The 59,196-nt window shown below is 42.0% G+C and overlaps 1 protein-coding gene across 1 annotated transcript; it reads left to right on the top strand.

Moving 5' to 3' along the window:
* Positions 1-10,875: 10,875 nt before the first annotated feature.
* On the top strand, positions 10,876-57,128 carry LOC139708997 (uncharacterized). Its single transcript, XM_071620964.1, has 3 exons — positions 10,876-12,340; positions 27,671-27,778; positions 56,890-57,128. Exons 1-3 carry the CDS (start codon positions 12,161-12,163, stop codon positions 57,100-57,102), a joined length of 501 nt encoding a protein of 166 aa, XP_071477065.1. The 5' UTR covers positions 10,876-12,160; the 3' UTR covers positions 57,103-57,128.
* Positions 57,129-59,196: the final 2,068 nt, after the last annotated feature.

The following is a 59,196-nucleotide window of genomic DNA, read 5'->3' as shown; positions in this document are numbered from 1 at the left end:
TCCCACAAAAACTGTGTAATTCTTCGGCGGCGTGAGTGAGTCCCTGGTACTGGGGGAGGATTACCACGCTTCAGTGAACCGCTGACAATGGCGGGTGGAATCTTGAGGTCAGGCGAGACTTTGGTTCCGTCTTCTCCCTTGTGCTAAAAGGGATCAATGAAGGCTTTCTGCATGTGTAGCGTCTCAACCCCCATCCCCCCCCCACCACCACCATCACTTTTATCTGTTTCCAATATTCAAAAGGCCCAATCAAGGTCGGAGATAAGCAATACGTGATCAATTGTCCCCACATTGGCTGGTGGAACGGGACGGGAATGAAAATAAAGAGGAAAATGGCGGGAGATTGCCGTCTGATTGATTTTGATAGAAAAGGATGACATTGAGCTATTCTCCACCATCCAGACGCCATCAAATCAAGTTGCGCAATGATGCTCCGTTGAAAGTGATTTCCAATATAGGCATTGTTCCTTTAGAAATTACATTGGATCAAATTTGACTGGATGTTCTATTAAATGTTCTGCATATCTTGCAAGTATTGGTAATTGCGTGACACAAGACGCAAGCACAGACAAAATGGCTACCATGAGTAAAAAGCAGTGTATAATCTCTTCTTGGAGGTTGTAGTATGACATCTCGGCAAAAGACTGGAGAGCTGCCCAAAGTGTCTGATCTTGCAGAGGCTACTTGCTGGTCATGGTCTTACCCATCAAGTTTTTTTTTTTTTTTGGGGGGGGGTGGGGAGGTGGTGAGGGTGGTGGTAAGGGATATGGGATGGGGTAGGGGAAATTGAAAGAACAACAACTACTACTTGATGACCATCTTTGACAAAAGGTGTGCAGTTTGTATTACAGGTGCATCTGAAACATGCGTAGGGTTGTTCGGTCAATGTTCGAGGCTAACAGAAGAACACCCTCATGCTGTTCCCTAGTGTTCCATTATGATAGAAACAGGTTTGCCACTCGTCAGATTGTAGGATGTGGACTAGGTATTCACAAAATATCTCTGGCAAGTTTGTGTTTGAGCTCAATCTAGTTGTGCTTCACCATCAAGTCACTCACACACACAAATGCTGAATCACCCATTCGGGCATTACAAAAGTATTTCCCCAAATTGACTGATTGAGTGGGAATTTGGACCAGGACTGCCAAACTTTGCAATAGGCAAGTGCCTTTAAATGCTAATACTTGCCCAACAGAGTGTTAGTTGCCCTTAGCCTTAGCAGATGGGCCAGTGGGTCTGTAGCATCCTGTACATTTTTTTTTTTAAAATTTATTCATTTATTTATTTATTCATTTTTATTTATTTTATTTTATTTTATTTATTTATTTATTTATATAGATATACATATATATATATATATATATATATATATATATATATATATATTTTTTTTTTTTTTTTTTTTTTTTTTTTTTTTTTGGGGGGGGGGGGGGGGACTTCTTGCAATCATTTCATGATATTCCCAGACCTGAACTGCTGAGAGTCTTTGCTACCTTTACCCCTTCAGGGTTGTCCATGAGGAAAACACAATTCATGGCAATCATGGTGCAGAAAGCATGGATGTCTAATAGAACATCCACAGCACTGTCACTTTTCCACAGGTACAAACAACCAAGGCTTACGTGACTAATCCACGTTTTCTCCTATATGCATTATCACCCGTCCTTGATGTGTAAGAGTGTCGGAGAGCCTCCCAGTTCGTTTTAATTCATTAATTAGGAAGAAGTATATAATGCGTCCCTTTTCTGTGACAGCATACGTAAGCCATATGCAGGCATTATTCAACACTTCCTTTCATGCAAGGTTGAGGGACGAATTATGATTACATATTAATACGACGCTGTAACTCTGATTAGACTTGCCAATGAATGTGAGGAGATTGTATTGAGATTGTGATTGAAGGTTTCTTTATTACGTTTAGGAAGTCAAACTGTGGTGCCAGTCTTTGTACATTCATACGTCTTTGCGCATACATCGGTCGATCCTCTTGCATTGTGTAAACACACATTTTCAACAGATTTTACCTTTTTCTTTAAAACCTGAAATTAAGAATGATATGTATCATTCACATCAAATTATTGTAGTCTGTTGGGAAAAGAGCAGGTATGACTGTTTTTAAAAAGGGGATGGGGAGGGGGTTGTTGCTGGATTATCAAGCAAAGACGTAGATACAAGCTGTACACCATTTTCCATGTGAGAATCGAGGATATGACATCATGGCCCCTCCCATTGTGAGTGTATTCGGCGAAATCAAATGAAACTTTCATATTTCATAAATGGCTTATTTCAGGTCTGATTTTGATTGACTCTTTACCATTTCGCGTGTCTGATTTCAACCTAATTATGATGAACAGTCAAGTTTAACATGATGTGGAATGGCACTGTCTTTGACATGGCATTAAAGGGGAAGGCTAGTAACTGATCAGTGGGAATCAGTGGAAATGCTGGGAGATGATTGTTCCAATCCTTATGGGATTCATTCAAGAGTTCATTGTATATCTATTGTTGTGTGAAAATGATTTGCTTCAGAACGGTCTCATATTCAAGTAATGTGCAGATTAATGCTCCGTCACTGACCAGGGACGCTAACCTGGAAGCATTAAACTGCACATTACTTGAATATGAGACCATTCTGACGCAAATCATTTCCACACAACAATAGATATACAATGAACTCTTGAATGAATCCCATAAGGATTGGAACAATCATCTCCAAGCATTTCCACTGATTCCCACTGATCAGTTACTAGCCTTCCCCTTTAACCAATGGGAAAATGATGCAAAGGAATTATTTCGCTGTGTGAAATACTGCTCACTCTAAAAAGGGAAACTTCTCTGAGGCTTTAGCCCTTTTTACACTTGTGTTTCTTAACCCCGCACTTTCTCTGACCCAGGACTATCGTTAGTCCCGTACCAATTTTTTCAGCTTTTTGCACTCGCCAATAAGTCCCGTACTAAGCTCTTGTCCGGGGCTAAGGAGAAAATTGACCTTTTTACTCTCGTTTTTCTTAGTCCCGTACTTTCCAAACCATATTAATATTCATGATTACGCTGTGCACTGTACACGTACATGCACGCACTGGCAGCACTTGATTACCTCGTTTCTGATTGGTCAGTGGGGGGTCGGACTTCGTCCTGTCGCTTAGCCCAGGATTATTTTTTCGTTCTGTTTACACTCGCTTGCTTGGCACTGCAATTGCGGTGCTAACCCTGCTATTTTGCAGGGCCAGATAGTACGGTACTATTGGTGGGGCTAGCCCACTTTTGCAAAAACAAGTGTAAACAGAAAGTGGGCTAAGGAAAGTCCGGTACCAACGGTGGGGCTAAGGCCCCCCCTTAGCTCCACCGTTGGTACGGGACTAAGCAAAAATTTGCAAGTGTAAAAAGCGCTTTTATCATAATGTCTGCTCTACTTTCAGCTGAGGGTATATATAAGGGTTTTATTGGACGGGAGCTTATCCCCCAGACAAAACCTGGAAGGGTTCAAAGGATCATTGATTGCAATTTAAAGTCACCGAATGCCTCTTTTCTATCTCTGTCTCTCTCTTTCTCTTTTCCTGTCTCTCTTTCTCTTTCTCTCTTTTTCGCTTTCTCGCTTTCCCCCCATTCGCTTGCTTTGTTGATATTGTATAAGAGTTTGACTGATAAGTTCTGTGATGTGAGGTGTAACACCTCAGGATTATGGATTATGTGTATGTCGGTTTGATGGGGGGGGGGGGGGGGGGTAGGGGGAATGGGGTAGGGGGAGACCCTTTATGCATCTTCATGCATTTGATCGTATGTAGAGAGAACTTTGTGTGAGCAGATTCAAGATCAGATGTAAACGAACACGTGGCAGCTTGCTCTGTCGCGGGATAAAGTGCATTTACATCTATGTCTGTATATTTGTTGGCATGATATGTTTATATGGATTGTGTTGGATATGTTAAGATATTTAGTCAGAACCTTTATATGCAAGGTTGGAGGGGATTACTACAGCTGAACACTTGTATCATGTTTATAGATTTTTTTTTTAAAAGATGGTTAGTTGTTGAGATTTTAAGCCCCATTAAAAGAGAAGACAGATAATAAAGGCTCATTTAATAGTCATACAGGGAAGGATTTATAAGCCAGAATAATCTCAGTTAGTATGTAGAAAATAATACTTTTTCCTATTAATCAAAGGCTCATCTTCAGTCCTTCCCCTTAATAAAAAGCCACAAAAAGAAGAGAAAAGAAAACAAACCATGAGAAGCCGCTTCCCGTAAGAAAGCAAACTTAGAAAACAACACTACTTGCAAAATTCTGCCAGGAACATATTTACCTCTTGCGTTAACCGCAGTCCGCCTTGCATCCAGAGCAGTCACCATGCATAGTACTGCCTGCCCGTTATGTACGCTCTATCTTGCATTCTTGTAAAGACAAACCCAAACAACAACAGTGAAGAGCTCCGAGTCTGAATGCGAAGACTATGTGTGCCTACCTTTGTAATGAATATGTGAAGAGAGAGGAATGGACGGTGAGAGTAGAAAACACATTTTGAGAAATGACGAAACGTCCCAAGCCCCCCTCATCCCATTGTTGCAACGACAGCCAGTATTGATCTGTTTGCAAGCGGCACTAGTGAAATTTACACTACAAGAAGGAAGGGAAGGGGGTAGGGGTGGAGTAGGGTTGGGGGGGGGGGAGGCTGAAGAAGAGAAGAGGGGGAAAAGATGGGACAGTGCCGAAGCTTTTATCTTCTCTCTCGAGCGTCTGAGGGTGCGCCATGTTCAGCGATTTGAATAGAAGCAGGGGATAGTGAGACAATAGGGAGGGGGAAAGAGAAGTGATGAATAGGAGTGAACAAGAGTTTCTGTGTGTTCCCCTTCAGAACTTGAGTCTCAAGTAGGGCTTCTTGGAGTTTGGCGGGAACACTCTGAATATTTAGTCTCACTCCCAGCCTGGCACTGTTGTTCTTTAAAGTTTGAAAAAGAAAAGAAAAGAAAGAAATCAGTTTTGTGATCAGTGAAAGTATTGTTCTGTGGAGTTTAGAAGGAAAGAAAGAAAATATATCAGTACCGGGATTTAGGTAAGTACTAACTTCCATACAAAAGTGGTTGTAAATCATAAAAGTGGGAAAGTGTACCATAATAGCATTCCTTGAATCAATGTTTGAAACAAGAGTGGCACACATTCATAAAAGTTGCTGATAGTCGTGACAATTATGATCATGATGAGACCAATTTCTCTCAGAGTATTTTCCTCACTTGATATTGTACAAGTACCATCAAACCTGTCTTAGCAACCACCTGTCTACAGCAGCCACCTGCCATATAAGACCACTAAAAACAAGACCACTAAAAGCAATTTTCCCTCAGAGAGAAAAACTCATGTTAAAGAACCTGTCTATAATGGCCACCTGTCTATTAATGACCACTTTTTTCATCTCCCTTGGATGGCCACTATAGACAGGTTTGACTGTATTTCCTCCCATGTACTGCAATCAGGAGGCAAATACTCTGTAAGGTTTGTTTGTTTTTGTTTTTTTTTCTGCGACCATTTGAGAATTTTTGGATGTTTTTGCCATCAACAGGGATCAGAGAATTCCAGAGTATTGCAATATCGATGACGTCAGGCCACCAAGATGCAGAAATATGCTCTCTTCTCTTTTAGTCCTTTTCACCTGGAATCTCATTCTCTACATTCCAGGATGATGTTATGGAATCAACCACAAATGACGACATATCTCTGCTTGCTGCGAAGATAAGAAGAAAGAAAGAAAGAAACCAAATGTCAAATGGATTTTTGAAATGAATTGCTCCCCTGATAATGATGAAAATGGTCCGAGTGTCACCCCTGTTCATTTCAAAATTGGACAGCGGCAGCTCCACCGTGCGACGCAAGAATCACTTTCAAAATCAATCCATCTGGCGTGGAGAATGCTTCTGGTAATTGCGCATCCGTCACAAATGTAACATTAACACCGGCGAGTCCCAGGTATTGCTTGAAGCATTCCTTTCCGTAATATTGAAAAATCATGTTTTTTTCCCCCTCTTTTACTCGCTAGAAAAAAAAAAGAATAATAAATTCATGGATGCATACATCCCATTTGCATCCAAGGTAGAAATGGAATAAATGTGATTGAATTGTGGGTCGCCATGGGAACGAGAGGGGGGGGGGGATCCGTACAATCGTGGGATGCGATGCCGCCGAGTGGACACAAAAACAATTTCGGAGTGGGATGAGGCGTATCTCCCAAGAGGTGGAGTGTACTTTTCGCAATTTATATGTATAAATATCTGGCCTTCTCCTATTGCGCTGTTGGATATAAATAGAGCTGCGTGCGGTTGAGTGGGGTAGCTCTGCGTGCTGGGGGCCCCCCGAAATTGTGAATATTTTATCGCGGTCGGCAGGAATTTCAGAGCCCCGTCTCACTGAAGAGGAAGTTTCATCCGGGCATTGATAATCTCCTGTGCACAGTTAAGTGACAGTATGATGCGTATTTCCAGTATAGATATTGAAAATGTATGAATTTTAAGTGGATGGTGCCTACCTCTCCCTCATCCCATATAATTTTTTTTCCTCTTTTCTCTCTCTTTTTTTTTTCATTCTGATTACTATAGCCATATACCTGGTAAAATGATATTGCTATCAATCATTTGGAGGAGTAGTCTATATTTTATTGGACATTGAATATGAATAGACTATGCTGTATATAGGCTTTGTTATTAGTCATGTGCGTCATACTGTATTTGACAAGTAATGGAATGAGGAATGATATGACTCCAACTAAAGAGAATTATTTCTGTATTTGGCCTATTATTCTCCAATACGTGCACATTTTATGATACAAAATAGTTGTGATCTCTTGAGATCTTCGAAAGTTTTTTGTTGAATAGAATATCAAATTTTACTGTGGCTTGACTTTCAACAAATAGGGAATTTAGTGCTTTGGAAGTGTGTTTGATTTCAGACATGTCATGCTTCATTAGTGTTCAATAGGGCCCCAGAGTGTATAGATCAATGGAAATATGGCATTGACATTACTCATTTCCTGGTTAGAACATCTTTGTCAAAATAAACAAGGTTTCACATCGTTCAACACATGTAATGTCAAAAGTATAGTAGAATGATATTAGTATACCACTGATTTGAAGTGACTTGAACGTGAAACAGATAAATGCCATTTTCAGAGTGACAAGTGAGGTCCTCATCACATGATATAGAAAAATCAAATCTTTTCAATAAACTGCACAAGCTGCATAACAAGAAATGTTATTCAGGATGTTCTAAAGATTATCACATTTTATTTATTCCTTTGTTTTTCATCAGCTTCAACCTCAAATTTCTCATGGTGGTAAAAATGGATAAATCGACTCTTGCATTTAAAGTCTGATATGTGTGTATATATAGGGGGTATATAGTGATACTTAAAAAAAAAATTGTAGGTTGGAAAATGACAAACTGCCCTCTCTTGTTGGGAAAGAAGAAGGCAGACAGTTGCATGAGCTTTGATGAAACTATGTGTGTATGTTTCTTCCTGCTGAGCATGTCACCACCTGCTGAGTTTAGAACATTTGAGATTGACAAGTAATGCCCCTTTATTACTATGCCACATTTCATTTGCAGGAGAATAGATCGTGAGCTGCACAATGGCCAGCCCGTCACAGACAATGTTCCCGTAGATCGTACGTTGACATTTCATGAAGAATTTATGCATTGCATTTCAAGCGCGCTTCGACTCCAAGTGGTCAATTTTCTTTCTTTCCAGCATTTCTTGCCGTGATCTGGCTGCGATCATCAGTGGAATTGGAGATGATCTTGCATGCTAAGTGTTAAAAAGTATTACTGCCAAACACTGAATGTTGACTTCAGGATGATAATAAACAATTATATGTTGTGACTATTTGCTGGCCAGAGATGTTAAAGGTAGAAAATAAATTCAGGAAAGTGGACATTTTGATTGATGGACGATTTAGCCACCTTTGCAAATGCAATAGTAAAATGTATGTAAATAATGGAATTCTGCTGAAAGGAAATTCAGTTCACTCTGGCTTTTACCATTTACCCAACTAGAGAAAATCATGTAATTCAGAACATGAAAGTTCATTAAATATGACATCACCTCACTCTTGTTCCTTTGAAGCTGCCCTTTGCCCTGTGATCACTGATCAGTTAGTGATTGTTTTCTTTTAATGATCTTGGTGTGATGCTTATGTAAAATATTGATCCGTTTATCTGTTAGAACTTGACGCATCAATTCAGTTCTTGTGTCAGCATGTGGGTGTATTTATGTGTGTGTGTGTGAGTGTGTGCATATGTGAAAGGGATGATATGAACATTCTCACGATTTGAGTGAAGGAAATGCGCTGTACTTTGTTTTTCTATTACCTATCTCTTGTACTGTACCTCACAAAGTACTCTGTTTATGTCTGTCCCTGTCTGTTTTCTCAAGAACAATTTATCCAATAATTTGCTTCTGGGAAAATCATTGTACAGTATAGAAGCTTCTCTCTCTCCCCCATATCCATTTACACTGCCTTTTTCCACATTTCTACTCCCCCCCCCTTTTTTTTTCAGTCAGAGCAAAATCTAATGACCATGAAATAGACTTCAAGTAGTTGAAAAGGGATCATGTTATTTGGTTTGTATATCTGTGTATGCTTTCTGCGATGCTGTCGCACCATTTCAGGAAATAACCAGCGGAAGTATGGCGAGTCACAATGGCGTGCCACACCTGCTGTGCTTGGGCTAGAGATTTGAAACGGCAATGTTTGGTTTTCAGATGCATGAATTTTATGCCGTTGTCGTTTGATAGGTGTGTGCGTGTGTGTTTACATGTGTTTGTGTTCATGTGGCGGTGAGTAGCTCATTCAGTAGCCATTGCTAGTGAAATTTTAAAATCTTACGTGTAGCGTGGCCTTTTCATGCTGCCGGGGAATTGATACGGGATGATTTATCGATACAGAAATGCCAATAAATCTTGACTGTGTAGAGGTATAAAGTAAAAAATGATGAATTACTCCCCCTCACATTGTGGGTAATTGAGTTTTGCTTTACGGGAATCCCTCCGATCGGAATTATGGTGGGATCGTAGCCATTAATCCTGCCGACTAAATTTGCCGTGGCATGGATTCCATGGCGGATAGCATCCGCCTGCCCCAGTTTCATGGGGGGAAGGGAGAGCAAAGACTCTATTTCTGGTCAGCGATGGCTCACGGTTGGAGGGCCCCCAGGGGGACTTTAGGAGATTAACAGGTTGGCCGAAATGAGCAGGTTTCTGGCATAATCGTTATTTTGATTTCGAGAAGTAAGCCCAGGTTTGCCTGTCATGCTATTGGCTGTTGATTTATCTATGTAAACAGCCATCTGGATCAAATCGGAGAAGTATTGGTAAAAATTACAGATCGTATGTCCTCATCCCAGTCAACAACATTATGCAACCTTCATCTCTCCAGGACCCTCTTTTCTTTCCCTCCCTTTCCCTCCCCTCCCCCTTTCCCCCTCCCCTCCCATCCCCTCCCCTACCTTCCCTACCCCTACCTTCCTTACCCTAGGCCCCCCTTTTCTTTTCTCCCACCCATGTTCTGACTTTCATGCCAATTTGTGTGGCAGTGAGATTAGGAAGTAAGCAGGCATTTCACCCGCAAAAATGTCACACTATGCCCAACAGGTTGATTGCAGTATGACTCATGTTAATTCATGATTCAAAGTGCTACAGTGTTAATTCCTGTACACCCCCCACCCCCTGATAATCTTAAATTACAGGATTTTAAAAAAATCATTAGTGTGTGAGTTGTTGATTTTGATGCCATGCGTTGATTCTTTTTTTCTTTCCATATTTAAGGCATTTCTTTTATAGACTACTGTACGAGCTGAAATTTTCGCGATGGTTTTATTTTCGCGAATTTCGCGGATCGCCTTCGAACCGCGAAAATAATGCGCAATCGTACAGTATATCTCTTTTTGATGCTGTTTTAAATTATGTTATGATTCTTGAGTCATTTTTTGCTGCATGGCTGGTTTCTTAGAAATGATACAGTGAATGAATCATGGGAAATGAATTATCCATTACATGATCATCAATTCCTGTACATCACCACTGTTTTTAATAGAAAAAGCAAAACTCAATCACACACACACACACACACACACGCACACACACACACATACTCACACCCAGCAATGTGTGTGTGTGTGTGTTTATCTATGTACCTTTACCAAGCTAGAAATATTATCTGTATGTCGTAATACCTTTCTAATTATCTTGTTCTTCTATTGCTTTTCCTATCTTTGTCACACACCTTGAAATATATACAATACAGAGAGAGAGAGATAGAGATATATGTAAACAATATCTCACATCATTACATCTTCTTTAGATGCTGAATGAGGCAAAAGGGTTATTCATTTTATAGTTTTGTATCCAGGCCCTCCTCTGTGTAGCCAACTACCATCAGCCATTACTGTTTCTTTTTGACACGTCAGAGTGATCTTGCATGGCATTAATTGCATTTCATATACACAAGAGGAAATACTCATCATAGCAGGTTGTTTTCAGTGCGGAATTAAATTGGCTAGGAGTGTGTTGTAGGATGAGTTGATGGAGTGGGGGGGGGACAAGAAGAAAAAGAGGAGAGATACGTGAAACTCTGACTGTGATGTAAACTAAAGCGAAACGCAAATATTTTCTCTGAAAATATCAACCATGGGGGAAATATGTGGTGGAAAGTTTCCAGACTGGCTAGCTGTGTTGACCCGGTAGCAGGAGTGCTAATATTTGAGTGTGATCTCTCCACGCTGATTGTACTGGGAGCCTCATACTGGTGATTGTGGTAGGGGTTAGTGAGGGTGGGAGTGTAGTAAGATTCTGGGAATGGAAGGGGGGGGAGAGGGATTGCCTATGTGAGAACTGTGACTAGACTGTAGAATGGGAAAATCCTGCAGAAATTGATTTATGTTCGGATAATGGCCGAGTTGCAATGCTTGTATTGTGGCGTGTGAAGCCAAGTAAGAAGGCGAACAATAGGCCCTGGTCTGGGCGCTATGAAAAAGGAAAAGAGGGATGTGTTTGCCTAGTTGTGAGTCGTAGCCCAGTAGTAGTTTTTCCTCCCTGCACAAAAGCCTGCCTATTATTGCTCCTGCACTGGGATTGTGTGAGCAGTTTCTCGCTGTGCGAGACTGAAAGCAGTGTTTCCGAGCCGTGCAGGCCAAACGTTAGCAGGTGGTGCTGGATATTGTTGTGGGGCTGGCATCACAGCAGCCAGCGTAGCCGCAAAGCCTTGCCTTGGTTCCGCACTGCGAGCATGTCACACTCGGGCGCCCGTCTTATGAGAAAATCTAGCAGGCGGGAGAATCTCTGACTACCGCGATTTCACATACACGAGTCTCCGAATGTCCTCACTCCCCCCCAAACTCTCGGTCTCGCAAGACTCGACGCATAAACAAGGGAGTATCGTGTGTTAGCAGCAACCGAAGGGATTGATTTAATTGTTTGCTCCGTACGACACTTATAACCTGCCCTGGGCCCAATCACTGTGTCATTGAGGTCGAGTGAGTCTAGATGACTGCTTTATTAATTGGGATTTTTTCAAGCTGGAGATCGGACGACGTGCGCTAACCTCGTAGGCCGCAGCAGAGAGAGCAGAGTGATTTTGAGTGGCTGGATAAAGTGTTGCCAGACTCATTGCTCACTGATTTTCTTCCTTTTTTTTTTCCGCTGGTCATCATTGGCTACTACATTCTGACCTACTCATCAGACCACGTTCTCTGAGTGAACGGTCATCGGCGGAATCTGAAGACTCATGTATATAGGCATAAGACAGGGGGCGCAAGAGAGTAAATTTTCTGGATAGGCCCCTCCTCTCTCTCGCTCTCTCCCTCCCTCGCTCCTTCTCTCTCTCTCTCTCTACTACGGAGCATATTTGGAAAGTGTGTGGAAAGTGGCGCTGGCGTTGACGCAAGGGCTAGTGTCGGCACACATTATCCCGTGCCCCTGCCTATTCAGAGGTGCAGGTGTTTGGGAGACAGATTACAGTGAGCCGTCCTTGAGGTGCTAGCACCCATTGTCTACCTGGTTTTGTCGTCACTGCGCCTGCCCTATTCTTCTCTTCTCCCTGCTCCTCGCCGCTGCCCTCTCGTCTCTCCCTCTCCGGCTTGGATCACAAGACTCCGGAGCATCGCGGCTTGAGACACCACCATGGACTTTGCCAGTGCCGCTGCATTGCAAGCCGCCACCCCTATGTCTATGGTTCCACACCCGCTAACTCTTGGACATACCGGAACCGTACCTGTCACCGTCCCCCTCACCGTCCCCATCATCCCCAACCCCCAGCTCAGCTTCCCCATCGCCGGCTTCTCATCTCGCAAGCGCACCCTGGTGAGTCTTTCCCCCTGCCCCTCTCGACGACGAGCGGTGGGCAGAGAAAAATGTTGTATGTAGCCGTGTGCAGTCAAGTCTTAACCCCCCCATGCGTGCATTCTGAGTGTCTTTGGGTCAGTACAGCGTAAGGCTGAGCTCTATGAATTGACGTGTAGTGGCCAGACCCCATTGACTGTACTTACCCAACCATTTCCCGTTAATAGATCTTTTCCAGTGGTATGAGATTTCCAGTGCATGACTAGTAGTCCCACCACATTGTGAATCTCCAGCAGCGCAGGGGTGATAATTGTGTAAAGCTACCCATTGTGTGTTAAATAGCAAGGGACAGCATGACTTTCTCCCCCCTTTTTTTTTCTTCTTGTTTTCAGAACACAAGAAGTTTGTTTCAGTCCATGCACTGGGTGTAAAACTAGTTATAGCCATGCATTCCAACTCCCATCCTTTCACCCATACTCTTCCACAGTCCCTCCTTAATGTACCTTCCTCCTCATTTTATACACACACAATGTACCATGCGATCACATGATACCACACATAGTACATTAGCAGACCACATTGTATGTAGCCTTTGCTCTCCCCCACCCCCCCACCCACCTGTGAATCTCCATCTGTAAATCAGCTCTTCATCAAAATGTGCAACTCATAGTAGAATAAGCCACCGTAGGCATAAGGGGATAGGGGGTATGAGCTGGGAGTGTAAGTGTGTGTAACATATACTGTACATGTAGCTGTTATAGAAAGTGTATCTCATCAACAATGTTCATGTTTTGCATGAAAGACTGGTAAACCCCATAATGTTTATCACCGTATGCTCATAGTATGCTGGACGCTGCAACCTTTCCGTATCGTACAATTCATCATTTGTGTCATAGAACTCCATTAGCGCCATGTATCAGCTCATGGTTTCGGAAAATATACGCCCTCACACGCTTGCTACTCCATACACTGAATAAATCATGCCTCGTTTCTCTGCATTGAGATGGATGCCTTCACCAAGAAGGCTCAGGAGCCTGCTTCCTGCGAAAAACAAAAACAAAAACAGAAGAGAAAAAACCATTTTGCAGAAAGTGCCGACACCATCCCGAAAGTGCTTTTATGCATACCAAAACATGCGCCTGCTATCGTGACAAATAGAAAATTGCGTTGAAAATCCGAAGAGGGGGATGGGAGGGTAGGGGATTATTTGTCTTTCCATTTGTTTTCAAGTTTTGTCATGTCTTGTGCTGTCTTTTCACTGTCTCTTTGCGTAGATAAAATCTACGCCAGCTGTTTGGGACAGGTGACTTTGGGCGTAATACTCATACGTAGGGGCGCCCAACGCTTTGGTATGAGGCAGTTATGTAAGCTACAGGTCAATGCTGCATAGGCTGCTTGGTGCGGAGATCGCTGGCATAGAAAGTCAATTAATCAGCGAGTGCCATGAATAGATGATCCCACACCATCCGGCACGTTTTTGTGTCTCTTTTTTTCCCCCTCCTCCAGTGGTGGCGTCACGAACAAAATTAAAGTTAGTTTCAACCGCACTCCGCTAGGAAGCTAATCAAACTGAACTGTGGGGCTCTGAAATTTTAATGAGCTAAAGGTCGAAATGGAAAGGGAAGAAGAAAAGGATTGGGGAGAGTGTTGCCTTGCCATGACTACAAGCAAAATGCTACTGCCTAGCTCAGTAAAGCCAGCACCAAGTTTATTTTGTTTTTTGTTTTTGTTCTTGTTTTTGTTTTCCCCAAGGGAGGTGTTGTAATGTCGCTCACGTAATGGAAGGTACAGGCGAGATTTGAAAAGTGCTCATTCAGAAATGGATTGTGCAGCGTGTGTTGTTGATGCCTTATGGGGTGTTACAGGACAGAAACGGGAAAGAGGAATTGCTTAGTAGTATTAATCAAATTGCATTTCATCGGGACTGATTATTTTGTGCTTGGGACCAGCTCTCCTTTAGAATATAACATCATATTTTATTCAGTTCCCCACCCCAAGCTATGGCAGGTATATTTATATCAAGTTATTAAAGGACTGTTCTCCCCCAGCCTTTTTAGAGTGACTCCATCTTTTGATTGATATTACAACTTTCACTTTTGTCGAATTTGTCTTGTAGGAAATAAATCTTGTCTACTCTAGTCTTTATGGGAATAATGTTCAGGGGTTACAGGCACTCTTGTTTGCTGCGTTAACTGCTCCGAGAGCATTCTCTGTGTGTGTTTCAAGTGTTGCATTATTTCTTGTACAGGTCATTTCACTTTGGACTGATTCTTTTATTTGTTGAAAGGAAGTGAATAGCCAGGAAGATGCCAAGTGGCCTGTAAGGATCTGGAGAAGTCTGGCTTTCGAGTGTGCGACTATCCCTGCCCAAGTTTGGGGATGCACTTCAGTTTCCCGTTTTCATTGGGTCATGTATCAATGTTGGCTGATGGTGTTTTAATATGATTCATGCTGACTGCAGTGTGATAGTTTGTGGCAGTGGAATGATTATGTTTTCAGACTGTGGTAAAAATGATCCACCCAGAGGTTTGTTGGGGGGGGGGGGGGGATGGAATAACTGCAACAAGTGGGTAGAGATCTGTCACACAAAAACCACATCCACTGTTGATATGCTAGCTGCTTGAATGCAAGATTGGATGACGTTACGGCTGGTCATCGGATCTAAAAATGAAAGCACATTTGAGGGAAAAGCGAATTTGTTTTTGCCAAATGCTAAGTGGACTCAAAGTGAATGGCATTAGCGTTATGAGCTGTGCCAACACATCGTAAAAACAAAAGTAGAGAAGCATAGCTTCAGCACGCCGGATAACAGCTCTGGAAAGGGTGAGGGGGAAAAATGGCTGCCAGTGGAATCAGTGTACCGTTAAGTACATGCATCCAATTATGATGTTATGCAGCTGTAGCAGATCAATATCGCAGCCATTCAAAAAAAGTGGCCAGTCCTATATGAAACCACAGAATGATGGGAAGTAATTAGGAGCAGAGCCGCTGCTGCAGCACGAGGGAGAATGGAACAGAGAGGGGGTGCTTAATTACAAAATGGACGGCGATGGTTAAAAATTCATAAGTGCCCCTATTTGTTTGCCGGTTGATTAGAAATTGACTTCGGAATAAACGGGGCACAGTTACTCCCAGTCCAGCGATAATGCATGAAGCAACAGTTAGATTTAAATTCTGAGTGGCTGTAGTGTGTACAATGATAATGGCTATTGGGGAAAAGGGGGGGGGGGGTGGGAATGGGTAAGGGGAGGCATTTGTGGATGAAATGAAACCTATGAAAATTGGGGGATTGTACATCCTGTTACGAGTCCAGAAGCCTCAATGAGATGAGTTGCTGAATAGGATCGGTAGTGGTGGTGGTGTGTGGGGGGGGGGGGGGGGGGAGGAGGATGATAACTGTTTAGTATTGGTAGCGTAGTCATGCTTAGTGTGCCAGTGTGTGCTGACGTCAGTAGATTTGTCTATAGTTGGGTCTATTGGCCTCTTTCTTATTGTCAACTCACCTGGTACTAGTATACCCATACAAATGTGCACTCGGCCTGCCTCATACTTGTAGCTCTGTCTGCCTGTGTATTGATCACATAATCTGACTTTCTTGGGGGCTAATTTTTTGGTTTTGAAGGTTACTACCACCCCCCCCCCCCACACACACACACACACATACACCCCACAAATCGACAGGTGATGACATATCGTGTTGATGGTTAATGAAAAAAGCAGCAAGAATGCAAAAATATAAAAGAAACTGCTGTAGTCTGTCTCATAAAATCGTACATAGTGTACCCAGTCTGCCTTTAGTTCTTCTTGATTTTCTGCCCATTTTCAGACTGACATGCCCACTCCTGGATGCAATCCATTTCTTGTCGTTTGAAATGACCTGAAAGCATGCGGGAGAAGGAAGTACCCATTCTGCAGCTCTCTGTCACCCTAATTGTCGCCGTGCAAGCCCCCCCCCCCCCCCCCCCCTTCTCCCTCCTCCCTTGCCTGCACCTGCTTTCCCATTGACCTGCCTTGTATCTCTCTGGGCACTCATCTCTCTGGCCCCACTCAGTTTGCTTCCCATTCATCTTCATTCCCACAGTACCTCAGTACTTCCTGTCCACCCCCCTCCCCCCATCCCCCCTTCCCCATGACTTAACCCTTTTCCCTTCTGTAGCCCATCTTACTCGATACCGAGTGTCGGCAGTATTTACAGTCCTTCCCCCTTTATCCATCTCTTGTTGCGTGCTTGACTTTGCATTCATCACCGGCTATTTTTCTCTTCATTTCCACCTGTCATTCATCCTTTCGTTTCTTTAGTTTTTTTCCACCGTCATATCTGCGTCAGTCCTCATCACCACCTGCCGCATCCTATATGTCCATCTCCCTGTTCAGTCTCTGTTCTTTCATGTTTTCTGCCTCAATCCAGTGTTCCCTTTTGTGTGGCTCTTTGGAGGGATGCCTACAATGTATGTGTATTCCTTCTATCTCTCAATCTTCTTTAGATGTGTCCTATCTTCCTCTCTGTCCATGCTCCGTCTGTTTCTCTGCTTTCTTCTTTTCTGTTCAGTGACTTCATCTTGCCTTGTGGGTCAACCTTCCCATCCAGTGTCCATCTCTGTCCATCTGTTACCTTGGCATATATTTCTCTTCATTGTTTTCTTTCTCCTGAATTATATATCTCTCTTCATTGTTTTCTCTCTCCATTACATATGTTTTCTCTCATATATATTTCATTGCTTTCTTTTTATATATTTCTCCTTTACTTATACTGCAGTATCTCTCTCAATTTTTTCTCTCACCTTGGCATATATTTCTCTTCATTGTTTTCTTTCTACTTTACATATGTCCTGCTCGATTGATTTCTCTCCTGTATATATCTCTCGTTATTGTTGTCTCTCTCCATTAAAGGACAAGTTCACCTTTATAAACATAAGGATTGAGAGAATGTAGCAACATTAGTAGAACACATCATTGAAAGTTTGAGGAAAATCAGACAATCGGTTCAAAAGTTATGAATTTTTGAAGTTTTTGTGCAGTACCCGCTGGATGAGAAGACTACTGCAACGCATGAATAACTTAGATGTCACATGCGTACAACAATATAAGGAAAATATAAAGAGAATTTCACAAAATTCCATCTAGTGCTCTTTTATTATGCGAAAAAAGTGAAAATACGTTGAATTTTCTTTTACATTTTCTTTATACTGTTGTACGCATATGACTCACAAGCTGAAGTAGTCTCCTCATCCAGCGGTTCCAACACAAAAATTTAAAAAATTCATAACTTTTGCATCGATTGTCCGATTTTCCTCAAACTTTCACTGATGTGTTCTACTGATATTGTTGCATTTTCTCAATCCTTATGTTTATGAAGGTGAACTTGTCCTTTAACGATATTTCTCTTCATCACTTTCTATCTCCTTTACACATATTTCCTTCCATTTTTCTCTCTCCTATATATATCTTTTTATTGTTATATGAGTGAACTCTCTTCTCTTCATCTATCTCTCTCTCTTTCGATCTCCATCATATAACTCTTCTTCCTCCGAACCAAATTACCATGATTTGGATGCGGAGGGAGCTGATCACCAGGTCTCCCTCATTGTTGGCCAATCAAACGGGTTTCATCTCACGCAAGTACAGAGCAAGTCAATTAATAGATATCGCGGGCAGCGATCCGAAGCAATTTGCTGCAGGGCCGCAGCCCAACCGATGACACTCTCTCCTCTACCGATACCTGGTGCACAAATGTTTGTCAACCCATTAACTAATGAAACTCGCCCGGTACACATTATCAGTGCCCTTTTCTGGCACACACAAACGACAACGGCAGAGACATTGTGCATAGCAGAAAAACAAAATTAGAAAGACCAAAACCAAATAGAGGGAAAGGATGAAGAAGGGGGGGGGGGGGGGAGGGGGAGGAGAAGGGGAGGGGTGGGGGGAAGAGGTTTGGCATTAGGCATCATCTCTGCTTTTAGCGTATTGTTTGCTCTTGTTGCGTAAGACTGTAAGGGGGATTTGTTTTTTAGGGGGTCTGCTATGTTTGTTACCGCTGCCACAGTTTGAATGTTCCCTATGTGATCAGTGCGCCCCAGTAAACAGCGAGAATCCGTTGGGCAAATCTTCTCACTTGTGAGAGTTCACTCCGTTTCTATTGTGTGGAGGTGGAGATTTTAGGGAGAGTTTCAGCCAATGAAAGCTGTATCCTGCTAGATGTGCCACAGCTGCATGTGTATGTGTGTGTTTGTGTGTGTGTATGTGTGTGTTTGTTTGTGTGTGTGTGTGTGTGTGTGTGTGTGTGTGCCTTTTTAGAGAGTATTCTTATTGGCTTCAAGGTGATTGTTTAGTGGCAGAGGGGAATAAGGTCAAAATGGTTAAGCCGATGTTAAAATGGCCAGAGTAACTGTATATGGTGAATTCTAATGAGCTGTGGTCTTGCTTTACAATGCCTTATGGGGGAGATTTTCTTCATGAATAACAGTGGCCTCAGGTTTTTCTGTTTAGAGTTCCTGTATGCAGAATGACTTGCTGTGTACCAATTACAGTGTTTATTGTTCAAGGTGAACGATGGCAGCATAAGATAGTGATGCAGCAGATCCTGAAGAAAAAATGCTTTAAAAAGGGAAGAGAGAAATGTCATTACAACAAATATGATATCAGTGGTCATTGGGCAACGAAGGAGGGAATATGTTTGCAACAAGCAAAGAGCTGTAATTCAGAAACCAATTGCAGCTTGGTCATGTTTTAAGCAGCAGACTTGTAACATATAGCCACTCATCGTTTCCCAATTTTTCTTTCCAAACCTGAACGAGTAAACTAGTTCATAGGCATATATGTTTCTCAGTCACCTTCCCAAAGTTGTCCTAAAATTTTGACCAAAGATTGTGAAAGCTTAGAGTAACTGTCTATCCCCTTCTTTTCCTTTTTCAATGTGTTTGAGTTCAGTTAACTATTGCTGGCCATCAGCAAGTACCTCCTTCGCTCAATGTTTTACCCCCTTTTTTAATGTACTAAGAGCGGGAAGGGGTGCACATATACCCCCCATGGTGGCTGACGGGGGTGCTTCAGGCCATGAAGATGAGTGTATATACACTGACCCATCACAGGTGACACCAATGGAAGTAGCTGTCTGACAGTCGCACAGACACCTGCCATTAGTGGATTGCGTGCCGATCATGTGAGGATGCCAAAGCTTAGCCTCTCTTTCAGGCTGAGATGTTATTTTTTTTATTTCTCTTTCTTGAATGTGTATCCTGGAATATACATTAGTTTACTCCCACAGACTACTGTAAGTCGAGGAAAGGAAGACAAGAATCCAATGCAATGGCAAAATACAATAAACGTATCTTTCCATTCTGTATGTAATCATATAGGCTTAATTTCTTTCAAACTATAGGCATGTGGACTAGGGTGGATATATCTTTTTTTTTATCTATTTTCGTGAAAAATGAATAATCTTTGAAATTTGAATATCATTATGTCTTTCTTGTAATTGTGGAAATTATCTTCTTCAGATCTTGCACTCAAGTGATCAGAGTGGAAAGATTTTCTCTGATCATCATGAGAGATGGACATCCCTTGTTTTTACCAATTCTCCTAAATTCTTCCCCAAAATGATGATGAGTGATGACATGTAAAAGCGTGCCTCTGAGCATAAGCATTGGAAGTAACTCTGCGTAATCATGAAATGCAGACCAGTCCAAAGTACACTTCAGTCAAGTTTTGACTCAAATGGATGGTTGGGGCTGATGTTTCAGTTGTCCTTCCCACTTGCCCTTCATGCTGCCAAAATCATGTCACATGTCACTTGTAGTTGTTTTAAAAAAAAAAAACAAAACAACGTTATGTTTCTCATGAACACTGATGCAAGAATTTGGAAATGCAATCTGCATTTTAATCATTTGTAAAAGTACCCGATGGTTTTTTCCTGAAATACCTCTTTGTGAGCATGTATGTCCTGTCGCCGTAATGGAGAGCTAATGACTGTTATTTCCAAAGAGTTGAACTTAAATTTTAAAAAAAAAATCGCAATCACTGCTACATTGTGCATGGAGTTGTTGGGAAGTTCAATCATCCTGAACATGTCTTAGGTCTGCAAAGAATACCTTTTATTTGACAGAGTATGCTAATTCAACCTCTAAACTACCCCTTGGCTTCCTATCTGGTTAGCAAAAAGCTACGTGAAAATGTTGAAATACATCCCTCACCTTTCCATTCCTTTTTTTCTCTCCAAGTTTAGATACGATATTAAAGTGGTTATCTTGTTCAACACTCGCTTATAGCGAGGTACGCATACGTGATTCTGCATTAGAGATGGATACGAAAAAAAAAGTCGCGGAAGCAATGTGGACCAATAACCATTGTCAGGTTGGAAATTGAATGTGACAATATGTCAGTGTGTGTTTGTATCAGCCTGGTTGTGTGCTTTTCCCCCCTTTGAGATATGTTATTGTATGGGGCGCTCAAAGGCCTCTGTAGGGAAGAAGGTTAGAGCAAGAAAGACCTCTGCGTGTAATTTTGATCGAGCTTCTTGCTGCAGTTCAGTGCAGAAGAAGTAAACACACAGCCCTTGATAGGACACTGGCCTTTTTCTTAATTCAAGTAAAAATAAGAAATATTGTAGTCGGTCAAAGCAGTGAGAAACGGAATGATTTAAGACTAATTTCATTGAGGAGTGGAGAATTAAAAGGAGATTAGAAACTGCGTCATCTGTTATTGCAAGTATTTGTGTGATTCCTTTCTCCCTCTCTCTCTCCCCAATAACCTTTGTTTGCTAAGGTCACCAGGATTAAACGGAGCTCTGTACTCCGTACGGCTAGGTCTGCCTTTGTGCGTCAGGGAGCGTGGCGCCTCTATTATGGCAACAATTCTGTGGCGGGGCGAAATTTGAATGGGCCCAAGGATACAGGCCTCGTGTAGAACTTTCTGGTCCCACTGTGTCAGGCCCAAGACTTGGGACTGTCTCGCTGTGCGCGTCACCTCGGAGGAATTCTAACAGGTTGCACCATGTGACTTGTGGATTATCCCAGTCCGGCGCACAAATGATATCTTATGAGTCCAAAAAAGAATTTATTGAGGGGGCTTCCTCTTTCGAGTTTGAGTCTATGTGATGTACAAGAATAACATGTTACACAAAGTTTCTTTTCTTCATTTTTGTATCAAAGTGAATGGCATTGTGTTTGTGTGTGGTGGTGGTGGGGGGGGGGGGGGGCTGTTTCTGTCTAGTTTGTAGGTTCTGTTAGCAGTATATAGTGTCTATGTTCACATTATGTTCAGATGCATTATATGTGCATGAAGTGAAATAGATGGATGTGAATGGATGAATTAGATCTAGAAACCTTGTTCTCGGAAACTGAGCTTCAACTCGTTAAATACAGGGGAAATTTCTCTTCTTGGCTGGGCTATGAGACTCTGTACCAGAATAGCAGTACAAGCTGTATATTAAGGTTTATGGTGCATCGGACATTATAATGCGATGAAATCAGTACTGTTGTCAGGAGTGGACGATCATGCTTGTGTACAAACATGGGTGCAAGTTTGTTTGCGTATGAGTGCTTATTTTCGGGGAATCTTATGAAGAGTTTTAGTATTTATTGTGTAGTAATTTTCAGATTTCTTCAGGTGTACACTTAATCATGCATGGTCATCTCTGTGACTAGATTAATATTCTGTGTAGGGTCTTTCAAAAGATGTTACTTGATTTTCCCATGATTCGGACTAACCATGACACTCCTGTTTACACACTCTAGATGGAACAGGCTTTGAATCTATCAAGTAATCACCATGGTTTGAGACGAAAGCATACCACCCTTGAATGCAAAATGGCCTTCCTGAAATCATTTTGTGGTGTTTGAGTCATTGATTGCGTCTTTTTGTCTGTATTAACACTTTATGTGCCACATCATTCTGAGGTTACAACACAAGAGCACTTCTGGAAAACATTCTGTTTTTCTGAAATCATTTTAAATCCTTTAATCAAAGCGTTTATGATAGAAATGCACTACCGCAAAGTTGTACTAAGGGGAAAATTGCATGGTATGCTCTGGTGCAAATTTCATGAAAAGTTATGGCTATGTTGCTTTCAATTTACTAAGGATATTGTGATCTATCTATTGGTTTATGCGCGGTTGTACATCAGAGCAAAATATGCAAAGCTGGCAAGCCATCAACTGAGGCTTGCATGCAAACGTGGCACACAAAGAATTAATAACTATATGGAAAAAAAAAGGAAAAAGAAGAATTTTTCCTCACTTTGGGAGAACGATGGTTCACGATGATTGCTTTGATGGGTTCAGTCGCAATGAGATGCCTGTAGCGGCAGTGAATGCATATATCGTGAAGGCGTGGAATGTGATTGCCGAAGAGGTTTGCAATCTAATTACTGAGAATGTCAGTCAGAAGTCCGCCTGGTCAAGGCTCCCGAAGAATAAATTATGATTTAGATATTTTTTTTCCTGTTAGATGCAGCTTTCTATTTATAAATCTCTCTATATCACAGCGTTAGGATGGAGAAATGCGCAGGTATATGTGTCTAAGAATAGTGATATGGCAGGTATGTCGTACAGATTTTTTTCATTGTCTTTTATTGAGATGTATTTCTGCCTCCGCTCTCTCTCTCTAGTGTGCTTGGATACACGAGAGAGTGAGGGTGGCTGTTAGAGATTGGTGTAGGTGATTGGTTTACCCCCGTAGCATGGCCTCAGTTTGGAAGATGACCAACTGTTATGTAAGCATCGAATGTGGTTAATTAAAATTGCAGGAATACGAGACTTGGGGGTTGCTAGTCTCCCCAATCCAGACCCTGCCTGTGTCAGACTCCTGCGATGTCCACTCTGAAACTGATGTTGAGCTTGTTGGGGCACTTCTTATCGAGCGATGATCGCGCCCAAGAGTGACCAGAAATATGTACTCAATCTGCAGAGTACCGTGTCAGTCGGTGGCAATGAATTGGAAGGCTCTGTTGCCATGGCGACAAAATTTGATAAGTGTGATACTGAATCGAGGCTAGGTGTGTGCTAGACCCTGGCTGAAACTGAATCTGATGTGCATGCGGCGTAGACAGTTGAAATGAGTTTGTCTGCCACCAAGACATGGCTCAACAGATGTTCCCCCGCAAAAAGACTTGTCCAATTTGAAACCAGATATTCATGTACATACAGCCAACAATGAAATATTGGCATGCCCTACCTGCGTCTCTATCCTTCATTTATATCACACAGTAAGTTACAATGTCTTACTGCTTGTTTGATTATGCACTGGTATTAAGGTGCGGAATGAAATATCTCCAGTTTCCTTCTCAACTGCAAGCACAGGCGATCCTTTCTCGTGCAAATTATGATGTTGATCACAAGAGTTTCAAAGATTCATATTGATTTGTTTGGAATGCAATTGGGAGTGCTGTGGATTTCTTGCAGTATAGGTGAAATTATGGGCTTACCCTTGTGTGGGAGATGGAATTTTTAAATTAACTCTGAGTAGTTCGCAACACTCTCTCATACTGTTGAATAGGGAAGTGAGAATTAAAGCTGCAATCAGAGCTGAATGATACACAAGTGGCACTTTCTTGACATTGACATTTTGTTTAATAGTGCGTCCGCACACTCCTGCGTAAAGCCGAGTGTAGGAATGTCTTATAAATCTTATCAATCCCAACCCTTGGAATCTTGGTGTAGAGCGTGACTTAAAAAAAAAAAAATACCATAGTGGTGGTTGGTGAGGCATGGATTGTGGGTGTGGGGAAGGGGGGAGATATGTGTTCTTTGCAGCATATGAGTACAGCTCAGCTCATTGGGATTGAGGGCTTGCTGGGGAGAAACCTGTTACGGTTTAAGATGTCAGATTGACAAAGCAAAATTCTGTGGCAGGGGAGACAAGCTCGTTTGGGGCATCAGTGGCATTCCGGGGGCCAGGGAATCAGGGCTGGGGGTGCTTCTTTCATCAGTATTGACTTAAAAGGTCTCAGGGTTTGTGATGAGCGGATTTTCAGGAGTTCAGCAATCAATTATATATATTTTTTTCCTTTAACTATCTTTTTTTAAATTTTCTCAAAAGGATAGGATTTATGATCTTAAACTTAACATGGAATCATGAAGATCATTGCTGAAAAATTGCACAGCTGTGAATAACTCTGTGTAGGTTATACAACCTGACTCTGAATCCCAGAAACCAAAGGCAATTCTTTTCCCGTCAGACAAAGTAGAGATGGATAGAAAATGCTAATGCGGCTGGATGGATGTTTTTGTCGATGCCAGTCTGTCCAGAGTGGGGTTTGTGCTGTTGTAGTTGGGGGGTCTGGATACACACAACAACGTGTACAGCAGCAGCAGCAGCCACGGGTGGTATTTACTCGGGCTGTCTCTTGAGACGTTCACATCATCCGTAGATCGTCGTCGGTCGTGAGAGATTGGTGTGTGTAGCGTTGAGAAGTGAGTGATGTCGAGTCTCGCCGCGAGGCATTCCACCTTTGGGAAAGAACCTCATATATTCAGAGTGTATGTCCCCACAGCTTGAGGGTCCGGATTTCTATTAGCTGGGGGGAGCTTGAACAACATCAGTGGAAAAATCATAGGAAAGGAACATTGTTGTCTTATACTGATATTGTATTACTGTGGAGAGCAGCAGTACAGTGTAAACACTTGCCTATGCTGCCTCCAAGACATACTTTGATATGTGTCAGTGAATTCCAGGAAGCAACACAAATAGTTTCTATTCAAATGCATTTCCCCTTCAGAAATTTTACTACCACAGAATTTTCATAAAAAAGTACCTGCAGCACATGCATGACAGATGTATGTATTGATGGTATTTGCTTACAAGAAAAGTGGAAATGATTACATTCAAACAACATGATAACAAAACAGCATGGAGATAAAGCTTCCCCGCACAATTGCTATCCGGGGAGTAAAGGACATTTCCAACATGATATTGATGTGAAAACCAACTGGCTCGGGCTCATTTATGGGAGCCTTGGGCCGAATAATCGGTGAAGCCGTCCTGTGCACCGTGGGAATGACTTATTATGGTCGTGAAAATGTAGGTCAGTGTGTCGCCTCCAGCCGAGTCGGAGCAAAAAATGTGTGGGGGAAACGCAGTCGGTAGGAGCAAGTGATCGTGCGTCCAGGAGCCACCGAAACGGTGGACTCCTCACCCAAATGGCACAATCCCATCCCATGGTAATATTCCACCGCCAGAGCATTTTGTCTTCGTGCTCACAGTTTAGTCTGTTACCCTAATGGACCATTGGAAAAAAGAACGAAAAAAAAAATCTGTACAAATCAGAGTGCCCCATCACACTTCACTAACCCATCTCCCTAGCGGTGTGAGCTAGAGGAGGTTCCTCCCGTTTCCATGGCGAAATCAGATATGGGCAAAAGTACCCGCAAATGTACAAATCTCGGAGAGTGGGTGTGTAGATTCAGTGTCCAGCGATGTAAAGGGCAAAGTGTTGAATTTTGTCAGACAAGAGGAATGAGATATAGGCACATTGTTTAGAGCGTGTAAAATCAATGCCATTCGTCCTCTCATAATGACTGATACACAGTGTGCTCCTTGTTCGCGAGTTATATGTGCAACAACGTTCTGATGATTGAGGAAGAAATTAAATTTAACAAAATCCCCCTGACCTGCTCAATTTACCAGCACTTTAATGACAATGGTCAGGGTATCATCATCCCTCCCCCCCCCCCCCTAAAAAAAAAAGAAAAAGTCAAAATCAAAATCAAAATCAAAATCAAAATCAAAACTAAGAAAGGACCAACTCATGCCAGAGTAGCATTCTCCATGGAGTGTTTAGTCATAGTTGACTATTCCCTTTGAATCTGCTGTGACTTTATCCTGTAGCCTACCATGTTCTAGGTGAGACCCATAGACCTCGCGTAGGATGCACCAGGCTCAGGCTGGCGTGGGCGGCGGGTTTGTGTACAAACACCCAAAACTCGTTGCAGTCGTGTGCGATTCACGCAAATCCCCTCCAACCAAGATGGCTATGCTGAAGGCATATATCCATGGCAACTGGTGCAGGGAGGGAAAGATGTGGTTAGCGTAAGAGGTTGTAATTTCTTGTATCACCAACACGGCACCTGAAATTCTTACTCACCAATATTTGAATTCATATCCCATGTTATGATGATGACAGCGATGGCTCTCCAAAAATTAATGGGGCTGAGGATGAGGATGATGAGTGAGATGCTCATGATAAAGACAAGTGAGATGATGATGGAGGCAGCATTGATGAAACAATGGGAATGACAAAAATGATAATGATGATGATGATGACGACGATGATGATGATGATGATGATGCTGGTATACGACAGTGTTGGTGATGTAATTGAGTAGTAGCTTTATCTACATAATGTATATTTTGCTGTGTATGCGTGATGATGATGATTTGGTGCAATGCACTTTGCTTTGATAGAACATTTTCCTGTAATCTACTGTCAAAAAATGCCTCTTTTGTATGCTACATTGTGGCTGAGAATGTACTAAGTGGCATAGTGATTTTTACGTCTGGCTTTCTCACAGCTTAAATCAATGCTTATGTGTGTTCTATCTTTGCTGATTAATAAGCACGGTGCTGTAATGACATGTTCTTCATTCCACAGGACACCTAGAATTGGAAAAGAAGTACCACAAAGTTTGTGAAATGAAGCAAAAACACAAACGAGCCAAAAAAAAAAAAGAAAGGAAAAAGTGAGGATTCTTCTGCACCAGGCAGTAAGGAAATGTGTTGACTGTTGTATATTTGTGTCCTTCCCTCTGACTCTATTGACTATGACTACCCCTATTGTCATAGTTGGCAAGTCCTGACTCCTTTGCTCTGTGCACTGCTTGATCATTCCATTGCTCCATGTAGGGGAGAAGTGTGCCATCCTCTTTTTTTTATGTATGATAACAAATTCTCTCCACCCTTCCATCCTTGTTCACATAATTCATACATTCCAATCAGTGATTTTTTTTTTTTGCATTTCCTTTTTTACAAATATTCTGACATGATTTGCATAATTTTGACACCTTCTTTTATGTTGCATTACTGACAAATCACACGCGTGATGCTTTGATGAATTGGGGCACTTGTACTTTTTTATTACTTTTCGCAAAAAAAAACCAACAACAACACATCTATATTTGGGCATGTTTGATATATATATCTTTCTATCTCATAATTTTGACCTTTTTTTTATAGAATTTCCGCTGCATGTGGAAAGTTTTTTTTTTCTCGTTTTAAGTTCTTAGCTGTCTTCCTACTTTTTAAAATACTTCTCTTCTTCTCACTGGTGCGTTGTGTTTTTCTCTTTTCTTTTTGTCTCTCGTTTCATCCTCCTTCTTCTGGTTGGTTGCCTGTTGATCTCCCATCCTACATGTACAGCGTGGTTCGGACGAGCTGATGGCATCTACGCCCAATGGAACCTCTACTAACGCCTTAGCCAACCAAGAAGCAGGCTCACCTAACTCTAATGATCATGATGCCAAGAAGGTAAACAAAAGAGAGAGAGAAAAAAAATCCTGAGAAAATTCAGCAAAAATAGTGAAAAGAACTACCAAAGAAAGAAAAAAAGTCCCCTCCCCAAACCTAGCTGTTTTCCATATTTCATTATTTCCCCCAATTCTGTTTAATTTCTTTTATTATTTGTTTGATTGTTGAAAAGTTGTAGGTATATCAATCGTAAGAGCCCAGTGAAAGAAAGGAACGAACGACTCTGAAATCACCCAATGAATTATTCCTGGTCACAATTTCATATCCCCCCCCCCCCCCAAACAAATCTCTTTGTGCAAAATTTTCCTGAGTGATCACTTCCTGGTTGAGGGTATTTCTCAAACTGTGTGTTCAGGCATTCTTTCGCAATGTTGGCGTTATTTGTTCATTTATTTATTTAGTCGCACATCTGCACAAAAATCAATGTTCAGTGTGAACACACTAAAAGCTATACTTCCAAGCAGTCTTTAGATTCAACACGAAGCTGGAGCAAGTCGTGTGTGTGGTGGGTTCTGAGGTCTTGGATTTTGAGAGCCTGCCCACTTATGCAAATTATGTGCGCACTTTAATTGTATCTGCTAGAAGTCTGAAAATGCATCAATTTCTAGCTCATGTAGTTTGCAAAAAAAAAAAAAAAAAAAGAACCAGCACCAATATGACTGGTTGGGACTAACATGAGTGTTCCCTCTATTTTTTTTCCTCATTAATACTACCTTTACTATGCTCTCTTGCCATGAACACATTCTGGTTTGAAATTTTGTTTTGCATGTCATTCATTATCAGTCACATTGCCTTGATCCAACTGTAGATATTTTTTTCCCACTTCTTGTTTTTGTTTTGATTTGTCATGCTGTCTTATCATTTTGTTGTGGTCATCGTGAAATGTTAACATTCATATGTTTGCCTGCCCTCCTGTATTATTTGTATGTGTGTGTGTGTCTGTGTGTGTGTTGGTGTGAGTGAGAGTGTATGACCCCATGATTCAACTCACTTATTTGTTGGTGTTGTTTGTAACACTAAACATGGAATGATACTCACCTTCTGTGTTTTCTTCCTTGTCTTCAAGTTTACAAGTGTCAGCAGCATGAGGACCTCTCACTGTGCCCAGATATGCTATTTAAAAAAATTGTATCTATTCAATGAATATTCAAGGGTTTATCTCTTTTGAATGGGAATATTGAGGCTTAAAGTGTATCTTTGCCCAAAAAGAATATTTTTGATATGTGAAAGAGACACATTTCAGTAGTCCATTGCACCAACTTTCAGAGAAAAGGGGTCATTAATTAATGAAATAATGCATCTGAAAGTTTCTAAACACAATGGGTCTGGGAGGCAAGATTACAGCAAACCCTATTGTTTGCAGTGGGTTACGGAACCACAGCGGTTCCTGAATCTACCAGACACAGTGTGTTTGGAAACTTTGAGATGCATTATTTCACTAATTAATGACCCATTTTCTCTGAAAGATGGTGCAATGGATTACTGAAATGTGTCTCTTTCACATATCCAAAATAATTTTTTGGCCAAAGATATGCTTTAAAGGTCATTTATTGGCATGGTTGAAGAATAATGTCTCCCTTCTTCATGCACCATATTGTATGGTAATACACTTCATATCTTGTGGTAATACACTTCAGAGGGGTTTTTTTTTTTTTTAGATTTAAGAAGTGAAAAACTAACACCATTTCACTTGAAAATATGCTTTTCTTTTTCTACCGAAAATAAAGTTGGAATTTCTTATGGGGTCAGAATAAATTTACTGAATATTTATAGTTTTCTTTCCCCCACCAGCATAAAGAAGTTTCCAGTTTTGATATTCTGATGAAAGGTCTAGATTGCCTTCTTTCACAATACACCAGCTTATGAAAGGAATTCAATTTTCAGGGTTCGGAAGGGATATACAGACTTTAAGTATTACAAGCTACTCATACCACTTGCGTTAGTTTCTTGAAAGAGTGTGCTGACCATGATTCCTTTGACCCAGTCACAGAAGGTCAAAGGAGAGGTCAAAGGTGGATTACAGAACTTTCCAATAAAATGAATAGATCTCTATCGAACAGATACGTCGCAGCACTGTCCTTCCAGACTTCAAATGGATTGACTCGGATGTATTTCTTGCCATACAGGATGGGATATATGGAGTCTCTTGCAATCACATTCATTACGATTAATGGGTAGGGTGGGGGAGAAAAAAAGGGTGTGAACGGCATGTAATACTTGCATTATGCATTTTACTGTCCCTTTGAGATCCCTTAATGGATGGATTTAATTTGCGCCAGTGATACGGCTTCCCCATTCAACGGCATCGGCCATGGTCATCCCGAAACACCATCAGGGGAAACCTTGGTCAAACTCCCCCTGTCCTCCCGGCCTCCCTCCTACCTAGCATACACCTAATTGATTGTGAACACCGACAATTTTTCATCCATCCAGTGCACAAAATGTCAGAAGATGCCATCTGCATTCATGTCATGCAAACGAAATCAGTGAAGTCCGATTAAAGCTGCGACATGGAAAAAAAAAGAAGAATGCCAACAGCATTGAAAATGACCGGAGTTATTTATGACCATGTCCATGGTCATTATGAAACTGACATGTTGTTTGAGAATATTGATCTATTTGCTGAAGGGTTTAAAGATGCTTCGAAATGATTGTTGAAAAAACAAAGATGAAGGGGGGGGGGGGGTATTTTTAGAGCTTGTCAACCCTGAACTCAGTTGAGTGATCAGAAGGGAACGCTCCAAAGTCAAAGTTTCCTCCTGCCGGGCACAGCTTTAGAATGACCATTTAACTGTCGGCACTGATCTCAAAATTGCTCCGTCCTCCATGGCAACCAGTCTTTTGCATCATCTGCTCAGCAGCATCGTGGTAACCAGGGCAGCATCCATAGTATGGAGGAGTTGTGTGTGTGTGTGTGTGTGTGTATTTGCCGCATTTGTGTCCATGTGGAAAGAGGAGTCAGGGAGGTTTCAGTTACTTTGGCCTTCACGAGAAATGAAATCTAGCATTGAATCTGTCAGGAATTGTAGCTGGGAATAACTCCGCCTGGATATTTTGTCCTTCAAGATATGTGGCTATCCTGTATCACCTGAATTGCAAGGGAATGACAAAGAGTAATTTAGACCCTAAGGATTTGAGAGACAGTTATCCGATCCTTTATTAAACTTTCAATCATGGTAGGGTGGTGAAGATCAGTGACCATTTGTAAGAACTTCAGAGAAGCTACATAATGCGATTTTGGCAATCAAACAATTTTTTGCAAAGAACCAAGTCTGGTTTAGTCACTACAGACCCCAGATTTCAACTGTGTGGTTGCAAAGTTTATCATGGGAAAATGCTTACCTTTGTAGAAAGTATTAGGCGTGTTCATTGATTTTTGAGGTGGAGTTATCAAGGTTTAATATCTGAGTCGCATAATCAGGGTAATTTATAGCCAAGTTTTTATCAAGTTGATCAATTGGCTGGAATGATCAAAGAGATAAACAAACCAGCATGGGATCAATGATAAAATCAATAGTTTGTATAGGGCTACAAAGGGATGAATTGCTGCAAGTAGCACTGGCTGTCTCGTCTGGTTGTAAACAAGCCCTGAATCTGAAATTATGGCGGGGAAGTCCTATCATGGAGGAATAAAAGGTTTGAGGGTAGGCAGCTCAATGCTTTCTCACCCATGGGAAGTTAACGCTTAATTTGTCGGAGACCGTAGCCCGTCCCCGCGCCCGACGCAGCGACAGGAAGCGCTTTTGTGCCGTGCTCTGCGAATGCCTCGCTGCCAAACCAGGTGACGTTTCGCCGCCTGATTGGAAGATCAATATGGGATGGGCAATTTTCTGCGATCGCAGCGATAATGCTGCCGAGGATGATTGCTCGTTAACTCTCCCACAAACTCGATTCGTCTCTACCGCATTGGGGAGAGGATGGGAAGGGGCTTTTGTTTTGTTTTGTCTTTTTTTTTTTAAAGAGAGAGAAAAAAATGGAGGAAAAATAGGGACCAAGTATAGATGGGAGGGTCTGTAAAAAAAACAAAACTCTGCTCAGGAATAATGGACATATGTTAGGGAAGTAATGTATACAGACAGATCTTGCAAGCAGGCAAAATGATTCCACGAAGAGGGTGATATATGTTTGCTAGTGAGAGATGTTGGATATGTGTGTGGGGGGGGGGGGAGAGGAGGGAATGGGTTTTCATGAGGCACACATTCATTCTAATTGGACGAGATGGGCTAAGCCTCGGTGACTTCGCTCATCAACAGATGATCAACAAGGGTCCCCTTTGCGGGGTGAAGAACGGGGTCTCTTTCACTGGAAACCGAAATGAAGTCCAGGTAGTAATAATGTGTCCCATGTTCAATCTGCTCTGATTAGCAAAGCAATGTCCCCCCATCCCAAACCAGTATGAATCGCTGCAACTGCAATTAACAAAAAAATATAAATAAACTTCTCGTGGGAAGAACGTGGCAGACAGCTGATCACATGGGAATGAGTGGAGTTTGTTATGACTGCATTTTAACAATTTCCTGTTACCTTATGTTTGGATTTCATAAAAGAAGCTTGCTTGAAGTAGTGTTCTTGTGAAATCAACTTTGCTAGAGACCTCACCGAATTTTATGTCACAGTAAAACTTTTATTTTAGTAAATACACATATTCATACTACCCATCACCATTTTAATCCTGATAAAGTCTGTTACATTGAATTTTAGAGACTTGTTGTATTTGTTGCTTATTGAAAGTTTGGTACCTTAACTGCATCCTGTCAACATTTTCGGGGTCCTTAGAATTCTCTGAAATTCAGAATGTATAATCTTCATGAAATAAAGAATGTCTTGAATTCAGCTTTCACCCTATACAGTGTACAATGTCCTGTACTGTAGAGTACATACAAACTGCAGATGTTTTCATTTGGTATCAGACTTCTAACAGTTCATGGTAGTAATATCAGTCAGGTCATATATCACTAAAAAGCTCTGAGGCTATAAGACATAAAAACAATAAAATTAGGAAGTAGTATGCAATGACTATATCTATAACATATACATTGTATGTAGATAGATAGATAGATAGATAGATAGATAGATAGATAGATAGATAGATAGATTACATAGATTAGATAGATAGATAGATATATTATATAGATTGATAGATAGATTATATAGATAGATAGGTAGATAGATTGATAGATAGGTAGGTAGAGAGATAGGTAGGTAGGTAGGTACAATTTTTAGGTACCTTGTAGATAGATGGATGGATAGATGGATAGATAGGTAGGTAGATGAATATATGATGGTAATGGTAAGAAGAGCTGACAGGTGGGCCATATCGCCTTGTCATTTTTTGGTCTCAATTCTAAACAGAGTTTGAAAATGTTTCAAAAACTTTAGGGAGGCGTATAAAAAGTGATATTCACGGACAGTGTGGCTCCTCCCCATTGGAAAAAAAAAAATACCACAAGAGACAGTCAAAAAAAGAAAAGAAAAGAGAAAGGATGGGGTGAAACTGCAGTAGGCTTTTGAATGTCTTGTCATGGGTAACTGCTCACTTTTCCAATTCCTTTAACTTTTCCCCCCCCCAAAAAAAGGAAAGATAAACAGGTATATTGATCATGTTATGTGGTTCATTATTTGTGACTGCACGGAGGCAAACTTTGCAGCGTGCACGAGAAGGTAATCGCTGAGCTCACGAACTGCACTTAATTATTTTAAAAGCACCCGGTTGTTAATGCCCTTGAAATGGGCACTAAAAAAGATGGCACTTAACCGACAATGCCGCCATGACTGTAGTCTTTCGTGTGGCATCTTCCAAAGTGGCGAGAAGCCATTCTATTTAAGGCATCAACGTGATAATGATATTGATATCCTTCACGGATATCTGAGTTAATATAGCCTTCATTCTCTTAATTCCCCATCCGCAAAACCTCCCCCCCCCCCCCACAAAAAAAAAGGGACCCCGAAAAGTCCATTATCCATAAGGAAGAAGAGTTGATGAGACAACACTTCCTGCAAAATACCTGTTTGATCTGTCCCCTTAAGTCTGTTAATCTCGTTATCACATATGGTGCGTGCAATATGAATGGTAATTGATAGCAGCAGGGCCGAGAGTGTTAGGGAAGATCCTATGTGCGGTGTGACAGCAATGTACAGGAGTGAACGGGAGTCGAGAGAATACGTGGAATGTATTTTCTAGGTATGTCAACATGGGTTGGGCACTACGGAGAAATGATGTACCAGTTGACATAACACAGCGTCTATTGAGTTGATGGAAGGTCGCTTTCCATTCATTTGTGTACACATTCTGGCATGGATATGATGCTGTACCCCACCTGTTAGAAGAGCCCTGCAGAAATATCTGTTATCGGTTCATAATTTCAATCTTTAAAAAGAAATTGTGAGTGTGGCCACCTGGTGTTTGTATGACATTGATTTGATTTTAGTTATATCTCTTTAAATAATTGTACATTTCCAGTGGTGTGAGAGAGATATATATGTTTTGCTAGAGAGTGATGAATTGTTTGTTGTGTCACAGTATACATGTTTATAGAATCTGCTGTACTTACCACCATGTGTACGTGGAGAGTGGACATCAGGGACTTGTTGCATAATGTCTCAACCTCGTTTCATAATAGATATCCCCTCAAGCCTGGGGAGGAGTCGCAGGGGAGAGGTCGAAAGGGAAGGAAAAGAAGCGAGTCTACATTTCTTTTGCCCGTTTCCCTCCCAAATGGTTGTAGGAGGCATCTCCAAAGGTTAACATCTTGATAAGACGTCGAGAGGACGGCAGAGTGCTCTCGTATTCACTCAATTTAGATCTGGAGATAGCCGTGGGGTGAACGGACAGAGTCGCGGACCGCCTGATCGCCTCCAAGACGTGCCCCCCTGTGTCCGAGGGTCTCGCGGGCAAATGCACGGCTGACTGCAGGGGCGGTCTGCCAGATTTGAGAGGGGTGCCCATTCCTCCCTCGCAAGGGACTCGGGGGGGGGGGGGGGGGGAGGGGGTGGCAATTGTGGGTAAAGCCAGGAGGTAGTTAATGGGGTATGTTTGTGTGTGTGTGTGTGTGTTTGGGGGGGATGTTTGGATGTGTAGATATGTGTTTGTATATAAGATGTATGCATTTATTGTGTATGTGTGTGTGGTATTTGGATGTTTAGATATGTGTTTGTATATAAGATGTAAGTATTTATTGTTTATGTGTGTGTGTTTGTGTGTGTGTGTAGGTGTGTGTGTGGTGTTTGGATGTGTAGATGTGTGTGTAAGATGTATGCATTCATTGTGTGTGTGTTTGTGTAGGGCCTATGATGTGGTTTTTGGATGGGTAGGTGTGTGTTTTGGATGTGTAGGTGTGAGATGAATGCATTTATTGTGTGTGTTTGTGGTGTGTTTGGATATGTATAGATGTGTGTTTATATCCATATAAGATGTATGCATTTATTGTGTGTGTGTGTGTGTGTGTGTGTGTGTGTGTGCAGTTTGAGATGCAAATTTTCCCAAGTAGTTCTAGGTTTAGCTTGATAGGTACCTTCGATATTACTTCGCTCCCTTCCTTTTTGCTGTTTTATCTCTCTTTAATCACACTCCATCTCGCAAGAAATTCAGATATTGAAGTGGGAGTATTTGGGTCCTGTTTCTTCTTAGCAAGTTAGAGATCATGTGGCAGTTGATTAATAAAGTTTAATGCAGAATATTTGCAAATAATGAGAAATCAGTGCGTGAGAGAGATCTTGTATTCACTGTGAGGTCAGTCTCGGCTGAGCCTTTTCAGAGAGGTGCGTATTGGTTGGGCAGAAAATAATCCATCTTCTTACAGAGTGAGGCAAGCCTGAGGGCAGTTTTCTCTTTCTTTATAAAGCTAGGAGTCAACTCTTGTGACCCTGAATGACACATTGCATAGTAATTTAAACCCAAAACTTTCGATGCCAGTCCCCTGCCCCCATGTGCCCCTTCTCTTTCGACCTTACTTCTGCCCTGTTAACCATCACAACCCCCCTCTCCCACCCTTTCTCACACCACTAAAGAACAACCAGTCCCTACGCACAGGTGTTCGAATGGCAGCTGTCGTGTCTAATTAAGTCGCAACTTCTGGAAATGCGGCCGAAAGTTATTACTCCCCATTTTGTGCGCATGCCGATGCTTCAGCATGGCGTCATCGCCGTGGTTACGTCGTAGGAGCCGAGCCACTCACTGAACACGGGTCATTAGAGCTACCCAATGGAATGCTCACTGTCCTTTCTAAATATATATACTTATAATGCATAGCTCTCTATTGTCTCGGAGAACTGGTAAAATCATCTGGTGTTGATGGGTTAATTGCCTTTTGATGTTTGTTTCATTCAGACCCTCTTGGAGTCTAATTAAATGCCATCTTCTCCCTTGAAAGGGAGGCACTTTGCATATTTATTAAAATATCCACACTGCCATCTCTGGAAGCAGGCAAGCAGGGAATATGAAGAACAATGAAGGCTTGCTAGCGAGCTTTGCAGAACAAATAAGTACCAATCTTGGGTGATGGTTTCACTGTCACTAACATTCTTATTGACACGGTTGGGGGGGGGGGAATCTTTTGTAAATGGAATTAGTCTTTTGTTACAGCAAACATAGATGTGGTTATGTGAAACAAAGTTAAAAATGTTGTAAGGGTCGTGATGTGTCACTGTCTAAGTGGCTTGAAGAAACTGGTTCTGATGATATAAGCATAATCTTACTGGGGTTTAGACAATTTGATCAATGGGTGCATATCTTTGCATGAAAGTTTATGTAGGATTCATGGGTAGCTTCTGCATGATATCTATCAGATATAGAAGTCTTGGATATGTGTCCTTTGCCCGTTTTCTATATCGCAAGCTTAGATTGAGTCAAGAGATTTGCAAAGATAGACTGGATTGAAAATGGAAAAAGACCCGGAGCCTGCGCGGCTTGCTGAAAAATTTATGAGTGATCGGGCTCTTAGAATGAAAAGAGGAATCAAATTTGCCGTGGAGAAATCGTTTTCTAGTTTCTGCCTGTTCCCCCGGGGCTGTGGAGAGGTGCAAGGCGAGACTCGTTGACCCTTCCTGCCCGTGAATATTTAATAGTTAGCGACTCGTTTGTGTTCCACGCTTTCTGAAGCTTGTAACGTCCCAGAGATAGTGGGGAGGAACGTCCTCGCGGAAATCAGTTCCAATGATGCCGCCGTTTCACTCACAGACTGAAATGTTTTTAAATCGCACTCGATGGAAAGGTCACCAGACTCCAAACAGCACAACAAAACTCTTTTATGGTTGTGTGTATGGCTCAAAGCTTGCCTGAACCACACGGAGAGCCTCATTTATTTTACAATTTAGGTCATGCAACAACAATAATAACAACAGCAACAACAACAAAATCTGTGATATCCAGCTACTACAGTAGTGCATCCTCAAAGTGAAAGTGGAGTATAGAGTATAGAATATTTGTAGAGGATAGAATATAGCATGTATCCTGATGAAATTTTTTTTTCTGGTGTACAACAAGAATACACACTTGAAATCTTACAAGAAAAGATGGGGAAAAAAGACCACGAAGAAGGTTTGAAGGAAAATATGGTTCGTAAGGATTTGAAATGTTGCTATTCTCTGGGAACATAGTGGACAGTCTAGCTTGCTGTGTGTCTGGGATTATTACACACACACACACACACACACACATACACACACGCACACGCACATACACACACAGACACACACACACAAACGCTCTCCCCAGCTGTCATGGCAAAACTGTTGCAATAACAGGTACGCAACAATTGACGGATGGGTGTCATTGTTATCGACAGCTTTCTTTCTTCCCCTTTCCCTATTTTTTTTTTTTTTTTTACTGTTGCAAATCACGGAGAGTGTCTCATGTGTTAAAATACGCCGGTATTCAAATTACTCGCCGTGAACAGAGTTCTGTTTCTCGTGGGAGCTGTCAAGTATACTAGGTGTGTGTTCTGTCATGCGGACAGTTGTTTGGGCTCTCACAAATTTTTCCCAGACACGAGTGTTCGAGATTTGTTCATATCTGTGATGTATTGTAAGGTTTGCTTTTTTTTTTTGAGGTTGTATATCTGTTATGTCCTGAAGTGGAAACTTTACCTTTGTTTGAGTGGGGGAAGGAGATGAAGTGAATTTGAGAAGAGTAGGTGACGTAGACAAACCTATGAATTGTTTAGTTGGATAGAGATGAGTGACATTTTAGAGTGTGTGTATTTTTGTTTCTCCTCAATGTTTTCGACTATTTTATACCCCATTTAATCCATGCTTTCCTGCTATTAATGCTAAGTACACATTTTCTGTACACTGTCTTCCTAGAGCTGGGTCCAGCGTTTAATATCATGTACAGTATGTGTACTGTAAGGTGTGTCAAAATTTTCTATACTTGTAAGGTGAACATTGTTAATATCAGTGAGCGAATAAAGGGCAATATGAATCTAATGACAGGGCTTGTCTGTAATATGCATATATTATGCAAAGATTAAAATGAAGTAAGCGACAATTGTGTGTGTGTGTGTGTGTGTGTGTGTGTGTGTATAAACGGGGGAGGCATGTTTATAGAGATGAATATTACATCCTATTCAAAATGGTGAAGAAATCAAAGAGACGGTAAATCGCCAGTGTCTCAGCGATCACCCATGAAGGGGGTTGATGGCGAGACATGTTGAAGAGCATTAGGAGAAAACAGAATGATGACTTGGAAGGAAAGGAGGTAAGAGAGGACTTGATGATAGGCAAGTTGATATGGCGGCCGTAAAGAGAGCACGATGCCGAGCAATATCCAGCGACACTCGTAAACCGACTGCGAATTGCAGCTCCGATGAGATATAAACGTTCCATCTTCCGTCTTTGACCACCACTCTCTCCCTCTCTCCCAATTATGATGAAGTCTCGTGGTCGGCGAGATGACAAGTTATAAACATGTTACAAATCCCCCTTCCCGACCAGCCCCCCCCCCCCCCTTCCCATCAAAACTCCAGTGTAGTGGTTGACTACAGTAGACAGTGCTACCCATGCCAAGCCACTTACGAATGGTGCATTTACAGCAATCTGTCCCCACAAAAACAAGTATATGTAGTGTTAAAACTTACTGCGTAAAGGTGCCTACAAGCTTCTTGTATGAGTCCATTTTGGGAGTTCAATAGGTTTTAGGCATTCTTTTTGTTCTTTGGTCTAGCAATCCGGAGGTCTCGGGTTCGAATAATGGTAGCTCACTTTTCCACTAATAATTTTTTTTAATTAGGTAGATACTCATGTAGCATGCCCTTAATAAGTTGAAGTAATTTTATTTTGTGTCCTTTATAGCAATATGGGATGTGCTGAGTTCATGTAGCTTCTGTGTGTATTTTCGATGGAAAGTTGCAAATAAGCATTACAGTGAAAATATTTATTACTGCTGAGTTCCATTCCTGAGAATTGTCTGTAAGCGATGCCGGTGCAGTGTGGATAGATGCGGAAATATCTGTGACCAGCCAAATTAAATTTTATGGAAAATGATCTTCCAAGTGATTCTCTTTCTCAATTCTGCCGTGCCACGGATGCCTACAGGAAACCTTTGCCACCGGTAGCGGAAAGAAACATTAGTTATACCTGTACAAGCTTTGCCATTATAGAGCCTCACAGAAGTGAGAAGAATAATGTGTTTGCCGTACGTAAACATATTCCCCAATACTCACCCACTGACTGATCGGTCTCTACCGTGCTGTCTGAAGTCGTGGCAACCTGCTACTGACCCGAGTGAGGCAACTCTTGTTTGCTGTTGCCATGGAGACAGCATTTGAAAAAAAAAAAGAAAAAAGAAAAAGACGTATTTGTGCATTTGCCTCTACCATTCAGCCGACAGTCTCATTACATGCATTTTTGATGCTGGTCAAATTCTAAAATCCAGCTGCTCACGATTCTTTTACTTCCCGTTTTTCATCGATGAGCTTTTCGCAGAGGCTCCCCCCCCCCCCCACACTGTCAGCCTCGTCGACTTTTACATTTTTTTTTTTCAAATTGTATAGGAAGAAAGGGGAGTGCATCAGTGGCTGCCGTTGACAATCAATATGAGGGTTTGTAGATCACGGCGTTTAGAAATCTTTTAGGACCTGATTTGCACAATTGATGTTTTCCAGGTTTTGTAATCTTAAATGTCAGTCGAAGATTGCTGAGATAACTGTAGTCTGTCTATCTCGATTGATTTCTACGAATATCTCTCTCTCTTTTTTTCCTTCCCATTTTTTTTATCGCATTTGTCGCACTGTTCGATTTGCGAATGATGCATTAAGTGCATGTCATGTGTGGCAAAAGTAGTCTTTTTCCTTTTTTTGCTAATCATTTTTATTCAGAGTGTGAAAAAAGAGGGCAGGTACATTAAGAGCAATAAATATGGTGAGATTATTTCATATGACGAGTGAATGCAGGTCTGCAAAGCTATGCTCTAAGATATGTTTCAGAAAAGTACCCTTTTGTAAATACCTCTGACTCGTGTTGATTAACCCCTTCAGAGGATGGCAACCTCAGAATGCAATTGGCTTTATGTGCGAGCGGATCATGGATGATAAGGAAAGAGTTAACCTTGATATGGTGTGTCATATAAATGGTCATACACCAAAATTGGCTCGTGAAGGAACCAGTCTTGCAGTTCTTTAATTCTGTTACTGGCTAGTTCTGTACGACGTTTTGATGCAAGAATGCTGCCATCAGCATAGGGCACAGTGCAAAGTGTTGGTATTATGGTAAATGGCTGAGACAGAGATTACCTAGGTAAATGTCATGTACCAAAGACAAATTTGCTTGCTTTCCGTATCTCGTGTTGGGAAGCGATTTGAATGTAAACACAGCCTCATCATTGAGTGAGCTGATGATAGAGCTTGATTTTTGGCTTTACGACTGTTTGCCTCTATTCAGCTTAATGATTCTTGTTTTCTTGCTGTATTTTTTTGGTCAAAATCACAGCTTTTTAGAGCAATCTGCATCGCATGCTCAAAGGTGTCTCCTGATTAATCACTCCACTGTGCCTAAGGATAGAATGATGAGGAGCGGTGTAGATTTTGTAGTGGAAATGCAGCGTCATGTCGAGTTTGACACATTTGCACCCGACAGGTGATATGTGTTTCATCTAATCAGAGTACAACAGGTAGGTACCCTGTAGCAGGCAAACCGCCTGGTATACATTGGTCTGTTCAATTTGCAGCACAGTTAGTGAAAAAAAAAGATGATTCACGGCATATGACTTGCATCGCAAATGTCAGTACGCGTTGACACGGCAACGAGGTGGCAGCGGTGCTGCGTGATATACGGCTATGTAGCTGCCATCAGCCCATTAGGGCTGAGAGAGCCGGGGAATTGCTCATCTGGCGAGCATCCATATTTCATGGACATCGTCTTCTCACCGGATGCAGAGTTTGAGCTGCACCGCGGAGACCTCGCAAAGATTCCCTTGGCATGAGCCGATGTAATGCCTCTCTCGTTCCCCCACTGGGCAGTGATGCGCATCTCCATTGCTGAGGCTGACCAAAAAAGATTTTAAAAAAATTCTTCATGATGGTTCGGACCTCCCCACCCCCTTCCCTCCCCCATGACAATCTTCTCCATGTATCCATCCCTCCCCTACCCCCACCCTATACCTCTCTGTACAGAATTTTTATGTTGATCTCCCGTCAGTGGCCAAATTGTCCACGTACCATATTCGTACCCTTGCGTCCCGGGGAAAGGTTGCGCGCCGAAGAAAAACAAGGCAAGCCAAATTAATTTTGGTGTCGTGCACGCCAAGTATTTCTGCCCAAATTCTTCCATTCATACAAGCTTGGTGCACTTCAGCGACCTCTTCCCCCTGCGCATATATGATGCCATGCTGTACAATTACATGCCCGGAGCATGAACATGTCGTGCATGTCAATAGTACCTGCGCTTGGGATGTATTGGAAGGCTGTGGGGGACGACTGGGGGATTTCGAAACGAGGTCGTGAGTTTCAAATCAGCCTTTACTCTGAAAGTTGAAATTTGATATTCCTCCCGTCAGATATTCTTTTTCCCGATCTTTTCTTTCGGATTTAGGGAGTTGTTCTTTTCTTCTGGATTTAGGGAGTTAGGCCAATCTGATTATTTTCCATGGAGAGAGGTTGCTCTGATTGTATTATACCTGATTTTATAAAAAGCTTTACTTGAAGTATACCATACCTTTGTATGTGGTGTCTGAATTGAGAAGGCAAAGGTTTGCGACGTATCGATCGTGCCAGACATTTCTGCATTCTAAGGTGAAATTCAAGTCTTGCAAAAAGGGTACATGGATTTTGATGGTAGATGTGTTGGTTTACATTGGCTCTCGCTGAAACGCACAGCAAAGCCTTGGACTTGTGACCTTCTTGCCGGCACTGGCAACCTTGGGATTGTTTGAGCAGGCTCCATGCACTGCTCCAGGAATAGCATCAATTATGAATACTGCGATATGTGTATGTTTGTCGACGTTAAAAATTGACAAATAGGGGGAAAGGCCAAGATCGGGCACTTGCGGAGCGCGGAAGATGGTGATGTATGTTTACGCTGGCGAGCGTTCGAGCAAATAAAAAAAAAAGCCTCGTGCCGGAACTCGCTGGGAGACAGTGAAATTAAGCTGCTAGGGATGGATTTGGGCTTGTCCAGTTTCCTGTTTCTTTCTATTTTTTTTTCCCTCTGGCGCTGGAGGAGTGAGTGAAGGAAGGCTTACGACTGCAGGCAGTGAGTGGGACAGACAGAAGGACAGAATGGATGAAAAGCCAATGGAATGCTAATCAGTTTGCATGGTGAAGAAATGTTTAGCAAATGTACACAGATGGAAGATGTGATATGCAAAGAGTGTACCAATGCATGTATGGAGTAAAGCGGAAAGTCAGATTTGGATGAATGAAAATTACTGTAAAATATGATATATTCGCGGCATGAAATTTTCGCGAATTGGAGCCGACAGCCTTTTTCGTGGCATGAAATTTTCGCGAATTGCTACTGGCATTCAATGCATGTAGTGTAGACAAAAGCTTTCGCGTGCATTTTAATTTTGCGAATTTTGGCGCTCGCGAAATTCGCGAAATTAAAGTGCACGCGAAAATTCCTCGTTTTACAGTAGATGATACAAAGTAAAGTATGATTGCATGCATGTACCAATTATGAAGCTGATAAGAAAAGGAATATATGGAAATGCGTAGGGAATTTGTGGAATATCTACCTGGCAGAAAGTAAAATCCCAGTGAATTTTGTGCAGGTGGACACGTGCGCTGGAAAGCACAAGCGTTTGCTCTTGATGCTATACCTTTGGAAAAGTCAGAGAGATGTAACCAAAACTTGGACAGGTAGAACGTTACACTCATCAGTCCATTTCTGGGCATGCAAAGTCGCTAGGTGAAAAGCTGTGCATTTTGATATGCTTCTTTTTGTCCCAGTTGATAGGAAATGAGCACCCAACGTTATGCGTTATCCCAACTGAAGTTGGGAACAAATATGAAGGACTTGCCTCATATCACGTATTGGATGTGGAGCAATGTAGTCTTTGAGAATTACGAATAATGTATCAGGTAAGACTGTTCCACTTAGTCGCCAGACTGAAGAAGCCAGGGGACTTTAAATGTTTTATATCAAAAGAAGGGACAAAAAAAAAAGAAACACGAATACAGTGGCAAGACATGTAGTGGGGAAAGTGCGGAGTTATGTGGCGAGGCGCTGTCGTATTACTTCTCGTCCATTCAATCGTAGCTGCCCTGGGGGGCAAGTTCGTATTGACCTACCGCCCGCGATTTTCATAACCCAACAAAACCACGATCAACGCAGTCTCCCCCCCCCCCCCCCTCTTTCTTTCTCTCCTTTTTTTTTTTTCATATTGTTATTTTACTTGCGGGGTCCCTTAGTAAGTCTGCCTCCAACAATAGTGTGCAGGTGCTGGCGACCACAACTCACAAGAGAATTCTGCCTTGTGAAAACATTGAAATTATGCGTAATTCCACCACATGCAACTTGTGCGAAAAAGTGTTGTATCTTAGGGTTGCTGTTGTTGTTTTTTTTATTCTCCTATCATTATCATTGAAAATTGTTGATGCTGCATATTGACAACACTTAGATACTTGCTTGTGTAGACCTGCTAAAATACACAAATATACAGACATCTGCTCTGAAAAGGAGTCTACTGAAATTGTAATACTATGCAATAGGTAATGTTGATTTGGTGGCTTGCTTTAAAGTACTCATTATGCATGAATGTCTATTTTTAAAAAATAATGATGTTTTCAAGGGAAAAACTGTTAGTCTTAGCCTTAGCCTCACACATGTTGCTTGATGCCTTTTTCACGTGATCGTGAATAAAGGTTATGTTGGCTTCCAACACTTGTGTATTAATCTAAAGGGTTTTTAACTTTGCGTCTGTTTGTTAAGACTAGCATAATAGTACTTAAAGGGTGTGTACAGTTCTGGTCGAGGTGAGGATTTAGCTTTTAATGTTTTGCGAACTCTATGAGATGACTAAGAGCATGCAATTCTAAAGGGTATCAAAAGTTTATTTGATGAAAATCGGTTTTGAAATGGCTGAGATATCCAAAAACAAGGTGATACAAAGAGATCCTAATAAAGTTGTGGCCTGTCACCTTTTATTATTATCACTTTTTTGGATATCTCAGCCATTTCAAAACCGATTTTCATCAAATAAACAATGAATCCTTCTTAAAATTACATGCTCTTTCATATTTCATAAGAGGTTTCTCATTATCTCACTTAGAAATATTCAAAACATGAATCCCTTACCTCAACCAGTACTGCACTGTCCCTTTAATACTGCTTGAGATATATGCCAAAGATAGAATGTGTATGATTATGTTTGGATACTTTATATACCTGTACAAGTATAACACTGACACCAGGACCATGAAATGTAATACTTTCTTTCGGAAGGAAATGTACACTTCTAAAGTATAGCATCCCAGCAAGTTTATGTTATGCCACATGACTGGTATCAAATTTACAACATAAGTGTTTAGAAGAAAAAAAAAAGATATAAGAGGAAAGGAAAGAGGAGAAGATGGCCCATTGCCCAGCATGATGGATATTCCTTAGCAATTGCATTGCTCCAGTTTGTAATAATTTCTGTTGATTTATGGAAAGAAGCTAGCAAGATGTTATTATACAAACATTTTCTGTCTGTGAGATATAGGCACTCTGCATTAGAACCATAGAAGGGATGTATGCATAGGTATAAATATGTCAGATTTGCAAAACTCTATTGCCTGTAACTACAGAATATACCAGCATCAATTGTCTCTTGATGTCAATATATTCTCAGGAGGTATTAAATGTTTGACACAAAAACAAAAAAGGAAAGAGAAAATGTCTGCGCTGTTTTCATTAAACCAGTCTATTACCATGGAAGGTCACAAGCTACTGTTGTGTAACGTATGCCAGTACATGTAGATCCATCCCTGAGTGGATTTAAAGATGATGTCGTTCTCTTTCCCCCCAGGTATTGAGCCCAAGAGAGATTTAATGTTCTCTCGCAGAGATCTCTCCCTCTCCCCACCCCTCATCTCTCTCTTTTTTCTTGACATACCAATTACAACTATCTGTCAGCCCTTATTGTTTAGGATTGGGGGGGGGGGGGGGTTGGGAGGGGAAGAGGGGTTTTAGAAGGGGATGGGAAGAGAAGACGACAGTCACTCTCTGGCTTCAATATTCATGGCGCCCCCTTGCCGGCAGGGACGTGCACCGCGCTCTAGATTCACGGTGCAGGTGGTTTCACGGGCTCTTTGGCAATGCACGCACCGCTTCACGGCAACATACATTTTGTGCTACTTATCGGGCTGGGCTGACATGGGTCGCCGCATGCCTGGAGTAACCTGTACGAGTGTACTTTTGATGACTTGTCCGTTTGCCGTGAGGGCGCCATATCGTGCATTTTAAAATAGAAATACCGATTACTCCCCTTTGTCATCCCCCATGATGCTACTGCTGTTCTGTCTCATCTTTTTTCTTCTTCTCCTCCTCATCCCAAACTTACTCCCCTTCTAGTCCCTATCCCTACCCCTCTATCCCCATACCCCTCTCCATCTGCAACCCTCCTCTCCTTCTTCAAAGAAATGGCATCACATTTTTTTTTTTTTTTTTTTTTTTAAAGATGAAGATATAGGGGGAAGTTGTGGGTAGTCATCAACTCTAGCTGAACTGAATGTGTGTTATTTAAAGACTACACATATACACTGTATGCTGTAGGTGGTAATGATATTTTTCTCCATTATGCGTAAAGCTCAAAATCACATTGATATTTGATCTGCATCAGTGCTAAAGATTAGTCATTCTGCATCTACCTAGCAGTGCTCTGTTAAGCTTTGTATGTTTCTTGTCTTGTTTGTTCATCTTTTCTTTTCACTATTTTCTTCTTCTCTTTCTCCCAACTGCAAAGCTGACTGCAGAGCTGACTGCAGAATCCCTGACTGTTTTGGGCGTTCCCTTTTCTACTTCGCCCAAAATCAGAAAGAGAAGATGTTGATAAAGCTTGAAGAAAGGAGAGTAGAATTTTCGGAGAGAAAGGCACAGGGTGTGGCTCTTCACACATTTATCATCATACTTGCCTGACATAGCAAGAGAGATGATAACACATAGGATATTGATACATCTACAAGCCTAGCTGGTCTTCTGAAGGGCAATTTGGCTATAGTACACATACACTACACAAGGTACAGTGTAGGTAGTTTTCTGCAGCGTCAGTGCTAGGGTCCAAAGATAAATGCCTTATCCTCACATGCTCTTTTTGGATTGGAAGTTGATTTTTTTTTTTCTGTTCCATTTTTGCTGCTGTCATTGTTTTTCTTTTGTTGCTGTTTGTGAAGGAAAAGAGGACTTTCAATTCTCTGAAAATGAACAGAGTCAGTGGGTTGAGATTCCCCCTCAATTTAGCTCATAAGCGCATGGTCGGCACTGCTGCTTGGAACCCATGCTGCCCGAATCGAACGAATCCAGGACGATATTGACTCTATCCATCTGTGATGATTCTGGGTAGCCGTGATAGGAAACTCTGCTTGGGAGAAAGCTGGCAGCGGATGGGGTCAGCATCTGGCGCAAACCCACAGATCTATTTTATCTGCTCCCATTCATATACATGCATATCCTTTATATATATTTCTGACTCTGAAAATCGAATGAAGGGAAAGGCAGCATCCATTTGAAGGAGGAAAATTGGCTGTTTGTGCATTGCGGTGTTTGTTTGAGCTTTTCTCACCTAAATCACTAGTTTCAAGTGTGTTTGCATGTTTTCTCTTGTCGCTGCGTGGGCAGACTGCAGCTTATGTGCTCACAGAATATTGTAAGAAATGTATGGCGGGGAAACTGTGCCTCGTTCACAATATCCTAACAACAGTTGCCATGGTTTGCGTGCAAAGCCATTGTCGGGGACCCCTCCCCTCATTCAATTAGTCATAATGTCGGACATGCAACACAGCCTTTTGCTCGTGACTATGCTGGCCATTTCGGTTCGCTCTCCGCCGCTCAGGAGCAGCAGTCACGTTTGTTTTCTGAGTATTTTTTTTTTTTCAAGGGTCCACCAGGCAATAGAATCTGAGGCAATTATTCAACAGTATCATGTTGGAGGGTTCTTTTCTCAATCGTGCTGTTTCCCTTTTCTAGATGTGTTTTCGTTTTCTTTTTAAGGCTCACTGGCAGAGAATATGTCTTGTGGAGTCAGAAGTGTCAGGTTTAGGGTGATGTGAGAAGGTTTTCATGACTGGGTCAGTGGCTGTATTATTCTCCCTTTTGGTGTGTTTGTATGTGTGTGGATGTGTTTAAAGAGGGGTGGGGGTTGTATTGGAGTTTACATTTTTCGTTCTTGGTTTTGGTTTTGACCTTCGTCCCAGCCTATGCATAGCAGGACTGGGGAGAAAGGATTGTTTGTTTCGCCTCATTGGATTTCATGTTTGGGGAGGACTGAAAAGGATTCGGTGCCAGGTTACAGGGCTTGGTTGCGGGAGAGAACACGGAGTCAGGGAGGAGGGAAAAATGGAACGAAAGCGAGAAGAAAATGGAGCTTAAAGTGAATTGAATGGACTCACATGCTGTCGCAGTACATCAGAGGCTCTTTTAGGTGTGTTGCGAAGCAAATTTGAAAGGGCTGGTAAAGCACAGATCAGTAAATTGAGTGATACAATGTGCTGAAGTCGTACATCATGTTTAGGATGTTACTCGAGATTATGCTATTGATCTGCACTTTTGGAATAAAACAAACAAACAAAAAAAAATTCAAATCACGTCTCAACTTGCTTGCATTAGTAACAAGGTGTATACACCTGGCATCTTCACAGATCCTTCATGTCTGCTGTGTGTGTGTGTTGTGTGTGTGTGTGTGTGTGTGTAACTGTCGAATGTATGGTCGTCATGGAAACAGACCCTGAACGATGCCGTGACCTCCCCCATGCGTTGAGCAGACCAAATCATAGTTGGATCTCTAATGTGATGGGACATTCCCCCAGAGTCCTGGCAAAGGTGTCATCTACGTCAGATATGTGGCACTGGGGGCTTCAGGGAACTATGGCGGAAACATTGCAAATGACCCGCACACAATTTCTACCTGCACAAATTTTCTGATTAGTGCCAATTTCAAAAAGAAAAACATGAATGAAAAAAACACCAAAAACAAAAGACTAATGCACAGAGCTCATTCATCACATCTGAAATGAGTCTCATGAATGCTGAATTGTGAGAATGTAAAGCGCTGAAGTACTACAGGATTTCGAGCAATATGGTTTAGCTCTGCGGAATATATTTATTGTTTTTGTCTCCCAGGCTCCTTAATCGTGCGTCATACGCAAAGGTCCGTGCACCTCATCATCCTAGTTGAGTGGAATGCTAATTACGAAGCTTGGCTGCCAAGTAATTCAATTCCATATACAAACAACTTTCGCGTAATAAGCCGTATGCTCATCTGCCTGGCACGGGGCAAAAGGTTACGGAATTCATTCGAACACTGTGTACCCATCATAAAGTTGATGATTAATGCTGGAACCAGCGCGAGTGAATACGGTGCAATTGTCTGCAGTGAAGATTTTCATTGCAGTATAATGTTTTCATAGCAGAGAACATACTTGCAGCACTTGATATGTTCACATACTTACATGATTAATCATGACAACATAATTATACTGCACTGCGTGTAGAAGTTGCTCATTGTATATCTGCGGTGTATGTAGGTTGTTCAAAGCACTTGACTGAGAAATAGCAAAAAAACAAACAGACAATATAACAGTTATTTGAGTTTATGCACAATCATATGAAAATCACATTAGACAATATGTACGCACATATATGGTTTAGAAACAGCAGTGCTATCAAGGACAAAATTCATCCCAAAATGCTGGTAACTTGTAGCAAATTCATGAGTGATTTAATTCCTTCCAACTTGTGTTGTTCTTAGGACTCTTCTCATTTCTTCCTGTTGTTTAAAACGATTTCCAGTCGTAACAAGTGAACGCGGCTTGTCATGTATTCTGTTTACGTTGTGTAACACTATCTTAGTTAACGAGAAGTTATTCCCTGATATAGCCTCCCGTACCCCTGGAGTTCACAGAAGAAGTTTTTTTTTTTCTTTTTTTTTGCCTGTAAGATTGATGAGAGCACCCAGGCAACTGGCTGAGCAGTGATTCATTCCGGAGCAGAGAGTCAATACCCTCGCAAATTGCTTTAAAGGTGCACTAGCCAACAAAGAGTTCCAACACCTTAAGTATCTCTGCGATTCAAACCAGACGAACAGGGCATCGATACAAAAGGAGATGCTTTGCTACTTCTTAAAGAGAGTAACAGCAAATTGACCCTCAGGTTTGAGAGAAAGTATGAAGGGGAAAAAACTGTGTTGTCACTTTGTGCCAATATTGTCAAAGTTCAGAGAAGAAGCGAGGAATGATTTTCTTGATTGATGACTTGAATAAAATTGAAGATGGCCATAGTGAGGAATCCGAAAAAGCCGTAGACCATGGCAGGGACCAGCTTTGTGAGCATGAGACATGTAGTTTCTTTCTTTGATTTCTGCTTTTATATCGAGGTGAGGGAAAAACGGGAGAAAGTGCAGGTGGGGAATCTTCCTTTAAAGATGCATGACAGGGACTTGACTCGTTGCATCGAGGGCTTGGGCAGGAATCCTCGTGGAAGACGAAACAGCCACCTTGGTAGCTCACCACTGAATCAACGTGACAGTTGGGGAAAGACTGTTTGAAGGGGCTGTCCAACCTGCAAAGCCAGGATTAATCATAGTGGGATGTAGGCTGACCTGGGAAGGGAGGGGGTGGGGAGGAGATGGGGAGGGGGTAGGGGGAGGTGGAAGTTAGGGGATCATCTTCACTCTTAAAAGGGCTGGATCTGAATGCTTGAAATTTGTGTACGGGAGCAAGGAGAGATTTGTAGGTCGAGGAAAGTATTTCTGGGATTTCTTCATCTTGCTGCAGGGCCAAAATGAAGCATAGATGTACATTCTTGAGGTTCTCTTGAACCAGATCTGTAAAGTGTAAATGTTTGTTTGTGTGTGTGTGTGTTGTGTGTGTGTGTGTGTATGTGTGTATGTGTATAAATCTTTGTGTATGTGTGTGTCTCTGTGTGTTTGTGGCGTGTCTGTTCATGTGTATGTCTGTGTGTGTTTATCTCGCTGTGGGTTATAGCCATGAGAATATGCCAATAGATGCATTACCTATTGCCAGGAGTGATGACGAAAAGGGTAGTGGGTAGTATCAATCTGACTTTTGTGTGGAGCTTCTGTGTGAATGATGTGAGAGAGATGTTTGGATGTGAGTCTCACATCATCCCTTAAGCAGTGATGTTGGGAGAACGGAAAGGGCAGGAGAAAGGCGGATTTGCCAAGCGGAAGCTGCCCTTTTCACTCGTCTTTGGCGCAGGGTACTTCCTAAAAACGATCCATTACGTGAAGGATTGCATTTTACTGGCTGTCTGGTGGTAAGAATTGTGAGTAAATCGAGTCAGATTATAGATGTCTTGAATAAGGAGAAGCCTAAAATAATGGGTATCCCCCCCCCCCCCCCCCTTCCAGCTCCCGGCTGCATAGTCTTTGGAGTGGGCTGAATGAATTGAGCCTAACACACTAATGTCTGACTGACTTTCTCTGATTAAGATTTTGATTGTGCAGCGAAGCATTTAGCCTGACAGTAGGTTTCCCGTAAGAAGATCCTACATATGGTTTGCAGTCCATGGGTGGATTTGCGAGCAGTGACATCCCATCAAAAAAAAAAGAAAAAAAAAAAAGAAAAAGTAATTTCAGAATGTGACTGGCATGCCAACGGGGCTAAAATGAAATGATATACATTTATGTCCACTATATTAAATATTCCTTGTCTTCGACAGTCAATTGGGAGTTATATGTTCACCTCAAGGCAATATTTTCCCTCTGTGCTGGCACTTTGGGAAAATGTAATCTCTTGGGGGAAAATATAACTCCTGCTGCTGCGGGGAAGTCTAGTGTTGTATTACACATCTAAAAAGGCAATATCTGTACAATATTTACCTTGTTGTCTCCATGAGATGATGTTTAATGTTATAGAAGCAATGCACAGTTTGTCCAGGGCCCCGTTGCAAGAAAGTTGCAATCAATTGCAAATAAGCTAATTTTGAAACAACCATTCTGATTGGAGGGTCTGCCCTATTATGCATCAACAATGATTTTGATAGTGACAATCAGTTACAAGTTGCGTTTAAACGCAAAGTTTCTAGCAACGGGGCCCAGTTCCTGTAAGTGAGGGATTAATGCTCACTGATGTAGACACTTTTCATTCTCTCCTCTGTCAAGCCTATGGACTCGGCTCCTTGCAGGATGCGACATCTGCCCTCTATAGACCATGTGACATCTGCCCTCTATACCATGTCACATACATTCACTAATTGACACTTGTTTGCCTTTTGTTTTTGTTGTTTGATTTTATATCTCGCCTGTTGAAAGGTTGAATGTGGATGCTGCCCGGTGCATCTTTGCAATCATTAGAGGAAAGTGAGCATTCTTTTGAAGTTACGAGTGCTTAGTGTGAAATTATCACAAGGGAGGAAATTGACACTGCACGTAATCCAACATGCAAGTGGAATAAAAGGAATCACAGTATTGGAAAGCAGGAACAGAGAGTGATTGAATGATGTGAGAGAGGGAGATATGGAGAAAGAGAGGGGGAAATAAAGTCGGGGGGGGGGGGGGGGTGTTGGAGAATTGTGAAGGCCACAGTGACTTGATGAACGGAGGTGGGAGTAATGATGGAAGAACGGAGGGTGAGCACAATGGAGAAGAGACGACATCAACACCTGTTTTCGGCGACATTTGATGAGCTGACGTTTTAGGAGTCGCGAGCGATGGAGCAAGAGATACACCGAACTTGCAGACTCCTCGGTCAGTTGAGACGGGGGTGCTGGGTCGTCGTCTTAATTTGAGCCATGGCGTCACACACTGAAGGGGGGGGGGCTATTGAGTTGTGTGTGAATGTGTTTGGATGAGGAAATGGATGAGAGTGATGTGTGTTGCATAGCATATATAGGATGGCAGTCATGTGTCGGTCTGTCTGTTGGTCTATCTCTTTCTCTCTCTCTCTCTCTGTCTTCTCCCAGCCTTCTCTGAGGAGGTTAAAAAATGAAGATTGCAATTCTCGCTCCAGATCATCCGGCCCCGGTATCGGTGATCCCCGAGGCGGCCATTGATCTTGAAACTGTATCCGTGTCGAGGGCTAAAAGTGGACTAATTACTTTCTCTGCTTGGATGGGCATGTTGTCCGCAGAGGGACGGAGACTATGCGCCGGTGTGTGTGAGGGGGTTTGTTGATGCTATAGCATCTGTGCAATATGTCTGCATTGCATTTCTTTGACTTACGTGTGCTGGCGTTAGACTTGCACATGAAGAATGGCCACAGCAAGAGGTAGCATCAGCCAAGGAGAGAAAGAAATGATAGAGGGAAAGAAGTTGAGGGGAACATTCATGAGGGGACGGGGGGGGGGGGGGGGGGGGGACAAACCGGTGGAGGAAAGATAAATGAAGAAGACAGGAGATGGATACGGGCCATGTAAGTTGAGCCAGCCCAAATAGTGTGAGTGGGGAAGTGATTAGAGCGATAAAAGGGGCTTGGAGAGAGACGCAACCCGTACCGATAGTGGAGTGGCGATCGGGACGATTGTTTTTGTTTTGCAGGGGGGCGTGAAGCAGAAAACGGCGCTGCTAAGTTGGTGAGGAGGCGACGAGCGGGGATTTGCCCGTGGTGAGAGAGCGTGCGCCTGTCAAAAGAAAACAACGGGCAAAGGAGGGCAGGCTGCGCCGAAGAATGTTTTTTCAGATCCAAAAAGGCACGCCATATTTGATTTCAAGAACCATGAACATTTCAACGATCGATTGCCTTGAGATGATAGCGAAGTATGAAATGAGATATTGCCGCAGTAGACCAAATCAGAGAAATAGATACAATAGTGATGTTTCTTATTTCAGAGATAAGACAATGTAGGTGTAATTTGTAGTTTGTCATGTACTTCTACTGTCAGTTTTTCCCTCTCTTGTTGTAGCTTCTTCTTTTTCTGACACTTCGCTCTCAAATCTTTTCCCTTATCTTCGTTGTCCATCATTTTCCATCATATGGCCCAGACGTGTATTGTCCGTGTACTTGAGCTCACAAGTCATCTCCCAGGGTTCAAAAGTGATGCGGGCTGCGAGGCTGCCCCACTGGAAAGTCTGACTGATGTCCGAATAGAGAGAGTTGCCATGGCAACCACGCACCCATTCCTCGGATGGACGCGATGGCCCCTATTGAGAGTCTCTTAATGAGCTTTCAGGGGAGGGTAGTGAGGATGGGGTGTTTTTAAGGCTTGATGAATGACGGTCGTCGCCTGACTGTGGTTGGCATCGCAGTGAGCGGGTTACGGTCCGAGAGTCAGGCTTCCATCAATTTGATGGATTCACAACTTTTGGCAAAATACCAAGAGCAGACCGCAACAAGCTAACACTTTGACAGGGTGCTTTGCGGGATAAAACAATCACTTCTGGTAGGTTGCATTGAATATCATCATGAAGATGTACATTGCAAGCGTGTTATGAAGCTCCATGACCGATCTCATGAGATTGTGGTGTTTGCTTGTTGAATTTTTGCGGCATCCCCTCGTGTTTCCTAGCAACGCAAAAATGTGAGCACACACACAAACACACACAGGTGGAACTAGCGCAGCAGCTACATTGTATGCAGCTGATAAGTTGATATCTTATGAAGATAGTAACATACTGTGACTCAACAGACAGTGATATGATGAGGCCTACTGTTTTCCAGGAATAGCTACAGTAGCTCCGAAGTCTTCATAAAATGTAATTTAGAAAGATGCTGGGAATGTACATTTGTATATATCCAATGTGGGTAATTGAAGGCTGAATCATTCTTTTCCAATGTCATTTTATTCTCATCTTTTTTATGTGTGTTAATTATTTAGTGTGTCCTCAGCAGATTCAAATTGATTTTGTGATGTTGCACTTTATAGTGTAGGCTTTGTTTGGTGGGGGATAAGTTGTGATAAAGTGATAGCCAAGGCCACAGCAGGTTGCTACATAAGAGCACTTTAGCCCCACCCTGAGGGGGGGGGGGGGGGAGGGGGTATTCAATTCAATATCTCCAGTTCACTGTCCTCCCCAGAAGAGATTTCCGTGATTCCGTCTTGGCAATTTTTATTAAATTTTGGCATGACTGTCCCTCGTGAGGAAGTTGTGGTCAGTGGAGAGATCAAACTGCCCAAATTGTGAGTGGTTTGCATACAGTGGACAATGACCCATCCTGGCTGTGGACGCTAAGCATTGCCAAGGTCATTCCCTCTATGGCCAGCCATGCCAATCAGATGGACTGCTTGGGCCAGAATAAGATGTTACAGCACGACTTCCTTCCCACGGGAGGCAAGTGCCGATGTCAGTCTTATGAAGAGCGACTAGTCTTCCAAAGCAGACCACAATATCTGTTTAGTAATCAGCAAGGTCAAAGGTTACCACGAAAGTTATGTTTCAGAGTAATACTGATTACATCACTTCATACCGTACATGATTTGCTCTCCAATGTTAGGGATGTAGGTGTACACATTTCTGGGGGTGCATCAGAAAATTTGTTTTAGTTTCAACTACAGTCTGATAGGAGTTTTCCCCAATCCTAACTGCCCCTCCCCTCCCCCACCCCTTTCAAAAAAAAAAAAAAAAAAAGGTCTGTCACATCAAATTTATATTGCTCTCCAGCAGAGAATGTTCCTCTGGTGTCGTTAACATTTCTGGATGGCGGCTGAGGGGTTTCCGTGTGGACGATAATTGCAAATAATGTGCTGGAATATTGCCTCTCCGTAAACCGTGAACCACAATGCGGAGAAAAGCTATCCGTGTGGTTTCGGTAATTCGCACGGAAAATGTTGGGAGATATCCTGATGATATCCCCCTCTCCTAATAGCCGTGGGCCATGTTTCAGTGTTTGCTATTAAAGTTGATCCCTCTCTTTCTTTTCTTTTTCGTCTTCCTCATTGCACACGAAAACAATCTACCTTTCTGATTTTTGTTTGGTTTGTTATTTCTTCTAGATATCTTGATAGATATTTCAGTCTCTTCTTCTATGCCATTATTCTGTTTTTGAATTATACTTGTTTATGTGTAGGTTATCAATATGTTGTCTTATAATGTACATATCTATATATATATGCATGCATCTATCACTGCATCATTCTCTCTGCATTCATCTTCCTTCCTAACTATACTCCACCTCCTCCCTCCCCCCCCCCCCCCCCAGTGAGTTGAAACCAAAGACTTGATTATTTTTCTTGACATTGACGTGAAGCCTTGAGGTTGAGCCCGTTATTGATCAGCTGCAATTTCATACTGCACAAGCAGTGGTGAGCATGACGACTCAACGCTTGCCTCATGTTTTCCACTGAGGGCCTCCTCCTATACACACACACACACACACGCACTAAGGCAAACTCCGACGCATGAACACTCGGAATCTGTTCCCTGCAATTTTACATGCAAAGGCTTAAAAATAAACCCTTCTCTAGGGGGGCTTTCTGAATGAAATTGTATGGCAATTTCATTTTGCGGCGGCATAGAAAGTAGTTTGTTTGGCGTCACAGCTGTGTTTATAGTGTGGGGGCCAGTATAGCTCTATGCAAATGAGAGTGACATCTGTATTGCGGGGACCGTGTTTGTCCCGATTTTGTCATTAGTGTCACATTGTGCATGCAAGCTGTTGTATTATTTTCAGCTCAATTTCCCCTCATGTAGCCCCCCCCCACCCCCCCCCCCCACCCCCCCCCACTTCTCTGCGATTCTAGTTGCTGCAGAGCTTGTGTTTAACCACTGGCATGAAAGCAGATCGGTACTGCTTCTTCTAGGGCCAGTTGCTACCCATATATGTATGAATTGTGCTAAATGTGAAGCGTGTTGTTTGGTGTAATGATGCTGTGTGTGTGTGTGTGTGTGTGTGTGTGTGTTCCTTTGCTGTATAGAGTGAGTGCAAGTTATCCCGTCCCTTGTTTACAGAGGGGGCTGTTGGGTGTCGTTTCCATAGCTCTCTACACAAGCGTCAGGCGTCCATTGATTTCTGCGTGTAGCCTTTCAGCCAAAATGTATCATCTGCCACTCACATACAGTACAAATATCCCCTTCTCGAGAAATGTGGGGGGGGGGGACTGCTGCATTGAATACAGTAGTGTTTATACCCACTATTTTAGCTGTGAGAGAGTATCTGTAATAGTTTTTCCGCTGAGAGTTGTGGTTATAATGGCAAGACAATATTGGGGGGGGGGGGGGGGTTGTGAAATGAATACGTATGAGTCATTTGGAATAACAAATTTGAATGATTTTCCTGAATAGAGAGCTCGAAACAGCCATTAGATTCTAATGGCAAACTTGATGAATTTGACCCTGTATGTCTGTTTACATGGTGTGCTTTCAGCTCATGGCTTTTATGTGTCAAACTTCATTGGAAACATTTATGAATGATGGCATTCCAAGCTGGGGAATGCTGTATGCAGCAGATAACGTTGTATACAAACTCTTATCACTATGCAGTGTTATTTCCATGAAATATGGAATTATGAAATAAACGATAAGCAAGTGAAACCACTGTTAATCATGTATTTTCTCTCCACTTTTGTTTCTCTTCCTTTCACGAATCTAGGTGAAGAGGGAAAACAAGGCATCACCGTCCCGAGTCGTTCACATACGTAATGTCGCCAACGAGGCTCTAGACGCAGATATCCTCAACCTGGCGTTACCGTTCGGCCGTGTCAATAAATACCTTATGCTGAAAGGCAAAAACCAGGTGGGCAGTCCAAACATTGCACAGTTTATATCATGGTCGATCATGTCACTGAAAAGTTTTACAGTGTGAAAGGGTGAGAATATTGTAATACATCCTGGTTGTTGCAAATGTATAAGAAATGAATCCTACGATGTTCAGATGTAGGCACAGATTACATTTTAGTTGTGCACTCCTTCACATTAGTTTCATATGTGGCGCTCTGAAATATTCTCATGTTATTTATTCTGCCTGCGACCTTTCAATAGGAGGCAGATATATTTGAGTTTCACTTTCGGATATATATGACACTGTAATTCACCTTGTCATGTTAACATAAAAGATGTGGTGAGTCATACAGTTCTGTTTGGTCATATAAGAAAAACTTTGAAATTTTTGTTGTTGAAGTCTTTGCAAGTACACAGGAAATTTGTACCCCAGATATAAGAAAGAAATAATTGTCCCTTGATTCGGCAAAAAATTAGAGAGCATGTCTGATATCAAAGTACGATTGTGATGACAAAAGAGGAGTGATAATTGGATTAACATATGGTGATGTGATACGACAAATTTACTTTGCTATTGGGTGCGCTTGTTTGACTATGATTCGTGCACAATGTCGCGAATGCGTTCTGCCTGAGATCACCGTTTGATGAGAAAATATTGGAAGTTCCATGAAGAGTGGTGGGGGGGGGGGAGAGGAGGGTAGAGGGACAAATGGGGGGATGAGGGGAAGGAAGGAGGTGGGGGGGGGGGGGATGGGTTCCCAGCGGGAGCAGAATATTGGAAGGGGGTGAGAATAATTCATGATATGAAGCGGTAGGCACCCTCTGGGAGCTGCACACAAAGTGCTGTGTTAAATTGGATGTTATGAGATACATGGATCACATTACGTGAGAGCGCAGATGGGTTGCACGATATAATTGCCTGGAATGCAACCGACAAATCGCATCCCTGTATCTGCTCATTCAACCCACATAAAAAACTCGGGGGTGCATTATGACTGCTAACTGAGAGCCATCTGCAATCGGCACAAATGAATATGTATATTTTTAGATTCCGTGTGCCAGGTTGAGCAGGGAGGATTGCAGAAAATCAGAGGGGGAATATTACTCGGGGACCAATTGATTCCCGTGAACGGCCATTTTGTGGGCAGGTGAAATTGCAAGCTTTCCGTCAAATGGTACAGTGGTTGAGTTGTGGTTTGTGTATAACTGAAGTGTTGCTACAGATGGGCTTTAGAGAAGATAATCACTGCTGATTGGGTTGTGATAAGTATGCCTTGTTCACCCATGATAAGCTGTAGCAAAAGGAAATTGCACCAAAAGTGAGAGGTTATCAAATTTTGAATATGCATGATTGTCTGCTTGTTGGTATGAAGTGGACTAATTTCTAGTTTTTGTACAAGAAAAAGAAATTAAATGTTGCTTTTGACAAAATGCTGAAAAACTATACAAATTTGACCACCTCTTGATGAATCTCAGCCAAATACGTGTATACACTAATAAATGATATGTTTCTGGAGTACCAAGTTCTACCCAAACCAGTTGAATGCTAAAAGACAGAAAAAACCTTGCGTATATACACCAATCTTCTCATCTTTTTTTTCCTCTTCTTATATTAAAGGGAAGGTAAACCCAGAGAGCAATGTGGATTGAGTGAAAGCAGCAACATTAGTAGAACACATCAGTGAAAGTTTGAGGAAAATCGGACAATCGATGCAAAAGTTATGAATTTTTAAAGTTTTGGTGTTGGAACCGCTGGATGAGGAGACTACTAGAGGATATGACGTATGAGTGGACAACAATACAAAGAAAATATAAAGGAAATTCAACAAAAATTCACTTTTCTAGAATTATGAAAGAGCAGTGGACCAACCGCTTTCAGAAAGCAGGGGGAATAATTGCTACCCTTAACATATGTCAATATCAAGTTGATGGAATTTGTAATTTTCATGAAAAATGGATTTTTGTAGTATTTTCTTTATATTTTCTTGGTATTGTTGTCCACTCATACGTCATAACCTCTAGTAGTCTCCTCATCCAGCGGTTCCAACACCAAAACTTTAAAAATTCATAACTTTTGCATCGATTGTCCGATTTTCCTCAAACTTTCACTGATGTGTTCTACTAATGTTGCTGCTTTCACTCAATCCACATTGTTCTTGGGGTTTATCTTCCCTTTAAC

This window comes from Diadema antillarum, unplaced genomic scaffold (assembly GCF_040938485.1).
Source record: "Diadema antillarum isolate AM-2024a unplaced genomic scaffold, OU_Dant_1.0 seq00001396_RagTag, whole genome shotgun sequence".
Taxonomy (NCBI): Eukaryota; Metazoa; Echinodermata; class Echinoidea; order Diadematoida; family Diadematidae; genus Diadema; species Diadema antillarum.
Note: the sequence above shows the minus strand (reverse complement) of the source record. Positions and strands in the feature narration are given on the sequence as shown.

Bases quoted from the DNA above. Each gene is read 5' to 3' on its own strand.
- LOC139708997 (XM_071620964.1), top strand. From the start codon at position 12,161: ATGGACTTTGCCAGTGCCGCTGCATTGCAAGCCGCCACCCCTATGTCT. The intron at 12,341-27,670 runs GTGAGTCTTTCC...CTACATGTACAG, and splicing joins CATCTCGCAAGCGCACCCTG to CGTGGTTCGGACGAGCTGAT. The intron at 27,779-56,889 runs GTAAACAAAAGA...TCACGAATCTAG, and splicing joins ATGATCATGATGCCAAGAAG to GTGAAGAGGGAAAACAAGGC.